Source organism: Bombina bombina, chromosome 9 (assembly GCF_027579735.1).
Source record: "Bombina bombina isolate aBomBom1 chromosome 9, aBomBom1.pri, whole genome shotgun sequence".
Taxonomy (NCBI): Eukaryota; Metazoa; Chordata; class Amphibia; order Anura; family Bombinatoridae; genus Bombina; species Bombina bombina.
This window is the reverse complement of record NC_069507.1, coordinates 13,831,919-13,901,757: the sequence shown is the minus strand read 5'-3', so window position 1 is coordinate 13,901,757 and position 69,839 is coordinate 13,831,919. Positions and strand designations below refer to the sequence as shown.

The 69,839-nt window shown below is 41.3% G+C and overlaps 1 protein-coding gene across 1 annotated transcript; it reads left to right on the top strand.

The window, feature by feature from the left end:
• Positions 1–10,486: 10,486 nt before the first annotated feature.
• Positions 10,487–50,410, top strand: LOC128639757 (AN1-type zinc finger protein 4-like). Its single transcript, XM_053691883.1, is given in 11 exon segments — positions 10,487–10,769; positions 11,919–11,994; positions 12,077–12,144; positions 15,942–16,122; positions 22,373–22,520; positions 23,133–23,837; positions 23,840–24,259; positions 25,938–25,977; positions 26,130–26,221; positions 26,223–26,248; positions 49,757–50,410. Coding segments are annotated over 11 exon segments (2,076 nt in total). The 5' UTR covers positions 10,487–10,585; the 3' UTR covers positions 49,893–50,410.
• Positions 50,411–69,839: the final 19,429 nt, after the last annotated feature.

Here is a 69,839-nt window from a genome sequence, read left to right as displayed (position 1 = left end):
GGGGTATTTATAATATAGTGCAGAGTAGTCTGTGGTACTCACTGGGGTATATATATGTGCAGAGTAGTCTGTGGTACTCACTGGGGTATTATATATAGTTGCAGAGTAGTCTGTGGTACTCACTGGGGTATTTATATATAGTGCAGAGTAGTCTGGGTACTCACTGGGGTAATTTATAGTGCAGAGTATCTGTGGTACTCACTGGGGTATTTATATATAGTGCAGAGTAGTCTGTGGTACTCACTGGGGTATATATATAAATATATAGTCTGTGGTACTCACTTATTTATATATAGTGCAAGTAGTCTGTGGTACTCACTGGGATATATATATATATATTATATATATATATATATAGTGCAGAGTAGTCTGTGGTACTCACTGGGATATATATATATATATATATTATATGCAGAGTAGTCTGTGTACTCACTGGGATATATATATATATATATATAGTGCAGAGTAGTCTGTGGTACTCACTGGATATATATATATATATATAGTGCAGAGTAGTCTGTGTACTCACTGGGATATATATATATATAGTGCAGAGTAGTCTGTGGTACTCACTGGGATATATATATATATAGTGCAGAGTAGTCTGTGGTACTCACTGGGATATATATATATATATATATATATAGTGCAGAGTAGTCTGTGGTACTCACTGGGATATATATATATATATATAGTGCAGAGTAGTCTGTGGTACTCACTGGGGTATTTATATATAGTGCAGAGTAGTCTGTGGTTCTCACTGGGGTATATATAGTGCAGAGTAGTCTGTGGTACTCACTGGGGGTATATATAGTGCAGAGTAGTCTGTGGTACTCACTGGGGTATTTATATATAGTGCAGAGTAGTCTGTGGTACTCACTGGGGTATTTATATATAGTGCAGAGTAGTCTGTGGTACTCACTGGGTATTTATATATAGTGCAGAGTAGTCTGTGGTACTCACTGGGGTATTTATATATAGTGCAGAGTAGTCTGTGGTACTCACTGGGGTATTTATATATAGTGCAGAGTAGTCTGTGGTACTCACTGGGGTATTTATATATAGTGCAGAGTAGTCTGTGGGTACTCACTGGGTTATTTATATATAGTGCAGAGTAGTCTGTGGTACTCACTGGGGTATTTATATATAGTGCAGAGTAGTCTGTGGTACTCACTGGGGTAATTATATATAGTGCAGAGTAGTCTGTGGTACTCACTGGGGTATTTATATATAGTGCAGAGTAGTCTGTGGTACTCACTGGGGTATTTATATATAGTGCAGAGTAGTCTGGGGTACTCACTGGGGTATTTATATATAGTGCAGAGTAGTCTGTGGTACTCACTGGGGTATTTATATATAGTGCAGAGTAGTCTGGGGTACTCACTGGGGTATTTATATATAGTGCAGAGTAGTCTGTGGTACTCACTGGGGTATTTATATATAGTGCAGAGTAGTCTGTGGTACTCACTGGTGTATTTATATATAGTGCAGAGTAGTCTGTGGTACTCACTGGGGTATTTATATATAGTGCAGAGTAGTCTGTGGTACTCACTGGGGTATTTATATATAGTGCAGAGTAGTCTGTGGTACTCACTGGGGTATTTATATATAGTGCAGAGTAGTCTGGGGTACTCACTGGGGTAATTATATATAGTGCAGAGTAGTCTGGGGTATTATATATATTGCAGAGTAGTCTGTGGTACTCACTGGGGTATTTATATATAGTGCAGAGTAGCCTGGGGTATTTATATATAGTGCAGCGTAGTCTGTGGTACTCACTGGGGGTATTTATATATAGTGCAGCGTAGTCTGTGGTACTCACTGGGGTATTTATATATAGTGCAGCGTAGTCTGTGGTACTCACTGGGGTATTTATATATAGTGCAGAGTAGTCTGTGGTACTCACTGGGGTATTTATATATAGTGCAGAGTAGTCTGTGGTACTCACTGGGGTATTTATATATAGTGCAGAGTAGTCTGTGGTACTCACTGGGGTATTTATATATAGTGCAGCGTAGTCTGTGGTACTCACTGGGGTATTTATATATAGTGCAGAGTAGTCTGTGGTACTCACTGGGGGTATTTATATATAGTGCAGAGTAGTCTGTGGTACTCACTGGGGTATTTATATATAGTGCAGAGTAGTCTGGGGTACTCACTGGGGTATTTATATATAGTGCAGAGTAGTCTGGGGGTACTCACTGGGGTATTTATATATAGTGCAGAGTAGTCTGGGGTACTCACTGGGGTATTTATATATAGTGCAGAGTAGCCTGGGGTACTCACTGGGGTATTTATATATAGTGCAGAGTAGCCTGGGGTACTCACTGGGGTATTTATATATAGTGCAGAGTAGTCTGGGGTATTTATATATAGTGCAGAGTAGTCTGGGGTATTTATAGATAGTGCAGAGTAGTCTGGGGTATTTTTATAGATAGTGCAGAGTAGTCTGGGTATTTTTATAGATAGTGCAGAGTAGTCTGGGGGTATTTTTATAGATAGTGCAGAGTAGTCTGGGGTATTTTTATAGATAGTGCAGAGTAGTCTGGGGTATTTTTATAGATAGTGCAGAGTAGTCTGGGGTATTTTTATAGATAGTGCAGAGTAGTCTGGGGTATTTTTATAGATAGTGCAGAGTAGTCTGGGGTATTTTTATAGATAGTGCAGAGTAGTCTGGGGTATTTTTATAGATAGTGCAGAGTAGTCTGGGGTATTTTTATAGATAGTGCAGAGTAGTCTGGGGTAATTTTATAGATAGTGCAGAGTAGTCTGGGGTACTTTTATAGATAGTGCAGAGTAGTCTGGGGTACTCACTGGGGTATTTATAGATAGTGCAGAGTAGCCTGGGGGTATTTATATATAGTGCAGAGTAGTCTGGGGTACTCACTGGGGTATTTTTATAGATAGAGTAGTCTGGGGTACTCACTGGGGTATTTATAGATGGTGCAGGAGTAGCCTGGGGTATTTTTATAGATGGTGCAGAGTAGCCTGGGGTATTTTTATAGATGGTGCAGTCTGTGTGGTACTCACTGGGGTATTTATATATAGTGCAGAGTAGTCTGGGGTATTTATATATAGTGCAGAGTAGTCTGTGAGGTATTTATATAGTGCAGAGTAGTCTGTGAGGTACTCACTGGGGTATTTTTATAAATGGTGCAGAGTAACAATTCTTGGTTTTATAGACAGAACCATCTGTCAGATGTTTAGAGCTGGGTATCCTATACACATGGCCCCAAATACTTGTGTATGAATGAAGCTTAAGCAGTGTATTAAATGTCTGTCTGTGATAAGTGCTAGGTACTCACTTGGTGTTGCTGTCGTGCATGTTACCTTATAGCAAATTGTTACAGCGCCAGCTTGTCAAATTCACATCTTTTGTCTCCCAGTAAGGTGTAAGGGGCCAGGTCTGTAATCCTTTATATCCCAGTCTACCTCCCCATCTTTATTTCTGGTATCCCAGTACAGCACCACAAGACCTGTCGGTGCTTTATACAGCTGATGGATCTGTACATACACAGGCTGTTATGGGCTGTCGTTCTTATTAATAATATTTAAATATAAAGGAGGAGTTCAGAATTATGATTTATCCCATATTTTCTATGACATTGAGCTTTTCAATAAATATTTTTATTTTGTATTTAATCTACTTTGTTATGCATTAGCTTTGCTCATAGGTACATGGATCTATCCTGTATATAGCCTTCAGCCTAACCCTGGGGGAAATGTGACCTACAGGTAGGAGCAGCTAGTGGCCTCAGACCTCTATAGTCTGCAGTGCCAACAACTGCACAGATTAACACAAACACAAAGGCCAATATGGGGTTTGGGAGTAGCTCCAATCAGGGTCGGTCATCTGGCCACAGGTATATAGGGCAGCAGTTGATTGGAGTGTCTGATGTCTGACAGTATCCAATAGGTGAATAGAATAAGATGCAGAGGTGTTATTTAGTTCAGCTGACGCTTTTTAACCATTTATTGATTTATAAAAATGCATCGTTCCTCCGCCCGCATCTCATACTTATTTTTCTTCGATGACTAATTCGGTTTCATATGTAAGGAGTAAACTAGAGGATATAAGACACTACTAATCACATGTGACGTTGAATCTTTGTATACCTCTATTAGACATGACAAAGGGTGTGAATCTGTACAATTCTTTCTTAATATGGAAGCACAAGAGAAACGGGACAGAAACAACTTCATTGTTAAACTTCTTGAGTTCGTCTTGAAACAATCTCTCTGTTTTCAATGACAGATTCTTTTTACAAACTCGAGGAACAGCCATGGGCTCCTTTTGCGCCCCCACCTACGCTAACATCTATCTAGGGTGGTGGGAACAGGAAATGGTATTTAATGACCAACTTAAAAATATACTGATAATATTATGGCTATGTTACATAGATGACCTGCAGATTCTATGGAAAGGCAGCAAAAATTTGTTTAAAGAGTTTTTAGACATTCTGAACTCTAATGACTTAAATTTAAAATTGACTTACTCTATTAGTCCAAATGAAGTTGAATTCCTGGATGTTAAATTAACAAAAGATAGCACTGGAGAAATTAAATCCAGATCTCTATAGGATACCCACGGCTACCAACTCTCTACTGGAGTTTAGCAGTTGCCATTCGTGGCACACTAAAAGGCGATACCTGTCGGGGGAATTCCTGAGACTGAGGAGGAGATGCTAGTTCATATGCTAATTTCTTAGACCTTGAAGGCCACCTCTAATCTAAATGCATTTTGATAGTTTTTTTTTTTACCACTAGAGGGCATTAGTTCACGTGTTTCATATAGGTAACATTGAGCTCATGCATGTGAATTGTACCATGGAGACAGCAAGTCTGTGAAAAGAAATTAAATAAGAGGGTAGTCTGCTGATGTTTAGATACAAGGTAATTAGAGAGGTAAAACGTGTATAATTATAACGGTGTTGGTTATGCCAAACTGGGGAATTGGTAATTAAAGGGAACCATAACACCTACTAAAATTCCTTAAAACTAACTTCTACTAAATAATAAAAAACAACTAATCACAGATGTCTATGCTGGCTGTCCAGTTTACTGCAAACAATTCAAGTAGAGTGATTTCAATTATAGTGTTGATCCAGAGATTCATGCTGCTATGTATGCCGCCATATTGTACACACAGCAGTCATGTGATGCACACATCATATTATTCTGTTATTTATGTTTGCTTAGATTAAATATTCACTTTCATACAGATGCAGAGCATGTGCTGCAGTGTCTGTTGAAATGCATTAGTTTTCAACATGTTATTCTAAATAAAAGGGACAGTGTAGATACATTATATAAGCTCATACAACTTATAATAGGAAATAAGCAATCATCAGTTCTGCCTAAGTGCCTATCTGTGCCACAATTAGCTTTGTAAAACATGGAATTAACAAAAAAAATAAAGCATTGTACATAAACAAAAAAAAAATTTAGTTTAAATGTGCAACTTACTATGTTTTTTGTATGTCCATGCTGAGTCCATGCAATTTCCAACTGCTCCCTCAATGCAAAAAAAAAATCTCATCTCAAGTAAAATACTTTTTAAATGAAGTGTTTTAAATTATTTAGAATTGTAAATATTATATTGGTTAATATTCAAGGGGTGACCAGATTCTGCTATTAATGTAATTACACTGTGAAATAGCAGCCCTACTCCGTTTTTTTTACCTGTTTGCTGTCACTGCAGTGATTTATTTTCAGCTGTCACAGACAGAAAGCAGAGGTAGAGCCTAAGCAGCTCTAAAACAAATAGCTGTGCACGGGCTTAGATCTGTCCGGAGCAATTCACACCTCAGCTGTGATATCCTTGCCCCATCCCCCGTAGCACACAGTGAGTGCAGAGATCAACAGGAGATACTGAGAGCGAGCAGGGAGCAGTGCAATAAATTTATAACTTTTCACAAACTGGGGCTTGGCTGTATTAAAACGGACACTAAATGATCATTTTAAAAAATGCAAATATGCTGAAATAGAAAAAAATATCCAGATGGAAAATATTAATTAATATTGTGGAATGAGTAAAAAAAAAATCCTTTTAGTGTACACCACAGGTTTTAAACTTCCTGTCCTGAGCGTGTATGAATGCTCTGAGGAGAGACCGGAAGAGAGGGAGCCAGATAATGTTTATAATTGTAAACACAGAAATGATTACATTTTAAGATATATATTGATCAGATTTGTTTAGGAAGTTCGTTTTGCACAATAAAACATAAGTAACTGTGTTTGTGTACAACTTTCTCATCTGACACTGCAGGGCACGCTCTGCATCACAGAGAGAGCACTGCAGAATCAGATGTGTTTCCTCTAAGCATATGTAAGAGTAATATGCTGTGCACCTCACGTGACTCAGTCTGCTGTGTGGCAACGCGCGTTACAATATGGTGGCATACATGGCAGTATCAAGCTCTGGATCACCATTGTAATTCAAATACTTTATTTGAACAGGTTGGGGTAAGCTGATAAAAACACATAGACATCCATGTTTTCTTGGGGGTTTTTTTGCTCATAAGTTAGTTTTAAGAAGTTTTAGCAGACAGGTGTTATGGGTCCCTTTAAGGGATTATCTATCTTTTAAAACAACAAATTCTGGTGTTGACTGTCCCTTTAAATGTGGCAGTTAGTTGGAAAAGAGCTCCAACTATTAGCAACAAATTAGTGAGAAGCCACTTCACACGTAAGAACCAGAAAAGAAAGCTTTCTCAGGAACCCACGGCTGTGGGTCCTGTTTATTATGTAAATACATGCATAACCGCAAAGAAATAGACGTTCCCAAAAGGTATAAAAAAATTGACAGATTTTGCTAACTGCAGAGCCAAAAATATTATACTATTTACAGTGTGACTGTAATAAATACTATGTGGGGATCACAACAAGAGAGGTACGCACCCGGCTAAATAGCAATAAATGGAAAAACTTAACAGTAGCCAGACATTTTCTTAAGCATCATAACGCCAAACCGTCAGTAAAACTGTAAGTTATCAAAACAGGGATACAGGGTGGGAATATCAGCAGATGCTATTACAGGCTGAAAGCCAATGGATTTTTTGGCTCAATTCTATGACACCCAATGGCATGAATGAAAATAATAGTTTTGGAGCTTTCCTATGAAAAGCTACCTATGTTACTAGCTCACTGCTGGGCGTATATATAAATTACAGACAATATATACTGGTGCTTACGTTTATATGTCTGGTTAAATAACATTATGTTCCCATGTACAGATAAATACTTGCGCACATTAAATGTATGTGGATTAGTCATAATTCCTGCTAGCATTTGCAGCAATCTATGCTGTACGGTTTCATATATATTATATGAGTAACTTTCACACCAGTGTTATTTGTTAAACTGTTTAAGGTGTATACTATAGCCACACACATGACTGCTACTAAAATCAATGACATGTAATGGGATTATGTCATCTGTTATGTTATAACCAAATATGGGATTTATTTCACAATAAGCTCTGACAATGTTTACTGTGTAATCCAACACACCCATGTCCTGTGATTCGTGCATTATAAACGCCCCCCCCCCCCCACTGATGTCATCCTCTAATCACGTGACATGTTAACATGACTGGATGGACCAATTGGTTCATCACTTTATCGGTTAGGCTAAGATAGGGGTGTGTGTACACAATACCCCATTCTGATTGGCCACTATATGCTATATAAGGGTAGGTAACCCTACATCCTGTTCGCCTTTGAAAAAGCTACGGCGAAATGTACATCAGGCAACCGCTGCCTTCAATACACAATCCCTATGTGTGAAATATGTTCCACATAGATCTGTTAACTTAGCCTAACTATAATACTAATTACTTGGTACTACTTGTTTTGGGCTTGTCCCTGAAATATTATTTAGTGTTATATTCGTATTGTCAGTGTGTGTGAAATTTGTGCCACACTCGGATTAGGCTAACTATACTGGGTTTGTATCTGTATATCTCTCTGGCCTGTTTGCTTTATGTGTTTTTTAGGACTGTGTCCCCTCTATTTTAGTGGTTGAATTGTTCATACAGTTTTACATATCAGTTTGTGTGAAAATTGTTCCACATTCAGGATTAGGCCAGTAACTTAGGGTCTATATATATATATATATAGGCATCCCCTATTGGGGTCTTCTTAATAGACCAATATATGCGCATATATAATATATTAATATATTCATTCCAGTATTTAACTACCAGTGGTGATATCACTTTTTGGGTTGTTGTTGTTTGTAGGCATCCATCTGTGTCATTTTTAACACTATATGTTTGTGTTATGCGTCTCCTGCGGATTTTTATATATTTTTTTTTATCGTTATTAAAATTTATATTTTACCTCCCCATACTCTCTCTATAAGCGAGTGCTGCTATAGGTGGTGCTTTTCCATTTATATTCACTCATCAAATCGTTGCGTGCCCCCTTTGGTGTCCAGCTTGTTGGGCACGCAATGATTGTATAAAGCCGGATCCGTCATCAAAGACAAAAATAAAGTATGAGATGCGGTTGGACGAATTGCGCAATGTTTACGATCAATAAATGGTTATTATTTTACGAATAAAGTGTCTTTTAAATATTTTAATGAATGAAAGTGCCCCTGTTTTTTATGAATAATTCCATATACTGTGGATTAAATTGCCAAAGATTACTATCACTTTAATTTAACAAAAACAATTAAACATTGCAGCCATGAATATATAGACTCATGCAACAGGATTACCCCTTCCTGTCTGGACTTATTTGTCTACATCGGAACAAATATATAGATTCGGTCTGTGCCTGTATAGAGAGATGGATCGGGTCTGTGCCTGTATAGAGAGATGGATCGGGTCTGTGCCTGTATAGAGAGATGGATCGGGTCTGTGCCTGTATAGAGAGATGGATCATCATCGGGGGGGGGGGGGTGCTCTTCCTCAGGACGGTAGGCGTGAGATATGGTTGCAGGAGGGACGGTCACCTTTTGTGGGTATTTTTAGCTATACTTGTGTTGGATTTTTTTTCTTTTACCTGATGCTTTTATAGATATAGATTAAAGGGAAATTGAACCCTTCTTTTTCTTTTTTCATGATTCAAATATAGCATGTGATTTTAAACCATTTTCCAATTTACTTCCGTTATCTGATTTGCTTCATTCTCTTGATATCCTTGGTTGAAAAGCATATATAAATAGGCTCAGTAGCTGCTAATTGGTGGCTGCACATAGATGCCTCATGTGCATTGCTATTTCTTTAACAAAGGATACCTAAAGAATTATGCAAATAAAATAGAAGTAAATTGGAATGTTTAAAATTGTATTCTCTAACTGAATCATGAGAAATGCGTTTGGGTTTCATGTCCCTTTTACAAAGAACATGCATTTGGTGCGTTATATCTTTTACAAATTACTCCACCTTTTTATTTTCTCATTCGAAATAGCTGATTTTGCCTATTGGATCGCACCTATACTGAACATTTCTGCTCTTAAAGGGACACTAAAGTCTAAATTCCGTGATTCAGATAGAGCAGCATTTTTAATATTTTCCAGTTTGCTTCTATTATCAGATTGTGCTCTATTTTTCTATGCATACTGATGCTCCAGCTTCTACTGAGCATGTGCAAGAGTTTAGTGTATGTGTACTAGTCTGTGATTGGCTGATGGCTGTCACATGATACAGGGGGCTATTTTTCTATGCATACTGATGCTCCAGCTTCTACTGAGCATGTGCAAGAGTTTAGTGTATGTGTACTAGTCTGTGATTGGCTGATGGCTGTCACATGATACAGGGGGCTATTTTTCTGTCAAGATTTGCAACCTCCATGTGGCACAATTATGTAACTGCACTCCACATATGTTTGAAAAGAATACGTAATTAGAAGCATGCACACATTGAGGTAGCAGATCTCGACGAGGGGAGGACTAAATTGACAGCATTTTTTATTAAAGCGGCAATGTAGATGCGCAGTTGGTGTTATTAAATTTCTATGTGGTCATTTTTAGTTCAATTAGACGACGTTTTTTCACTGCTCAGCTGCGCACGTCTAATACAAATGAAACAAAGCGTATCTCCACCACTACAGCCGTTTTTTAATATGCACATACTTTATCTCAATTTCCTTGAAAAGGGTTAAAATAGAAGTACTCGTAATGCTGCAGATGAGGACGCAGTAAGAGAGACAATCAGAAACGCATACTTGTGTATGTTGCAGGGTGCATCCTGTTCTTGTTACACTGGGGCCTTCCACATCTGGTTCGCTGTTTTGTATGGGTGAAGCACTAGGTATATTGTAGCCCTTTAGTTATGTCTGTAAACTAAAAATCCTGTAAACATTAAATGGTGAATCCTGAAGGGGAAAAGTCTTAAATATGTTTGCTTTTAATGGAACGATGCAGTAATGTATGTGTTGTGCTTATCGCACTGGTAACAATGCACATTTTAATTTGAACTAGTGTTGTGTTTTTATACATTTTGTGCACTCACTTTCTCGTTTCTGTCCTTAGGTTTAACTATATAAATATGAAGTACAATATTTTACATTGTTCTCCAGCCGTGAAGTAGCAGAAATAATATTTCTATGGTGAAGATTTTATTGTAACTTCTTCAATGCCAAACAAAGAGGAACCTCCGTTCTTTAACGAAGATAATTTTGGGTCTTTTCACCATAAGCTGCCTGTCTATGAGACAATGGAGCTCTTCATTGAAACGCTTACAGGAACATGCTTTGAATTACGAGTGTCACCGTTTGAAACTGTGGTTTGCTTGAAAGCCAAAATCCAAAGGCTGGAAGGTATGAATGGCAAGGTGTTGTGTAATACATCTTCCATAAACCTGCAATTATTATTTTTATTTATTTAAAATGCAACTTGGTTAAAAGAAAAATAACAATCTTTTTAAAATAAATTTGTTTCATTATGGAACAGCCAATGAATGCCGAGTATAAAAGTTCATTATCTGCAGAAATGAATGGTCGCTGTGTGTTGCAACCTAGGTATTCCTTATCTTATCTCCTCTGCTGAGGTTAGAGACAAATGAAATTGCTAGAGTAACCATCTCACAATAGACATTCAGTCTCGCTGGTTCTTCTAAGCAAGGAACAAACTGGTTCTCACTTTATTTGATGCTGATTTTATAAAAGTCTGTCTGGAGATGCTTTTATTTTTGCTACAAATAGGACCTGCTGGCTGAAAAATGTATTTTTGACACAAATAATACCGCTTTAAGAATCAGCCACGCTCTTTAACAAATACAGCCATGCTCTGTCTTTACTTACTGCGAGAGCTCTCTTTACGTCACGCTGGGACCGTCAAGCAACCTTATCTGTGTACCGCGCCTGCGTATGATAAGTAGTCTCACAATCAAGGCGGCTCGAGACTCATTCTACAAAGTAATTTTCTTGACTGGACGCCATGTGAGGTCAATTAGGGGGGCAGGTCCTGTAACCAAAGCTGGGGCAGCGCGTTCAGCTACAGCCAAGCCACGCATGCTGAAGTACAGTGCCCATACCGCCGTCATAGACTCAGTCATAGCCGATTTCAAAGGTCTGCATAAGAGAGAGATTTCTCACACATCAACGGTGGCGAGGCTCTTCACTCAGAATCTATATTCTATCCAGAATTCTAGATTCTGAGTGAAGATCCTTGCCACCGTAGATGTGTGAGAAATATTTCTCTTATAATTCAGACTTTTGAAATCTTACAGGTTGTCACCTCAAAATTCACTCACGGTCCACTGGTAGACAGCGATCTACCTCTTGCCCACCCCTGCTATAGTGTGTCTGGTTATTTGCAAGTCATGACTGATACAGATATATTTAGCGCATTTCTGACAACCATTTAAACACTACAGGACAGTAGATCTGTAATGATTATGTAACTGGATAAATAAGGGTAAATTAATTGTTCTTGTTCTCACCCTTACTGTAACCTTTGTATTTTAGGAATCCCAATTTCTCAACAGCATTTAATCTGGAACAATGTAGAACTGCAGGATGAATTCTCCTTAAGAGATTACAAGTGAGTGTTTCCGTGGGCTGATGTTAGTCGTTGGCTATTAGTTTCTTTTATAAAACCAATAAGCTCTCTCCTTGTATTATAGCATTTCTGAGGGCTGCACACTGAAGCTGGTACTGTCTATGAGAGGAGGTCCAGTAAACACGCGCAGAGGTAAGTAGTGCTGGCATTGATGACGGCTGCGCAGTTCCTCAGATAGTATAGCTGATCTGTCGTATAGATGGTCCCTGTTTATAACCGTCTTGCGCTGCTCACGTCCGCTGACTTTATTGATGACACACTATCACCAGGGTGCCGTCTTACTGCTTCGTTATGGCGATTTAAAGGGAAAGTAAACACCTTCAGATGTTAATATAAAATGGTTGGTTATGTGCAGTAAAATAATTTTACAGTATATTGTCATTATTTATATTCTCATAATTAAGCTCTGAAAATTCAGGCTTTTATAATTCTTACTAAACTGAAAAAGTACACTGCAGACTTCTCAAGGCTAACGCTGCTACACATCTTCCCTAATTGGCAGCTACAAAACAATATACTTTATACCACTGGTTTTCAAACCTGTCCTCAGGCCTCACTAACAGGCCACATTTTGTGTATCTCTGAACTGGAGCACTGGTGAAATAATCAGCTGATTAGTAAACATGGTTAATTTACCTGTTCTCACCCAAGGTAATCCTGAAAACCTGACCTGTTTCGGAGGGCTGAGGACCGGTTTGAAAGCTAGTGTTTTATACTAGCGTTATGACAGTGACTAGCCTTGTTGTCTGCAGACTGGGGCCCTTTTTGGTTCCTGCAAATAAGGTAACTGGTGGGTGCAGTTTGGCTATTGCAGTAAACTAGAATTACACTGTTACTGTCCCTATAATCCCTCACCACTGCTTCATGTGAGGAGCGCTGATGAATGAGCGCAAGGACTGGAAGCAGCTAGATGGGTGTCTGCTCGACTTATGGGGCTGTTGGCCACCGTATTACTGGACACAATTCACTAAAAACTCTCTCCACCATCACCTGTTCCTTTGTTATTCTGGGTCACTGCCCATCTCTCATTTCTTTATGGAATTCACTGCAGAGTATAAAAGGGGCAGGTGGGTTACCTGGTGAGAGACGGTGAATTCTCGCTGAACAATTCCTTATTTACAGTCAACTGAAGAAGAGGGCAATGGGCTGAACAAAATGTTTTATTGTCATTAACCTCATGGCACGTGCAGTACCCTCTGGGTAAATCTCAGGAAATTAGCACTGGGATAAATATACAGTGAGTAGTTTTTATACACAGAAGGCGTGTTTAGGAAGCTGCTGAAGTTGTGAACTGAGCTGTAAAGCTGTTGGTTTTCCGTGAATAACATGACTGTAGACTGCTGCTCTCATGGTTTTACTTGAGAGATATATACTTATGTACCGCTGGCCTCTGTGTTCCTGTAGCCGTTACAGGTATAGGATAAGATTTTGTCTCGCTGTGCTGGGAACAGATCCCAAGACCAGAACCATTTTACAGTGAGACGTCTTATGGTTCCTGTGCTTGTTTTATTACAAAACGTAATTCTAATAGTAATGGTTTTCAACTAAAACCTGAGCTAATAAATGAACAATCCAAATGACTCTATATTAAAGGGACAGTCTACAATATAATTTTTGTTTTTAAAGATAGATGATCCATTTATATCCTATTCCCCAGTGTTGCATAACTAACACTGTTAATACACTTTTTACCTCTGTGATTGGTTGTGCAAAGCTGGGGAATTGGGGTAGTAAAGACATTATCTATCTCTTTAAAAAATAACAATTTTTGTGTAGACTGTCCCTTTTTAAATTAAGCAAACGCGGCAAACATAGAAGAAGCGCAGTTAGCAGACAGATCTTATCATTTAGTAGCCACTTTAGAATTATTCTCAGATAACTAACTAATATATTTATGCTTTATTTCTGAGCATGGGGCTAGGTGGTTTTATAGTAAATTCCCCAGATCAGAGATTAAAGGGACACTCAATCAAAATTAAACTTTCATTATACAGATAGAGCATGCCATTTTAAACAACTTTCCAATTTACTTCCATTAACTAAATGTGCAGTCTTTTTTTTATATTTAATCTTTTTGAGTCACCAGCTCCTACTGAGCATGTGCAAGAAAATGTGTGTATGCATTTGTGAATGGCTGATGGCTGTCACATGGTACGTGTATGCATTTGTGATTGGCTGATGGCTGTCACATGGTACAGGGGGAGTGGAAAAAGACATAACTTTTAAAATTGTCAGAAAAAAAAAATCTACTACTCATTTGAAATTCAGACTAAGTGCTATTGCATTGTCTTGTTATCTTGCATTTGTTGATTATGCAAATCTACTGTGTTGACTGGTCCTTTAAACAATTTTTTGTATATCTAAATGCATCAAAAGTTAATCACAGTATTACAAATAAATGTGTTAAAAGAATTTACACTGTCATTTTGTTAGCAAACATCCATTGTTTGCTGTCTAGGGACACACCTCTTGAGTGTTTATTTTTCTTCTTCTCTGCTGTAGCCAATTAGGGGCAGATATAAACCAGCTTTTGCACTGATCAAAAAATCACTTTGTATTTAATATAATGCACTACAGCCTTTGTATTTAATATAATGCACTACAGCCTATCTACGGGGAGTAGAAAAAGGACACATTTCAGAGTTATTTCCAGGAAAATTAGAATAGTGCTACGCATAGAAGCGGGCCTTTACGGGGCTCATGTCTCCGCTCTTTTTTTTAGCTACATATATGTATAATTTAAAACAAGAAGAGATATGATGTCAAATCGCCAAGGAGCGCCTTGTATAAAAAAAATATACAAAAAAGTAATCTGCTACAATATTGCTCTAACACTAAAATATGCTATATATTGTTTCACAGATTATAAAGTTTAATATATATTAAATAATAAAAGGATATTTCCTTCTAATGGCAGCGAGGGTCCACGAAAACATTCATAAGCTATGGGAAATACTTATCCTGGCCACCAGGAAGAGGCAAAGACACCCCAAACAGAACATTGAAATATCCCTCCCACATCCCCAGTAATTCTTTGCCTTTATATTTGTTCAGCTTGCACGAGTGTCTGTTGTATTGCTGTTCACAATAACCATTGGTCAGGAACAAATAGTGCTGGTAAAAATACAAAAGCGCAAGTGTATTAAAATAAATATATCTAAAATTCACACTGGCCTCATACAGTTATGAGGTATGTAAATGCACAATGGAAATCATGAGGCAGTTTTCCAGCTTGTCACTATTATTGGCATCCATCTGACCTGTATACCCAGAGGGCGTACGGATAAGACCCAACTGAAGCAAAGGTCAGGATCCGGTGTAGTCCTGTTGTGTTCTCTTAGATGTAGTACACGAGTGCTCCACGGAGCTGGTGAAACAAGTCCCCCACACTGATCATCTAAATATCTCACTAGTTACATTTCTCGTGTTGTGAAAACATACTTGCCTTTTAAATCAGCTCCAGCTTTCTCAGGTCATGGCAAGCCATTTCTGATGTCAGAAATTATAGATAGGTCATCCTCCAATCACGGCTTCCCCCCGGTGTTTGATTCAATGTAAGTTGCTTTTTTTTTTTTTTTTTTTGTTTTTTTTGTTTTTTGTTTTTTTTCTTCTCTCCACAACAGGAGTGAAATGTAAATTTTGATGAATTTGCATTCACTTTAAACAGGACTACACCGGATCCTGAACTTTGCTTCAGTCAGGTCTTATCCGTACGCCCGCTGTGTATACAGGTCAGACAGATGCTAATAATAGTGACAAAACTGCCCCGTGACTTCTATTGTGCCTTTACATACCTTTTTATAACTGTTTCAGGTGTGTGTGAATTTCAAAGGCATTAAATATTTTTATGTTTGAATACATCCGTTTTTTGTGCTTCTGTTTGTTCTGTTTTGCACATATATATTAATACATTTTCTTGCTGTGTGTAGTGGCACTAGAGGACCCAATCAGGGAAATAGCTGAGTACATGGACTCCTATCGAGATGACCTGCGGGAAAAAGCTTCGGATAAACAGGTGACATTTCTTGTGTATCGGGAAGGAGACCAGCTGAATTTCTTTCGGATTGTAGACAAAGATGGCTCGCTCACACCGCTGTCTGAATCCCTCAGGTAAGGAGAAACCAGCTGGCAGATTTATACTTGGCACCTGCTCATTATGGGGCATTTTGTTTTTCTCAAACCTTCATAAGCACTGAGCTTGGTCTTTGTGTGTGTGTGTGTGAGGATGATCTGTTTGCTCCGGTCAGCAAGTGCTATTATCTCCTTTATATTGTACCTGTTGCAGGATTGTAAAGAGATATGGATAAGGGAAAGTGGTGATAATGGTTGGGGGGTGCAAAAAAAGCTCTGCAATATCAGGGCGAGTATGTGGGGCACTAAGTAATGAATAGGTTTCAGTGTTTTCACAGATAATGTTGCCAGCCGGGTGTCGCTATGAAGTAGCTGTGTGTGGGCAGTGTAATTTTTTTTTTAAAATACATAATTTTCAGCTACCCAAAGCACAATTAATCACATATCTTAAAATGTATTTAATGATAATTTGTGCAATAAAAAAATGAACATTTTAAATATTAACTAATTCTTTAGCTTCCTATTGGCTAAAATTGTAGCCGGGTGGTCAGTAAAATAAGCCAGGTGGTGCACCCACTAAAAAGGTCCTAGGGAGAAGGTTTTAACCTGCCATCAACCTGTGTTAAACATATAATTGGCAAAAGAGACTAATTCTTTAGTGTGGCTCCCAAATGATTTGTCTGCAGAACAGTGACCCTCAGTAGATGGTATTAGGTTTCTCTCTTAGAAAACGTTCTGTGGTTCCTTAAACTAATAAACAAGGTAAAGTATGTGTAGTTGCGTGCCACCAGATTAACCGTCCATAGGTGAGTGTTAAGGCCCTTAAGATGGGTGGCAGTTCAGCTTGTAAGCAGGCAACATCCAATTGTTTCCTGGCCCATAGACTATATACTTGTATGAAGGCGACCTTAATCATTGTTGTTTGTTGTATCTAAGTATTTTAAATCTCCATTTCTTTTTAATGACACAAGTCCACGGATCATCTTAATTACTATTGGGAATACCACTCCTGCCCTGCAGGAGGCGGCAAAGAGCACCACAGCAAAGCTGTTAAATAGCTCCTCCCCTCCCTCCCACCCTAGTCATTCTCTTTGCCTACGTTAGTGCTAGGAAGTGGTAAAGTTAGGTGTTAAGATTCTTCAATCAAGAGTTTATTATTTTTAAAGTAGTACAAGATTGTGCTGCTTTGTTCTAGGGTGTAGCCGTAGTCCATATCAGTCTCTTCAGTAGAGCAGTGGTGGCTTTAGAGCAATGGGAACTGGTGGATATAATTCTCACTGCCCCTCCCATATATTTATGCTGCTCTAAGCCTGATAGCCTAAGTAAGATTACTCAGGCTTTATCCTTTTTTCCACAGGGCTATGTGAGGGAGAGGACCTCTCAAACCTGCTGAGCAGATTTTAAAGGTAAGTGCTGACTTTTTATTCTGGGTCTGGGAATAAGGATCTCAGGAAGTGGAGCACTTTATTTTACTGGCACAGAACTCCTATATGCAAAAGGAGGGGATTTCTGTGACAGCACGTTGTAAGCAGGCACTGGGGCTGAAATAGATTAGGTGGTGTTATTTCTGGGAGCTTATTCACTAGAGCTGAGGGAAATTGACTTGGTAGGAGGTGAATGTCTTGTGTGTTTGTCACACATATGGGCTAAGCAAGCAGTAGCCCAATTTTGCCCACAGACTTATCAGTAGGTTCAGTTAGCTCCCGGTGGCCTATTTGTAAAGACATTTTAAATAATGGCGACCGGGAGATTGTTGTAACGCCCACAATGGATGGAGCTATGTGTGGCGCCAATTTGGGCTGCGCACTCTCTACATCAATTCCGTTTTCGGAAACGGATGGAGATTCTTTGCAGAAGGGAGATACTATTCCCATAGAGGATAGTTGTTCCTTTTGGACCTTATGCAGGAGAAGGACCCTATGGATAGAGGATTTACATTGACAACCTGCGGTTAGTATGGCTACTGTCTCTAGTGCGGCGGCGTACTGGTTTGATGCGTTGTCTGTTTCTATTAGACAGACACCCCTCTTGAAGGGATAGAATAAAGGTCCTTAAATTAGTAATGTCCCTTTATACAGATTATGCTGGGCACTATGATTCAGGCTTTGCCATACTGGGGCCGCAGAGCATTATGGTTAAAGTATTGGTCTGCGGATGTTTCATCTACAGGATAAGAGAAATAAGCGAAAGGACGTCAGATAATTTCGGTTCTTTCGAAATTTCTATAGAAATCTTTTTCCCTCCTTCCAAGCAGGAACAGTCTAAGCCTTCTGAAACACCCAGTCAGTCTTAGAATAGGAGAAAACAGCCCAAGAAGCCTGCTGTTGAATCAAAGACAGCATGAGGGGCATGCACCCGATCTGTAAGGGGGCAGGTTTTCCTTCTTCAATCAGACTTGGGTTTGTGATTTCATGATGACTTGGGGACATTGTGTCCCTGAGATACAAATTAGAGTTCAAGACATTCCTCCCTGGGGCAGGTTTCTGCTTTTAAGATTATCGGCAGACCAGGACAATAGGAGAGGCGTTCTTATACTGTGTAGGAGACCTCTCCGACCTGGGAGTGATAGTTCCTCTTCCGATTTAGGAACAGGGTCTGGGATTTTATTCCAATCTGTTTGTGGTTCCCTAAAAAGAGGGAACCTTCAGGTCTATTTTAGATCTCAAGACTCTAAACAAACTCTTCAGAGGACTGTCCTTCAAGATGGAAACTATTCGTTCCATTCTCTATGGTCCAAGAGGGTCAATTTATGAAAACGGTGGATTTTGAGGACCCGTACTGGCATGTTCCCATTTACAGGGATCATCACAAGTTTCTAAGGTTTGCCTTTCTAGACAAACACTTCCAATTCGTGGCTCTTCCCTACGGTCTTGCTATAGCTTCCAGAATTTTCTCAAAGGTTCTGGGATCGCTGCTGGCAGTGCTTCGGTTATGGGGCATTGCAGTGGCGCCCTATTGGGACGATATCTGTTATCCTTTCTGCGATCTCATGGATGGAAGGTAAATCTGGAAAAGAGTTCCTTAGTCCCAGATACAAGGGTAACTTCTTGGGAACCATCATAGATTCCCTATTGATGAAGAATTTTCTGACAGATGTCAGGAAATCAAGGATTTTCGATACTTGTCAAGCTTTTTAGTCCACTCCTCGGCCATCAGTGGCTTAGTGTATGGAGATAATCGGGCTGTTGGGTAGCGAAAATGGACATCATCCCATTGGCTCGGTTCCGTCTCAGAGATCTGCAGTAAATCATTCTCAGGCAATGGAACGGAGATTATGAGGATTTGTCTCCCCGGATACTTCTGGAGCAGGAGACAAGGGATTCCCTTTAATGGTTGTCGTCTCAGAATCATCTCTCCCAGGGGTACCTGTTTTCACAGACAATCTTGGGTGATTGTGACAACTGACACCAGCCGCCTAGGGTGGGGAGCAGTCGGGAGCTCCCTAAAGGCTCAGGGAATTTGGACTCAGTCAGGTCTGTTCTACCTTTAAATATTCTGGAACTGAGAGCGATCTTTAATACGCTGGCCCCAGTTAGCGTTGGTCCAGTTTATCAGGTTCCAGTCGGACAACATAACCTCAAGGGCTTACATGAATCATCAGGGAGGAACGAGGAGTTTCTTAGCGATGACACAAGTAACCAAAATAATCCAGTGGGCGGAAACCCACTCTTGCTGTCTGTCAGCGATCCACATCCCAGGGGTGGACAACTGAGAGGCGGACTTCCTGTGCAGGCAGACCTTTCATCCGGGAGAGTGGGAACTCCATCCGGAAGTGTTTTCCAGACTGATTTTTCAAATGTGGTCAGCTGGAATTGGATCTCATGGCATCTCGGCCGAATGCCGAGGTACGGGTCGAGGTCCAGGGGATCCTCAGGCGGTACTGATGGACGTCCTGGCGGTACCTTGGACTTTCAGTCTAGCATACCTATTTCCTCTGTTTGCTCTGCTTCCTCGGGTTATTGCTTGAATCAAGCAGGAGAGGGCCTTGGTGATCCTCAATGCACCGGCTTGGCCTCGCAGGATTTGGTATGCAGATCTGGTGGACATGTCATCTCTGCCACCTTGGAGACTTCTGTTGAGGATGGACCTTCTAATTTAGGGGCCCTTCCTTCACCCAAACCTAGTTTCTCTGAAGCTGACTGCCTGGAGATTGACCGTTTAATTTTATCCAAGCGGGGCGTTTTCAGAATCGGTCAGAGACCATGATTCAGGCTCGTAAACCTGTAACTAGAAGGATTTACTATAATATATGGCGTAAATATCTCTATTGGCGTGAATCCAAGGGCTATTCCTGGAGTAGTTAGGATTTCTAGAATTTTGTCTTTTCTCCAAGAGGGTTTGGAGACAGGATTATCGACAAGTTCCCTAAAGGCTCAGATTTCTGCCTTCTCTATTTTGTTACATAAACGTCTGGGAGATGTTCCAGATGTACAATCTTTTTATCAGGCCTACGTTCAAACCAGTTACTCCTCCATGGAGTCTTAATTTAGTTCTCAATGTTCTTCAAGGGGCTCCATTTGAGCCTATGCTTTCCTTTAAATATTAAGTTGTTATCTTGGAAAGTTATATTTTTTGTTGTTGCTATTTCTTCTGCTCGCAGTGTCAGAGCTCTCGGCTTTGCAGTATGAGTCTCCTTACCTTATTTTTCATTCAGATAAGGTAGTTTTTTTTAAAGTTGTTTCTGATCAGAACATTAATTGGGAGATTGTTATTCATCTCCTTGTGTCCTAATCCTTCTCCGAAGCTTCTACATAATTTGGATATGGTTCGTGCTTTAAGGTTTTACCTTCAGGTCAGTCCTTCTGCTTGCTTTGTGGTTTTCTCAGGAAAACGTAAGGGACAGAAGGCTACGGCTACTTCTCTTTCTTTTTGGCTGAAGAGTATCTTAAGTTTTGCATATGAGACTGCTGGACAGCAGTCTCCAGAGAGAGTTACGGCTCATTCCACGAGTGCTGTTTCTTCCTCATGGGCATTAAAAGATGAAGCTTCTGTGGAACAGATTTGCAAGGCTGCAACTTGGTCTTCATTTCTCACTTTTTCAAAATTTTATAAATTTGACTCTTGCCTCGGCTGAGGCCGCTTTTGGGAGAAAGGTTCTTCAAGCAGGGGTGCCTTCTGTTTGGGTTCCCTGTCTTGTCTCTCCCGTATCATCTGTGTACTCTAGCTTGGGTATTGATTCCCAATAGTAATTAAGATGATCCGTGGACTCATCGTGTCATTAAAAAGAAAAGAAAATTTATGCTTACCTGATATTTTTTTTTTTTTTTTTTTTTTTTTTTAACACGATGAGTCCACAGCCCGCCCTGTTATTTAGACAGGTTATTTGTATGTTATAAACTTCAGACACCTCTGCCCCTTGTTTCTTCCTTTCTCTCCAACTTCGGTCGAATGACTGGAGTGGGCGGGAGGGGAGGAGCTATTTAACAGCTTTGCTGTGGTGCTCTTTGCCGCCTCCTGCAGGGCAGGGGTGGTATTCCCAATAGTAATTAAGATGATCCGTGGACTCATTGTGTCAAAAAAAGAAATAAATTTATCAGGTAAGCATAATTTTTTTTTTTGATGTTTAACTTATATATTTCTGCCATTGTCTGTATGTTGATCTCAGTGTATCATATTCAACTGCTGCCAATTCATGCACTTGACCAATTCCAATACAGCAAATCAAATCTTCAGCTTTATTGAAATTAATTTGGCTCCCCCTGCTGGTCTGTTTTTTACACAAGTATTAGTGTTTGGTTGTTTGCTAAATCTTTCCATTACCCAAACGTCATGGCTTTCCCATGTAACTGGAAGAGAAGGGCTGGTTGCCAGTGCCTTGGTCTTCCCTTTTTGTACAACTCTGTCAGGAAGGGAACAGCCAGCAGGTCAGGCTTGAGTTCAGTGTTGTGGGACCAGTTTGTTTGCTTAGTCTCCTAGGTGACTGCCGACTCACTATGTACACAAAGCCAAACACTCTCAGGCTTTAGGGCTAAAAAGGCAAAGATCTGCAGCTATGATGTCCATATTGCTGCTTGCAGCACAGTGTGTACAGCAGAAGTGCAGTGTTCTACGTCCTACAACTACCTGCACATAGGCCCCTTTGTGCCATAGGTCTGCACAATATACAGTTATATCTGCTTGTTGTAGAGTTTAGTTCACCCGCAGACATTGGATTCTTTCTGTTTGTGGGGATCTACAACTACTATATAAAAATCTCATGTGAAATAACCGTACAACTTATGCAGTGTTTAGATGTAATAAATGTCTTGTGTGTAACCAGTAAGGTGAATGTTTTTTGTCTCCCCTGTAGCAGAGGTTCCATTAATAACTTGTACACAGAAGAAGATGATGACGTTGAGGCTTCTCCATCAGGTCAACATATTTTAGAAAATGCAATCACAATGAACAAAGTCAAGCTGTTGAAATCAAAGATGGAGAAAATGAACCTCAATAAAAAGGTTTTTAAAACATATATTCTAAAAGTCTCCCCATACTTATGTTATACAAAGGCCACAAAAAGATCTGTCCTGAAAGTGGATGTTTACCCCATAGCAGCGCATTATGCACTGTTTAACACCTTTTTGTTGCCACATCCGGTTGTAGTACAGAGTGTAGCAATGTGTTGGAGACTCTTTTTGGCACTAATGGGTTACAGTTCTCACAGAACGTCTTATAAAGTCTAACCACACAGATGGTCAGTGCCACCTATTGCTTACGTTTACCTTTCCATGAAATATTATCTCAGAGTAAAATCTGACGCGTTGTGCTTGCTACTGGGATAAATGCACATTTTATGTCATTACATGGCACCACATTAGCTCATTTATTGCATTTAAACCCAGCAACACATTCTTGTGAACAGAGAATTATGGTTATATGGCTTATTCTCTCAATTCTTTTTCACTACTTTTCTGAAGTTGAGTATTTTCTGTAACTTTGCAGTTAGCTTCAGGCACCTTGATTATAGTAACAATACACATAGGTAGCTCCCAGCTAATGTTTAGCCATCATTCCCTTGTTCTTGTGAAACCCACAGACAACCACTAATCATTTCTTAATTGTTTTCACAGCCTAAGAAGAAGCTGAAGCCCAGATCCCCTGTGACTCATCATTCCTCAAATAATTCAGTAGCGTCTGCTCGTCAGAAGCTTCTTAGGGTTCTCCCAGCCATTGGACAGTCCTGCCTACCTCCTGTGAGTCCACATCCTTCTAAGTCTTCCCACAATGCACCTCATACTGAATTGGACGCTGCTAGGACAAGGACAATGTCACCCGTTGGTTCAAAATCTCTAAACCAAGACAGCATTTCTGATAATGTGGCATCTCCTACAATCTGTAGTATTGGGTTACCACCCAAAATATCCCGTGTAGACTTAGAAGGTACACAACACAGTAGAAGTAAAGCTCTGCAACCTCTTGCATCATTAGCCATGGAAGATTCTTTGACAGTTGAGAATAGTTCCATTCTACATAACAATCTAAACCTATTTTCTTCTAATGATTCTGCAAGGCCGATCACAGATTCCTTCACTCTGTTCAGTCAGGTAAAACCTGATGATCCATTTGGGGAGTTGTGCAGTTTGGAAAAAGTGAGCACAGAGTTTGGATTCGCTGATGGAAACCACGACTCTCCCACCATTGACGCACACCATAAAACCATTTCTAAAGCTCTGAACACTGAAAGGATGCAGACAGGAATAGTAAACACTAGTGAGCTAAGCTCTCCAAGAAGCAGTCTCCTGCCACCCCTGCATTACCCATCACAGGTGGCACATAACTCCTTCCACAAACCACGCCACCCCAATGCATTGAGTTGGAAAGCTTGAGGCCTGCTAGCCCACAAAGACTGTTTAGTTCTCTCGAGGTACATAACCGGGCGGATGCTTCATTTTCCAGGACTAAATTTCATGGGGTAAAGGTTGAGTCACCAGGAAAAAGACCGGATATAATTTCTAAATTAGAGGCTAGGGAAATGACTGACGTGGCTAATAAAGCTACCAAAGAGCCTGTAGGGACTTATAGCAATATGGGATTTTTTGCCTCGCTGGCTCGAGGCACAAGTATGGACAATCCGCACAATTCCGGTAACCCTGGCAGGTTTCATACGTCTGCTGCTGCCCTACCGGTTGGTCTCCAGCATCTTCAGGAAGAGACCCTCCAGAAAACATTCTCAAGAGAGACCGCACAGCTGCTATTAGTGAGTATGCAGAGAAGTTCTCATGTTGGGTCTAGTTGTGTAAAGCTCTGTGGTCTGGTTTACTGACTGGCCGAACTGTGCCTGGGAGCTACAATACTTGTGGTTTCTAAGTGGGTCTATTTCTAGGGATTAAACCCAAGGTAACCTACAGCTAGTAAAGCAAAAAACATGTTTTTGTTTTTTCTTTCTTTTATATATTTTACCTTCTATCTAGAGGTGTATAGGGACATGAAACCTAAAATTGTATTTTGATGTAGATAGAGCGTACAATGCTAAACAACTTTACAATAAACTACTGTTAACAAATGTGCTTCATTCTCTTATGATCCTTTGTTAAAGTAGCAGCACTACTGTGAGCTAGCTGAACACATCAGGTGAGCCAGTGGCAGAGGTTCATATGTGCAGCCACCTATCAGAAGTTACCTCTCAGGACTGCATTGCTGCTTCTGAGCCTACCTAGGTATACTTTTCAACAATGGATACCTAGAGAACAAAGCAAAATAGAAGTAAAGTGGAAACTTAATTGCTGCTCTCTGTATTGTGTATTTAAAGATTTTTGGTTTTATGTCCCTTTACGTCTGCTTCAGCTTCTGGTAAATTGTACCATAACTTATACTGCAGGAGAGGCGGGATCTGCTTTATCACACAGTGGCGTATCCTCACATTGCAGCATGGGAAGAATTAGCTCTTTATTACTGGGCTGTTTCTATATAGGTGGGGGGCAATTGTCATTTTGTTATACAATTACATTTTATACATCCTTTATACATAAAAGTCTATTTAGCCTGACTCCTATATGAGGTCATTGTATAGGAAACTACACTGTGCTTTTACCTCTCAAAGGGACCCGCAGAGCACTGTTGGTCCTGTGTGGAAAGTTCCGCAGGTTACACGATTCAGATATTTAACTAGTGCTGCAGATTGGTTGGGGCATGAAATAATAATTACTAATTTCTAATGGAGTATTTAGGTATAAATCTCTTGGCCTTATGAGGGAAAATACAGTGTACATTACTTACATCCTGACCGCTAACTATATAGCACTTCCTATGTGTATATAGAACATCTATTACTGTATTGGGACTTGGTTCCCATTTTATTTTTCTGCTATTTTTCTCGCCAGTGCACTGTCCTATACAACTTCAGTGGAACTGTGAATGAATTTCCTATAAAACCGTATGTAATCAGCAGTTTGAGTACACTAATGAACATGTGTAATTATTGAGTTTCACTAGTAATAACTTCTCAGCAGTGAGATTTGTGATCATTAGACGCTGCTGGTAAATACACTTCATTGCTGGCTGTAACTTCCATTGTTAAGATTATGTTGTTAGACCTGTCTGTTACCTTGGTGCTTGGGAACACGGCCATTTAACCACAAGTGATGCACTTTGTGCTACATTAACCTGTCGGTTACCAGGCTCAGTTTGACCCCAGCTGACTATTACATGTGCAATGACTGTGCTCATTGTGATTACTGAAAGTTTCTGCTTTGTGTGATAAGCACGACATCTGGGCTCCCAACAAACGTATTGGTTCTAAAATCACCTTGTTCGGCACCTGATAACTGATTGTTACAAATGAATAACTTGGTGTGTTTTATCTCATGCAAACGAATATAGTTTGTGTGACGCTCTACCTGCTGTCTGATTGATAATGTGTCTGACTTGTATTGCAGAGAGAGAACAGGAGAAGTCAGCCTAGCGGGAAAGCTCTAGGTAAGATAAACACTGCACATGGTACCCTCACATTATGTCTGTAAGCAGTACCATCATTATTGCCAATACCCATCATGTGCTAGACTCGAGATAAAGAAAAAGTGCACATTATTTTTGTCTGAATTGTTAAATCATGGGATTATCTTTTGCAGCTGAAGCAACACCCCTGTTTCCTCCAATCGTATCAAGTTTTCAGAGTAAAAAGAAAGGCGTAAACCGCTGTCATGTTTGCGGGAGGAAAACGGGGACTAGCGACCAGCTACGAATGCAGGTGACTTGCTTGAACTATGGTCAATAATATCCCAGCCATATCATGGAAGCTGCTTTTGTTTTTTTGTTTGTTTTTTTTAAAGCTATAAATACCTGGGGTAACAATGTGTATGACCAGATGTGACGCCTTCTATCTGCTGTGCATGGAACAAACCCCGCATTTTCTCTTATGTTTGTGACAGCACGTGAAGCAGGAATGGATTGTTAAACAGTTTAAAGGGACATAAAACAATTTTCTTTTTCTCTTTTTCATTCAGATAGACACAGAATTTTAAACAACTTTCCAATTTACTTCTATTATCAATTTTGTTTTTCTGTTTTCTTGTTATCTGTCTGCAGTACTATATGGCAACAGTTTTGCAACAATGTTATTCATTAGCAAGAGCCCTAGATGGCAGCACTATTTCCTGTCATGCAGTGCTACAGACATCTACCTATCTAGATATCCAACAAAAACTAAGCACATTTTATAATAGAAGTAGATTGGAAACTTTCTTAACGTATTTTTTTTATGTGAATCGTGAGAGAAAAAATTGTATTTCGTGGATACTTTAAAAGCCATGGACTTGTGGATAGGCATGAAGGAAATCCCTTCTGTTATCTTCTCCCAGTGGGGTGGGCAGTCTTTGTTCCAGGGCAAGTGTCATGATGCTTCTGGTGTCTCCAGAGACACTGACCTGGCTGACATGCTCAGCCTTGAATGCCATCTGAAGGGAGTGACACAGGACTGTCACCAGGTTCCTAATCCGTAAATCTACCCTCCGGAGCTTTATTACAAGTGGAAGAAGATCATGGTCAGCCAGAACTTAGAATAAAGCAGTTTTTAACTCTGATCTTATCCAGGAGAAGTTATCAAACCCAGCTTCATGGTGTGATGTCACCCGCTTTCATATGCCTAGCAACGCAAGCAGGAACTGTGATCATGCGGTAACTTTCTATCTAAAGGGGAGGAGAGTCCACGGCTTCATTCATTACTATTGGGAATTAAGAACCTGGCAAACAGGAGGAGGCAAAGACATCCCAGCCAAAGGGTTAAATACCTCTCTCCTCATCCCCCAGTCATTCTTTGCCTTTTGTTACAGGAGGTGGCAGAGAGATGCTGAAGATTCAGAGGTCTCTTATGGAGGGTATTACTCTTCGCAATGGACAGGAGTTTTAAGTAGCTCTATAAGGCTTCTCGGTGAGGGCTTGGGTGAAAGAGTCCGGAGATGCAGGGAGAGTCTCTATTGCGAAACCATCCCGACTCATTAACAAGCTCCTACAGCAATCGGCGTTGACGAGTTTTGCAGACTTTCTTCTCTCAAGTCCATGTCAGTAGTGCTGCTATGACCTGTCACACTTGAAGGGCCGTGTTCCTGTTCCACGGCGTGGGATTCTGGTAAGATTGTTTCATTTTATACACAATGTTACGTAGAAGACAGGGCCACAGTGTGGGCGCCTTTTATCTTTACTGAATCACGGGTTAATATTCCTGGTAGGGGGATTATTGAATGGGGGGTTTATACATGATATTGTGTGTCATTGCTGTGCTGTGTGGGATGAGGCTCTGGCAATGTGTGGAACTATCAGGTTCTTTTCCGGGAGTTTTTGCGCAGCCTTTTTTTTTTTTTTTTTTGGCGTGTTTTCTCCTTTTAGGCAGGGGCGATCCTGTGAGGCAAGCGTGTGACCGGGTGGGGCTCTTCACTTCCGGTCTGATCTGCGACTGAGGAGACAAAGCGGTTTCTGTAGTCCGGTTCATAGGAGGTGGTGAGTGCCCTGGCCATTGGCGGTTATAAAGGTACCTGTTAGTTTCTCTTTTATTCTAATTAAAGCTCAAGCTATGGAGGATTCTGACACGTTAGAGGGTACTCCCTCTATGACAGTCTTATACCTGTGTTTATTGTGAGGTTTTGGTAGACCAGACTGCCCAATTATGTTCCACATGACTTGAGAGAATCGAGACATCTAAGACTAAAAGAAGGTCTAGTACCACTGAGCCGTCCACCTCTAAGGGTTCTCAGTCCTGTGAGGTGCGTTTCTGAGTTGAGTCCCCTATTGCACATGCAGCGCCCCGGGGTCCGACTGTTGCTCCTTCGGGAGAAATATGTTGGCCATCAGATTTTGCGGAACTGCAGAAGGCGGTTTTATAAAGTGATCCACGACTTACCACGTTCTGCTAAGCACAAGCGTAGGGCCTTTCAGAGTGGCCTGACTCAGGACTTGTCTTCGTCGGATGCTCCTGCAGAGTGGTTCGATGACGGGGGCCCACTCCGACGCTTTGGAGGGGGACTCCTGGGTCGGAATCGGTGTCATCTAAAGCTCGGGCCGAGGAGCATGGCTATAGGTTTAAGATGAATAATTTGCGCTTTTTGCTAAAGCAAGTGCTTGCTACTCTAGAGCTTCCGGAGGAATCTTCTATCCCTAAGCTAGATAAGGTTTATGAGGACAGGGTGGTACCCCAGACCTTCCCGGTTCCTATAAAGATGGCTAACATTATCAAGAACGAAATGGGCTCGATTAGGTTCTTCCTTTTCCCCTTCCTCGTCCCTTAAACTTTTTTTCCCCGTTCCGGAGGCTCAGTTGGAGCTGTGGGGGGACCATTCCTAAGGTGGATGGGGCAATCTCCACACTCGCTAAGCGAATGACTATTCCCCTAGAGGATAGTTCGTTGTTCAAAGAGCCCATGAATAAAAAGTTGGAGAACATGCTGAGAAAGATGTTTCGGCACATGGGGTTTGTTTTTCAGCCGGCAGCTGCCGTAGCCCCGGTTGCTGGAGCTGCGTCATATTGGTGTGATTCCCTGTGGGAAATGATTGAGGGTGAACCCTCTTTCGAAGAGGTGCAGGAAAAGATTAAGGCTTTGAAGGTAGCCAATTCTTTCATTTGCAACGCCAATATTCAAATTATTTGCTTAAATGCTAAGGTGCAGGGTTTTCGGTTTTAGCGTGCAGGGCCTTGTGGCTAAAATCTTGGTCGGCGGGCATGATCTCTAAATTGTGGTTGCGGTCCCTGCCTTTTCAAGGAAAGATTCTGTTTAGTCCAGACCTGGACTCGTTCATTTCCACGGTTACGGGAGGCAAGGGTGCCTTCCTACCCCAAGATAAGAAAGCTAAACAGAAAGGAGATACTTTTTGTTCCTTTCGTGCAGATAATGCCCAGTGCCAGCAGCCTGCCAAAAAAGCAGACCAGTCCAAAGGAACGTGGAAGCCTGCTCAGTCTTTGAACAAGTCCAAACAGAACAAGAAGCCCGCAGAGCCCACGACATGTCTACGGACCGAGTAGTGGGCAGGTTATCTCTATTCTCCGAAGCCTGGTTGTTCAGGAACCCTGGGTTCTGGAGGTTGTCTCCCAGGGTTACAGGATAGGATTCAAGTTCTTCCCTCCCAGGGGCAGATTCCTTTTGTCAAACCTGCCATTGAGGGCCAGAAAAGAGTGAGGCCTTTCTAGGATGTCTGAGGGATCTTTCCTATCTAAGTGTTATCGTACCAGTACCCCTTGCAGAAAGGGGTCTAGGGTATTATTCAAATCTGTTCGTAGTTCCAAAAAAGGAGGGCATGTTTCCCGCCCCGATTTTGGATCTGAAGTGTTTAAACAAATTTTTGTTTGTTCCATCGTTCCAGAATGGAAACGATTAGGTCCATTTTGCCCCTAGTTCAAGAGGGAAGTTTCATGACCACAATAGACTTGAAGGATGCCTACCTTCATGTTCCAATTCACAGGGACCACGTCAAGTTCCTAAGATTTGCATTTCTGGACCAGCATTTCCAGTTTGTGGCCATTCCTTTCGATCTGGTCGAAGGTCCTGAGAGTTCTCACAAATGTTCTCGGGGGGCCCTGCTTGCTGTAGCCAGATCCAGGGGCATTGCGGTGGCACCCTATCTAGACAACATCCTGGTTCAGGCGCCATCCAGTCGGGCAGTGCACCATTCAAGGTCTCTGCTCCTGTTACTTCAATCTCATGGTTGGAAGATAAACTCCGGAAAGAGCTACCTGGTACCCAGCACCAGGGGGGAGTTTCTAGGCACGATCATAGACTCGTGTCCATGAAGATTTTTCTTACTGATCAGAGACGCAGGAAGCATGCGTCCTCTTGTCTGGGCCCTTCGATCCTCAGAGAGGCCCTCTGTGGCCCAATGTATGGAGGTGATCGGGCTCATGGTCTCCAGCATAGACGTCATTCCATTTGCCAGGTTTCACCTCAGGCCTCTTCAGTTATGCATGTTGAGGCAGTGAAATGGCAATCATTCAGATCTCTCACAGCTGATATCCATGGATGTACGGGCTCGGACTTCCCTCTCTTGGTGGATCCGCCCGGAACAATTGTCGATGGGGACATCCTTCTTGAGAACGTCCTGGGAGATTGTGACCACGGTGCAAGTCTGGCATTTGTGGTGCCAGAATGGCAGAGGGAAAATGGTCTCGGCTGAAGTCCCTTTTTACTGATAAATATCCTGGAACTTTGAGCGATCTACAATGCTCTGAAGGCGTGGCCCGCTCTGGGGGTGTTCAACTTCATAAGGTTTCAGACGGACAACATTACCTTGGTGGCTTAAATCAACCATCAGGGGGGTACGAGGAGCTCCCTCGCAATGAGGGAGGTGTCTCGGATACTGAAATGGGCGGAAGCCCACAACTGATCGCTTTTCGGCGATTCACATCCCGGGTGTGGACAACTGGGAAGCAGACTTTCTCAGCAGGCAAACATTCCATCCGGGGGAATGGTCTCTTCACCCCGAGGTGTTTGCGGCAATTTGTCTCAGATGGGGGACGCCGGAGATAGCTTTCATGGCGCCCAGACTCCATTGCAAACTTCCACGGTATGGGTCTAGGGACACCCAGGCAGAGTTGATTGATGCAATAGCGGTGCCTTGGGGGTTCGATCTAGTGTACATTTTTCCTCACCACTTCTACCTCGTATTGTGGCACGCATAAAGCAGACGAGTTGACTATTCTGATTGTTCCTTCGTGGCCGCGGAGGACGTGGTTTGCAGATCTGGTGGGGATGTCATCCTCTATGCCGTGGAGGTTACCCTGTCGCAGGGATCTGCTGGAACGGGGTCTTTTCCAACATCAGATTCTCGATTCCCTGAGGCTGGACTGTGTAGAGATTGAACGCTTAGTCCTAGCCAAGAGAGGTTTTTCTGAAAGTGTGATTGACACTCTAGTTCAGGCAAGGAAACCAGTCACTCGGCGCATCTACCATAAGGTGTGGAGGACTTACTTGTCCTGGTTTTAGAAACATCGATACCCTTGGCACAAGGTGAGGGTTTCCAGAATGCTATCCTTCAAGAAGGTTTAGAGAAGGGACTTGCCACTAGTTCCTTAAAGGGACAGATTTCGGCATTATCGGTTTTGTTTACACAGGAGACTCGCTGTGCTCCCTGACATTCAATCCTTTGTTCAGACTTTGTCTCGAATCAGGCCTGTCTTTAAGCAGTCTGCTCCCCCATGGAGCTTAAACTTGTCCCTTAGGGCTTTGTAAAGGGTTCCGTTTGAGCCTATGCATTCCCTTGACATTTAAGGTTCTGTCCTGGAAGGTTCTTTTCCTGTTGGCCATTAAATCAGCTCGCATAGTATCTGAATTGGCGGCCTTGCAACTTGGGGCCACCTTATCTGGTTTTTCATTCGGATAAGGCTGTTTGTACCGGCTTGGGATTTCTTCCCAAGGTGGTGTCCAATCATAACATCAATCAGGAATTTGTTGTTCCTTCTCTGTGCCCTAACCCTTCTTTGAAGGAGCGGTTACTTCATAATCTAGATGTGGTCCGTGCCCTGAAGTTCTATCTTCAGGCTACAAAGGACTTCAGACAACCTACATTTTTTGTCGTGTATTCAGGGAAGTGCAGGGGTCAGAGGGCTTCTGCTACTACTTTCTTTTTGGCTGAGGAGTTTGATTCGCTTGGCTTATGAGACAGCGGGACATAAGCCTCCTCAGAGGATCACGGCTCATTCAACTAGAGCTGTGGCTTTGTCCTGGGCCTTCAAGAATGAGGCCTCTATGGAGCAAATTTGTAAGGCGGCTATCTGGTTCTCACACACTTTTACAAAGTTTTACAAATTTTACGTTTTTGCTTCTGTGGAAGCGGCTTTTGGGAGAGAGGTTCTACAGGTTGTGGTGCCCTCAGATTAGGGTCCGCCTATTACCCTCCCGGTTTCATTCAGTGTCCTCTAGAGCTTGGGTATATTTTCCAAATGGTAATGAATGAAGCCGTGGACTCTCCTCCCCTTTAGATGGAAAACCTAAATTATGCTTACCTGATAATTTCATTTCCATTGTGGGGAGGAGAGTCCACTGCACCCGCCCGTTTCTTCGGTGGGCGGACACAATTTTAATTTCTCTTCTGGCACCATTTATACCCTGATGTTTCTCCTACTGTTCCTTGTTCCCTCTGCAGAATGACTGGGGGATGTGGTGAGTGGGGGAGGTATTTAAGCCTTTGGCTGGGGTGTCTTTGCCGCCTCCTGGTGGCCAGGTTCTTAATTCCCAATAGTAATGAATGAAGCCGTGGACTCTCTTCCCCACAATGAAATGAAATTATCAAGTAAGCATAATTTGTTATTCACAGGATTATGAGGGAATAGTAATCTGTCAAGTAGATCACTTTTTTTTTTTTTTTTTTTTTTTTTATAATCCCAAGTTGGATGGGTCATGTGTTTGTCCTGAAGGGGGTTAAAGGGACAAAAAACGCCTTCTTACAGGGCGTTTGTGTGTAGTCACTTAAAGGGATATTAAACAGTATTAGATTGTAATATAACCTATTTAACTGCGTAATTTTAAAAAAAAACTTTGTAACATCATTATTTTGTCCCCCTTTCCTGTAATTTAACTCTGAAAATAGTTGGATTTTTTTAAGTACCACTGAGTTTCTATAAAGTAATGGATGCCGCCATGTCTGAACTTAAAGGACTAGTCAACACATTGGATTTGCACAATCAACAAATGCATGATAAAAAGACATTGTAATAGCACTTAGTTTGAACTTCAAATAAGTAGTAGATTTATTTATGACAAATTTCTATTATTTCTATTTCCACTCCTGTATCATGTGACAGCCATCAGCCAATCACAAATGCATATACGTATAGTCTGTGAATTCTTGCACATGCTCAGTAGGATCTGGTGACTCAAAAATTGTAAATATAAAAGACTGTGCACATTTTTTTTTAATGGAAGTAAATTGGAAAGTTGTTTAAAATGACATGCTGTATCTGAATCATGAAAATTTAATTTAACCTGAGTGTCCCTTTTAAAGTAAAGGTCAATTTTTACAAATTGGTGCCGGTTTTTAATAATCCTATTAAAAACAAGAGGAGGAATTCCACGCTGTACTACGCACACTTCTTTGTAACCTGGAGTGGCAAATGTCTCATAGCTATGACGAACTTCAGTCCCTAATACAGCATGGCGATGGGGTGGGCCCCTCGCTTAGACACAGGACCAGAACCCCTTGCACTGACAAGCAGCTAGATGGGACAGTGGAGGTGCAAAGCGTCCTATCTGCAGAGGTACTTCTATCGAGAAATGGAGGTTTAACTACAGAATGTGGGGCTGATCTTCATGTTAAGGAAGCAGCTACCTTGTCCCTAAGCTGTCCTCCCACTTGGAGAACTGTTGTGCCTACTGACACTGATACGGCAGACTGGAGCTCGTCCATGGCAGGCTGTGTAAAGGGGTCCTTACCTCCAGAGTCTCTCTGGGAGAAGGCGGCTGAACCCTCTGAGGGCTACTCGAATTCACTCGACATCAGTGTGTTGTGTATAATACCATAGGAAGGGGATGCGGCCCTAATCCTTTAGAATAGGCTACTTATGTACCGGTAATGTGCTTTTATACCTGGCTCTAAATGAGCATCCCCCTTCATCAGTTTACTCAAATTGTCTCCCTTTTAATTTGTTCCCAGTGATCCACTTTACCTGCTGGAGTGTATTAAATGGTTTAAGTATTTCCATTGCCCTTATATTAGTATTTGAAATAGTTTATGTAGCCTGTGGTATCCCCACCTATCCTTAAAGTTTTTGGCCTCGAGGCCAAGCTGTGTAAACACATCCAGTAGAAGAAATTACACTCTCAGTGGGTTAAGAAGAGATAAGGTAATATGTTAATTGTTCATTGTTCTCTCCAAGTATTGGTGATTATGGACAGATACAAGATAGACACATGTATATATACACAGTGTGATAAAGTAATGAGATCTGATTATACCTGCATGTTATGGTATAACCCTGTTATCGAGGGTTAATACCAGATGAAAGATGCCCTGAATACGGGATCAGCAACACACATATCCAGTTAATTTCCCCACAAACACGAGACCAAGCTCAGTCTTGAGGGTAAAACAGAATCTACTTAATTGAGGGCTATATACCCGGTATTTATGCAGGTCTCCCACCTGGTTGACACTCTCCTTCAACTCTCAGAGCTCTGTGTTTTCTTTAAAATCAGGTCCTTTTGCTCAGATACTTGTTTATAGTCATCCTGCTTACTTCTGGTTTAAAAACAACTTGACTCTTCATCAGCGCGTTGTAACGGGACTTCCATATATCAATAGCGGATAGAGATTTACTAAGCTCAGCGTCCTGGGGCTCAGCAGCAGGTGGGTCGGTCTTGGCGGCACGGGTAGTCACAGGGTTAACATCGGCGGGACCCATAGGAGCGTAGGCAGAAACAAGGGGGGCCAAGTCATTTTCCAAGGAGAACATCAGCTGGTAAGTCCTTCATGACCCCCACATTCACATGTCTAGAGCCCACTGCCCAATCCAAATGTACCCGGGTAACAGGTAGCGGAACACAGCGCCCCCTGCTACCCTCACAGCCACAGTGTCTCCGGTGTACTGGTTCTCAGACACCAATTTCTTTTGGCGCAAGGTCATGGTAGCACCAGTATCCCGTAGACCACTGACCTCCTTCCCATTCACTTTAACCAGTTGCCGGTGCTGTTGCCGGTTATCCCGGTGGGCAGCTTGTACGGGGGTCTGCGTCATGTAGGATGCCTCAGCATTCTTCCTCCTCTAATCAGTGGGGCAGCAGGCTGAGGGTTACGTGGGTTTCCAGCCGGCGGGTCTTCTCCAGGACTGTGCTTGGTTCGCTGTGTTTAGGGGACACTCTGGTCTTTTGTGCCCTAGTTGCTTACATCCAAAGCACCAAATAGGCTGTGAGTAATCCTGTGAGTTGAACCGGGCTGTCTGAGGATAGTTCGTGGCTGAAGGCAGTGTGGTAGAACGGTGCGCCTGGGGTTGGTAACTGGTAGCTGCTGGGGTGACTGTGGGTCTTTAGTCCACTCTGGCAGGGATCTTAGTGGTGGCAGTGTCCAGTTTGCGGGCATCCGTATACTCATCTGCCAGGCGAGCAGCTTCATGCAGGGTGGAGGGTTTATGGTCCCGAACCCACTCTCTAACTCCTGCGGATAACTTGTCGAAGCAATGTTCCAACAGGAATAGCTGCAGCACCTCTTCCCCAGATACGGCTTGGCACCCCGCTATCCAGTGAGCTGCTGTGCGGTGCACCTTATATGCCCACTCAACGTAGGAATCTCCAGCTAGTTTAACATTGTCTCTGAACCGTCTCCTGTATGCCTCCGGTGTAACCGCATACCTGGAGAGCAGAGCCTCTTTTACAGCATTATAATCCCTGACTTCCTCATCTGGAATGGCTCAAAAAGCCTCGCTGGCCCGGCCGGATAATTTTCCGGATAATATCATGACCCAGTCCTCTGCGGGTACCTTGTGTAGTGCACATTGCCTCTCAAAATCCGCAAGGTGTTTCAATGAAGTTTTTAAAAGCTGCAAAATGTACTTTTCCTCTTTTCCACTGGGGTTGCTGTGACTTGGGCTGCTGCATCGCCACTTTGGCGAAGTAGGTTGGCCTCCACGGCTGCTATGACCCAGTCGATAATTTCGGCAGACGGGTTGGGGCCATAATGTGCCAGTCTGGCCAGTCTTATTTTAACCGCCCGGTCAAAGCTTGCATCTTCGGGGGTTCTGTCTGATATGCTGGGCTCATTGGTTCCTTTGGGCCCTGGTACTCCGTCCATCTCGGTCAGTATTGTAATAATCTCCCTCTTCCTGAGGTTACTGGGCTGTCGGCCCCGTTGTTCTAGCAGGTCTTTAAGGGTGGCTCTTTTCAGCCTTTCATACGGTATTCCATTAGGTCCGGATGTGTAGTTGCTCTTCTGGGCGATGAGGACCATCCCGTCGCTTGCCACCAATTGTTATGGTATAACCCTGTTATCGAGGGTTAATACAGATGAAAGATGCCCTGAATACGGGATCAGTAACACACAAATCCAGTTAATTTCCCCACAAACACGAGACCAAGCTCCGTCTTGATGGTAAAAACAGAATCTACTTTATTGAGGGCTATATGCCCGGTATTTATGCAGGTCTCCCACCTGGTTGACACTGTCCTTCAACTCTCAGAGCTCTGTGTTTTCTTTAAAATCAGGTCATTTTGCTCAGATACTTGTTTATAGTCCTCCTGCTTACTTCTGGTTTAAAAACAACTCCAACTGTCCTTAGACAAAACAGTTACTCAAAACTGAAGTTAACCCCTCCAACAACAGTTACTCAAAACTGAAGTTAACCCCTCCAGTACTGTTGGATTTGCACCCAGTACCTATAATGGGCACAGGGGTGACTTAACATAATGCCGAATCCCTAATCCGTAGGGAGGTTGACAGAGGGGGTCTGTCACACTACAGATATAAGTTACTGTATCACACTGTGTACATATACATGTGATACAGTAATGAGATCTGATTATACCTACAGATATAAGATAAAGACACATGTATATGTACACAGTGTGATACAGTAATGAGATCTGATTATACCTACAAGCTCAACCCATTTTCTTAGGTTGTGGCTTCAAAACGCAATCAGCTAATTCATATACACAAATAAGCCTTAAAAAAAAAAAAAAGCAAATCTCATACATTTTATAGTCTGCAGCTGGTAAAAAAAAGTAATTGGAAACACATTAAGGGTAGGGCTGCACCGATACCAAGTATTTGCATGAGTACGCATACTCGTGCAAATGCACCGATACTTAAACCGATACCTTCACTTCTACGCATATGCTATCTTGTGGTGGTTTTTTAAAACTGCATGTTCCCATTTCATTTTAAACTGGAGTGGAGACTAAACTAAAAATTGTTTACTACTGTTCTGCCAATACAAATTGTTGTTATTTGTATTATTGTAGGAGATCACTGTACCTCGTTCAGACAAACCCCTGAAGTACTGGGCAGTTAATAAACGAATTTCCAGCTCTGGCTAAAATGGCCCAAAAATATCTTTCTGCACCATGCAGTAGTGTGGAAAGTGAAAGACTGTTCAACTTAGAGTCAAACCTCCATACAAATGTCAGATTGATGTTTCTTATAACAGCCCTACAACCCAATTGCATCACCCCTTTAAATGTAATATTTTATTGTAATATTTTTTATTTATAAACATGTTCAGTGAACTTTGTGACAAATAAAACTTTTATTATTCCATAATGTCTTTTGAATTACAGTCCTTTATAATTATAAAGAAGGAACCTTAAATAATTAGTCTGGATTGTGCTTGGTAAACTGTCACATGACATTTAAAAAAAAAAAAGTATCGGTACTTGTACTCGTCATAAAAAAATGGTATCGGTGCAATCCTAATAAGGTAAACACAATTTTATAGTATACTGTCCCTTTAACATACTTTGGCTACCATCATGGTAGGATGGTATTAGGATAGTGGTTCCCCTCCTCCTCATATAGCCCTTTTATGCACGGTTCCAGCACATGGGTTTCACTGTTTGTATTGAGATACTTAAGTAAACTTACAGAGTGATCTACTGGGTGCCACCACATAGGATAACTAAATGAGAAATATTCCTTCCTCCCTCTTTATTTACTTTGAATACTTTTACTATATATTGGCTATACTATACTAGTTTAAGCGGTGCTTACCCACTGATATATTCATCCTATAAATTATCATTATCAATACCTTGAATGGTCTTGAAGGGGACCCCTCGTATCATTATTCTATAACTTCACAGATCTAGTGTATTACTCCTACCGGTCTGGAGACTAAGACCCCCTTTGTAATATGGAGAACGTACACTTGCAAATAGAGGATCTCATGTATTTCATAATGTAAATGGAGGTTTCAGTGAGCCAGGATATGGCAAATAATTATTCTTGTCATGTATGTACCATATACTATGCTACTATGGTGTATTTTTTTTTTTCTTCATGAAAATTTTTATTTAGATAAGTAATACAGAGAATACAACACCACAAACGTTATACAGCAGTTAAATAACCAGAATTGTTAACCGCGCAGGCAAGAATGTCCAGAAACTCAGTGCCTGCGCTTACAGATAGAATATTTCTGACTGGTCTGCGCTAGAATAAAGCAAGACAACAGGTAAACAGAAGGTTATTTGCGGTTGATAGTTATCTAAAACAAGTCACATCATATCCTCTAAGTTTTGCTTAATTTTCTAAATTTTTCCTTTTTTATTTATATTAATGAACAATTTACAATATATGTATGAGCAGGTGAGTATCCAATCCAGAAGGTTCTGGTGAAGAAGAGAAAAAAAAAAAAAGGGGGTAGGGGGAGCACAACTCATGCAATTAGGCGGGAGACACCAGTCCCCACAATTAAGCGGGAGACAATTGTTCCTACACTAAATAGTTCTGTTCCAGTATGCTAGCATTAGTTCATGTTGGTCTAGTTTATGGGTTTTTAAGTAGTGATATCTCTCAAAGCATCAGCAGATCGTTCACCTGATTCCGCCACTCTTGTTCAGTGGGAACCGTTTTGGGTTTTCCAGTACTTTGGTATGATTTTTTTGGCTGCTATCAGCATTAGAAGCAGTAGTGCCTGTTTGCCCTGGGCCTTCTAGCCGGGGCGCAGAACAAAATAGTAGGGTTTCCGGTGTTAGAGGGATTGCTGTTCCTAAAATTTCCGTCATTGCATTAAGTACTGCCGTCCAGTATTCTGTCAGACGAGGGCAGCACCACCAAATACGGAGCAGGGGAGCCCACACCCCCGCCAACAAGTGTTAGTCGTTCTAGGAAACATTTTGCATAGCCTCGCTGGCGTTAAATACCAGCGGCTAATAAGTTTTAAGTGAATTTCTTGTATTTTAGCTGAAACTGAAGAGCGCTTATTAAGTTTCAATGCTCTCATCCACGTCGTCTATATTTTGGTTTAGTTCCCGTTGCCAGGAAGTTGTATATGAGGGGAGAGAGGTAGCAGAATGTGTGACATTGATTTTGTATAGTTTGGAGATTAAGTGTCTAGGGTAGTTAGGTTGTATACAAAGTTTCTCAAAGTATGTAGGTTCTCTTCCAAAATCATGTCTGCTCTTGTGATGTGAAATATAGTGTACTAATTGGTTATAGTGGAGCCACGAGGAAAAAAATCCCCCATGGGTCTCCGTGAGGGTCTTTTGCGTTTTCAGCTTGCCCTCTTCTGAGATGAACCGGATGGAACCCGTTCTGAGGGGGTATGGAACCGGGATTTTGCTTTTCAGCCTGTGAAAGGGAAGATCTACATTCTCCAAAAATGGGGAAAGCGGCCCAAATCTAGAGGAGATGTGTATGTTGGTGGATAGAAGTTTGTCCCATTCGGACAGGGTATGTGCCGTAATGAGGTACTGCTGCGTGTGTCTGGGTCTCTGTTGATGGGATGTCCATGCCAGTGTTGCTACATTGGTTAATTTGAAGATGTATCTATCTAGGTGTATCCATATCTTATTGTCAGTGTTGTGTGCCCACTCCACTACATGCCTAAGTACAATTGCCTGTTTGTAAGCCAGGAGGTTCGGAACCCCCAGCCCCCCATTATCTCTAGGTAGGTATTGTGTTTTCCTTGGTACTCTTGGTTTTGTGCCTGCCCATATAAACTGTTCTATAATCTTTTGTAATTGGGTAATATAATTATCATGAAGTGGTATGGGTAAAGCCTGCATCAAATATAAAACCTGGGGGAGAACGTTCCTTTTTATCACCCCTATCCTGCCCAACCAGGACAGGGGCTTATTCCTCCAAGAGGACAAGTCACGTGCAATATCGTTTTTTTAGGGTGCTATAATTATGCTTGAATAGCTCTTGGGTATTTGAGGTCAGCTGGATTCCTAGGTATTTCAATTTGTTTTGGGCCAGAGGAACATTCTAGTTATCCTTGATTTCTTGTAAGACTTTAGGGGGGTATTGATATTTAAGATTTCTGATTTAGAGATGTTAAGTTTGAAGTTAGACACCGTACCATAAGCGTTCAACTCAGACAACAATTCGGGAATGGAGCTTTCTGCCTCTGTCAGGGAGAATAGGATATCATCAGCGTTGAACGCTTCTTTATGTTCCGATTGTCCTATCTTAAGGCCTTTAATGTTGTTGTTGTTTCTAATTTTTTGAGCTAAAATTTCAATAGAGATGGCAAAAAGTAGCGGGGACAGGGGACATCCCTGTCTGGTGCCATTTTTGATGGAAAAGGGCTCTGATAAGGTGTTATTCACCTTGATCCTCGCATTAGGGTTGGAGTATAAAGCGAGACATATTTGGGAAGGGGCTCTGGTATTCCCATCTCGATCATAGCCCGATGCAGAAAAGACCAACGAACCCTGTCAAAGGCCTTCTCCGCGTCGGACGAGAAGAGAACCATGGGTGTAACCCGAGGCTTTAGCGAAATTTATTAGATGAATAGTTTTGATAACATTATCCCTAGCTTCCCAGCCTGGTATAAATCCAACTTGATCGCAAGGTATTAAACTAGGGAGGTATTTATTTAGTCTGTTGGCCAAAACTTTAGCAAAGATTTTCATGTCCGTGTTGATAAGTGAGATGGGGCTAAAGTTCTCAGGGCATGTATCTGGTTTTCCTTGCTTAGGAATTAGTGATGTGTGCCTCTAGGAGGTTCCTAGATAGAGAGGGGTTGTCCCTTAGATTATTAAATAGAGGTAGGAGATGAGGGGATAGAGTGTCTGATAATTTCTTATAATACCCTATCGTGTAGCCATCTGGCCCAGGGCTCTTTCCCGATGGGGAATCCTTAATTGCCTGTCGTATATCCTCTAGTGTGATAGGTGATTCAAGGTGAGCATTCCCGTCTTTGTTTAGTGTTGGCAAGCCTAATCCCTGAAAGTATTTATCAAGCTGTTCTCTGGGTGTTGAGAGTGAATCCTCCCCCATCGACGTATCATCGAGGTTTGGGATATTGCATAGTATGTTATAATAGTGTCTGAAGGTAGATGTGATATGTTTATTGCTCTTGATTAAATGACCGTCTGGGGATTGTAGGTTGTGGATGTAGGAGGACATTTGTTGCCTCCGCAAGCACCTAGCCAGTAACTTACCCGGCTTGTCCCCACCCTCGTGGTAGTGTTGCCTTAAATAGAGTGCATTGCGCTGATGGATTGTCGTCAGGTGAGCTTTGAGGTCCGATCTAGCTTTGAAGAGGTTATTTTTGAGATTGTTATTATTTAAGTCTTGCTTGTGAGCTTTCTCGAGCGCGCCTATTTTGTCCAAGAGTTGTGTATGCGTCTCTCTAGCCTGTCTAAGGATCCTAGCCTTCCGCTTAATAAATATACCGCGCATAACAGATTTATGCGCTTCCCATGAAGTACTATGTGACATCTCTTTCTATTTCTGCAAGCGCAATAGGGTCGTCTAGAAGGGAGTCATCCAGCCTCCATATTTTGGTTGTAATGGGGAGGTCTGGCCACAGGATAGAACAGGTCACTGGAGCATGATCTGTCCAAGTTATCTGACCAATCTCACATCGACTGGTTAAAGAAAGTCCGTTAGCGTCAGTGAGGATGTGATCTATCCTAGTGTAGCAGTTATGTGGGGGCGAGTAGAAAGTGTAGTCTTTGGTCTGTGGGTGTAATGTCCTCCAAATGTCGTGGAGGTGGAGATTGGTAAATGTGTTATTTATTGTTTTTAGCTTATTTCTGGGGATAGACGAGATTCCTCTAGAAGAATCCAACCCTGGGTCGAATGCTAGGTTAAAATCCCCGGCTAAAAACAATGTCCCTTTAACCCGGTCTAGTATTAAGTTTGAAACCTTTTTAAAGAAAGCGTTGTGGGCTTGGTTTGGGGCATAGATGTTCAACAACGAAAGCTGTTGCCCATATAGATGTCCCGTCATGAGAATAGAACGGCCCTCGGGTCCCTGTCAGTCTGTGTTATCTGGAAGGGAAGAGACTTATGAATCAAAATGCCCACCCCACCTTTTTTTGGGGGGGCCCGAAGCAAAACTGGCTATAGGAAACTGCGGAGTGTTCCATCTAGGTTCTTTACCCTTCTGGAAGTGTGTCTCCTGGATCATGAGAATATGTCTCCCCAATTTGGAAAACTCTTTACATGCTATCGACCTCTTACCCGGACTGTTAAGTCCTTTAACATTTAGCGTTGACAGTTGCAGAAAATGGTCTTGAAACCTACTGAGTCTACTCGCCATCACCTATGGCAGTGGGGGAAGAGGAAAAAAAAAAGGGGGGGGGAGGAAAAGAAATAACGAGAAACAAGAAAAAGGAAGAAGCTAAAGTTGAAAGGGTTTAGAAACTTAGTAGAGGTTGTACACCTAGAGCGTGCCAGAAAAGAGGGAACAAGAGAAGTTCTCTTATTTGTAACACAAGAGTTAGTAAGAGAAGTCAAGACACTTGGGGGAAGTATCTCCCTCACCGGCTAGAATAGGTATAATCAATACTATTTTTTAGTCTAAGAGGCATGTTGGTTGGGAAAGAGAAGGGGAGAGGGAGATGGGACTGATATATAGTAAGAGTAGCCATACTAGATTGGGGATGGTATTAAGGAAGTGATGCTATCCTACTATATATGACACAAATATACATTACAACCCTTTGCAACACTCTCCACATGAAACGGTATAACCCAGATTATAATCCGGAGAACCCAGTAAACATGAAACAGGTTAAACATGCATAAACATTAACATATCGACAATTAAGAACCGTAAATGAAGACATATAACAAACATAGGATTTAGTGAATTGTCTATTGCAAACACCAATAAAAAGGATACTGCCTCTGTCGAGAAGAGGACCGTAGGGCCCTTAGTGTTGATATAAGACATCGTTCTTGGAAGAATTAAGGAGTCCACAATGTCCTGGGTAGGCAGTCACAGTGGGTCGGGCTCTACTTTATAAGAGCAGTAGAGTCTCGTTTGAGTAAGCAAAGATGGACCAAGCCATTTGGCCAAGGGAGTGAAAGGCCTCTTCAGCCTGGGATTTCCTCAGCTGGGGGAATCTGTGCAGGCATCTGGGTCTCCGGCGTTTGGAGGGCAGGGTTATTGCCCTCTGCTAAGGCAAATGTAATGGAAAGTTCCTTGCAGAAGGATTCAGGATAGTCTCCAGGTCTGAAGATGGCCGTTTTGTTATTGCTTGAAACTATTAGGGATACAGGGAACCCCCACCTATACTGGACGTTGTGTCTAAGAGCTGTGGTTAGGGGGTTCTAGTTCACAGCCGTTTCTGAAGAGTTGTCTGGGAAAGGTCTGTGAACAGAGATATTTCTTCTCCAGCATGGTAGATAGGGTGTTTGGACCTTGCGCAGCGGAGAAGTTCTTCCTTATCTTTAAACCGCAGAAATTTGACTATATCTCTGGGTGGGGGCCTTTGGAGGGGGTTTGGGCCTTATAGCCCTGTGAGCTCTTTCAATGGGTATGTTATCTGCAGACGGGTTCTCTTTTTTATAATTTTGAATAGGGCTTGTAAATATCCCTCTATAGCAGGAGGGAAGACTGACTCCGAAACTCCTCTTATACGCAGATTGTTGCGCCGACACCTGTTTTCAAGATCTTCCAGTTTGTTGGGGAGGATATTGATCTTATGTTCATGTTCCAGGATATGAGTGGTATTTGCCTGGACTTTGCTATCTGTGGAAACCTGCTTTTCCTCTAGGGAAACCACTCTGATCAAGCGCCCCAATGTCTCCAAACAAGCTTCTCATCTCCTGCATGATTTCCTTGATGTCCTCCTTTGAGGAGAGATGCAAGATGTCGTTTTTAGTTAAATACATGTTTGTGGGAGTTTCAGCAGATTGCATTTGGTTTGGCATAGGTAATGAGGGGGTTACTGCGTCTCCTGAGCAAGCAGGTGTGGGGTTCTCTGCAAGCTTGAGATAGTGATTGAGGTTTTTATTGGTAATGGGTTTGTCAGATTTGTTTTGCTTCTTTCAAGGCATCACATTAGTAACAGGATAAAATGATTATGAATGAAAGCTAAGGAAGAGTCGCATGGAGTGATGTATCAGTCTTATTGTAAGGTTTGAGGCTTATAAAGATAGTGAATATCCCTGTTTCAGTCCTGTCAGGAGGATAAGGGAGAGGGCAGTTCACACTCTCTGTAGTGTTAAATTGTCTGAGGTGGCAATCTCTGCTCTGAAGCTGTGAATAGTATTGCAGTTAAGTGATGCAAGGCTGCTATAACCCTAAAGGCCCAGCAGCGTTATCTTTAGTTCCTCCTCAGCCCTCTAATCACAAAGAAAAGTGTAGGTAAGTAATGTAGGTAAGGACTTAGAGGTTCAGCTGCGTTTCTCTAGCTGTCGCCACCTCCTCTTAGTCTGGGAAACTGCCTGATGATATGTGCTTGCGGCCGGCCACGTGGAGGAAAGATGGCGACCGGGAGGGCCCGCGATATGTGCTGCGGGACGCGGAGCTCTGATGTATACTCCGCAACTGCAAGAGGCTTTCTGCTCCTATTTTCAGCCCAGTCTGGGCGGCGGTAGGTTCCGTGGGCTAAGGCACTGCAGCTAAAGCGGTCCGGCAGATGGATCTTACCCGGGTGTGTAGAGGCTGTTTGTTAACAGCTAATCCTGGGTCCGTTACCTCTTGTCACTTATTACCCCTTTGACGATCCGGAAAGTGGCTCAGGGAGGGTAGGGATTACTTGTGATGTCCCAATCAGGTTTAGGGAAGAAAAAAAAGGTTAGTTACCCGGCTTACAGCGCTCTAAAGGCATGTAAGGAGATGGGAGCTCTAACCGAAAGCAGCCATCATCCTGCATGGCTAAGCTCCGCCTCCCGCTACTATGGTTTTTAATGTGTTATGGCATTAATTGTATGTCGTCCTTTTCCGCATAACCACAATAAAAGAATACTTAAAAGGACACTGAGACCAAATTTTTTCTTTTGTGATTCAGATAGAGCATGCAATTTTAAGCAACTTTCTAATTTACTCCTATTATCAATGTTTCTTCGTTCTCTTGCTATCTTTATTTGAAAAAGAAGGCATCTAAGCTTTTTTTTTCTTGTTTCAAAACTCTAGACAGCAGTTTTTGATTGGTGGATTAATTTATCCACCAATCAGCAAGGACAACCTAGGTTGTTCACCAAAAATGGGCCGGCATCTAAACTTACATTCTTGCATTTCAAATAAAGTTACCAAGAGAATAAAGAAAATTTGATAATAGGAGTAAATTAGAAAGTTGCTTAGAATTCCATGCTCTTCCTGAATCACAAAAGAAAAAATTTGGGTTCAGTGTCCCTTTAAAGGAAAAAAAGAGAAAAAAAAAGGGCATTTTAATTAATTAAAATTGACATTTCAAGCGTTTTTCTTCAAAAACGTACCTTTTAATCCTGAAAGCTGCTCCATCGATTCCCCCAGCTTTCGGAATACGCTGCTTACTTCAGAAATGACTAATCCGGCCTCCTCCAATCACAGCGTCCCCCCGCGAAGAGGGCTTGCGATGGGTGGGGGAAGCGCTGCAGAGGCTCTCAGGATTAAAAAGTGTTGGGTTTTTTTGGTTTGTTTTTTTAAGAAAACGCTTGTTGTCAATTTTGATGAATTTAAAGTGCCCTTGTTTTTAATAGGATTATTAGAAACCGGGCACTAATTTGTCAAAATTGGCCTTCACTTTAAGTTTTACTCTTATCTCATTGTCCTACTGCAAACAATTAGGAACAGATACAAAAAAATAATCAGGCAATAAAATAGACTAATACAACTCTACTTTTATATCTTTCCCTAATTCTCCATAGAAGACTGAGATAAAACGATTTCAAACATGGTGGCGCTGTTTACTTTACAGAATCTCTAAACTTTTAACCCTTTAAGGACACAGCTTTCAGTTTGCGCAATTGTTTTATGACGGAAAAAATCTGTCATATGTCCTTAAGAGGTTAAACAACTAATATAATGGTAAAAATACTGCCAAATACATAAAGTCTAGCATGTATTTACTGCTGAAAGGGACATGAAACCTAACATTTTTATTTCTCATGATTCATATAGAACATATGCTTTTAATGTTTTAATTTATTTTATCCAATTTGCCTCATTCTCTTGATATCCCTTTTTTAAAAAAACAGCTTTCTGAAGACATCTGGTGAACCAATGACAAGGGGTATTTTTGTCCAGCCACCAATCGGCAGCAAGCTCCCAGTAATGCATTGCTGCTCCTGAGCCTACCTAGATATGCTTTTCAACTAAGGATACCAAGATAATGAAGCAATTTAGAAAGTTGTTTAAAATCACTTGCTCTGTCTGAATCATTAACCCTTTCATGAATCTAAACAAATCAAAATAGAGGGCGCCACATAGTGCAGATCAATAAGAAAATTCAAAACCGATACGAGAGGAGCTGAAGAATCCTACTCACAAGATGTAAAGAACTGATGTGCAATACCAACAATCCGGAACCACCCGTCGTCCGGTAGACCAGTTAGTGATGTCGCAAATGGGGATCCTCGTCTCACCAGGGAGAGTCCAGAGATACCGCAAGGGGGGAGTCTGTACAGCAGTGGTCAACCTAGCAGGTCCAGAGATCCTCCAATTAGGAGGGTGATGAGGCTACAGCTCCAAATAGGTGGAAAAGTTGCAGGATTTAAGATAAGTCGGCAAAAGAGAGTTGCAAAGTATTAAAAGATTTATTAAAAAGGTAAAAACAACAGCAACGCGTTTCTCAGTGTAACACACTGTTTCATCAGGCTATACAAAACAAACTCTCAGCTGCCATATTTAAGACCATACCAGGGCCATTCAGAAAAATTGCACACCCCTAGCGGATAATACCAAAATACATGGGGGGGGGGGTTAGAGGGTAGACATAAAAAAAATATATAATTACAAAACATTGGTTATATGAACAGTTAATATACACTGATCTAATTCCAAAGACAACAAATTCCCAATTTGTGTATAACTAAATAAGAAATATAAATACAATTAGATGTTAAAGAGCAAATTAATTACACCTATAACTAACTGGTAATGGTATATTCCGTTTCTCCATGGGAATATAACAAACATTTGATATGCAGAACATATATATCATACTACATTTTATATTTGTCAATCTTATTGATCTTAGACTACTTGCACCAGATCATGGGATAACTAACCTAATAAAAACGATTCTGTTTAAGTTGGTATCGATATCCTAATGTGATGTCAGATGCGGAGGGGGCGTGATCAAACACGCCGAGTATAATGTATACAAAGTGTCTACTCTACATGATCAAGCTGCAGGGAAGTGTCGCAAGAGCAGATGATTATTCTTAGACCAATTATTTGAACAGAGGGAATGAAACCACTGTAGAAAATAACACAATTATGTGTCGTAGACCATAGTTGCTGTGACAACGGGGATGTGAGAATCCAAGTTGACACAGAGTGACGTCAATGCTAGGGGGCGTGGCCAGACACGCGAACTGTACAACTGCACAAAAAGTGAATTGTCGGATAACAAAACACAAGAAAAATCACGGGGAGGAAAGGGATAGCAACTAGCTAAATGGTGTGCCCCTTTATCTTCTATAATGTGCGATAGAACTGATAAGCACGCACCCAAGGAAAACAGTCAATAGGACCGGGGTTAAAGATCACCAGTGTTGTCAGACCATAAAGAGAGGGGAACTTGGATCACTACACTAGATATCATAACTAGGTGACATAATAAATAATAAAATAGATTTTAGGGTTATCGCGGTTTGGATATACAGTGGAGTAAATGGGGGGAAAATAATTGGATGCGCATAATTCTTAAAAATTCATAGTTCGTAATACTAAATTTAGTGATGCCCATGGGGACGGGTGTGGGTGTGTGTCCACCAATGAACAATCAATGCATGCTTGGTGATAGGAACAGCAACCAATAGCAGCAGTTCCTAAACGTGCTGAATGATGTGAAGAGATACAAAGGAATAACATGTATGATAACCTGTGTGAAAGAATAATTGTGAATATTTATATATCAGGACGAAGAATACCAAAGAAATGTGAAAATAAATGAATAGGGAAGAACAAACTTTGATATCGAAATATTAATATATTGGAGGATGTAAATGAATGTATATAGGGTTTTTATATATATATATATCCCCTTAGATACAGATCAACTTATTTTAATGTTAGGTAAAATACACAGATCATAAAATAGCTAAAGGGTCAGACCCTTTCGTGTCAGGGCTATAGTGCCTACATCGAAACAACTGTTCCGATGTAGACAAATTGAAACCACGAGATTGTACACACGATCGCGAGATTTCAATTATTGGATCGCGTCTGGGGGGCGTCCCTACAACCCTAGGAACGCCCCCAAGACCGCGATCAAGTCCTGACAGCACAGAAGGCTTCAGGACAGCCGTTAGCTATGACGTTCTATTCAGTCATAACGGCTTTAAAGCCCAGGCTAATTATGACGGAATAGAACGGCATAACGGCTTTAAAAGGTTAAAGAAAAATTTGGGGTTTATGTTCCTTTAATATCCTTTAAAAGGAATATGCACTCTGTTTCTTTAGTAGAAACATGTTTAAATCAAAGTATAAAAATAAATGTGTTTTAGAAAAAAATCAGCTTATTTTCTTGCTAAATTATCACTCTGTAGCAACTGCCTATAGCTAAATAATCAGACATCATAGAACTTAGGTTCTATTGTCACATTATTTCTGCAGCAAAAGTCCTCTACTCAACATGGGCAATAAACAGGTAAAGCTAGATTAGATGTCTCCTAGCAACACTTCAAAAGAAAACTGCTACCCTGCTTTCATATAGAGACTACAGCCCCTTTATAGGGCTGTGACAGGAGGTAATGGACACTGCAAAATGAAAATAAATGGTAAAATACTTTTAAAATTATGAAAACAAATTGCAATTGTTTCTATTAAGTATATATTTACAAAAATGAATATTCCTTTTAATAAAAAAATATAGCAGTCAAGTGTGGTACTAACCTGTTTTGTGCTGCAGTTATTTCCCAATGACCAAACTCCCCACCACTTGCCTCATTTGTAGGAGCCAATCAGGGCTTGTCACTGGCGGCTAGCCCCTGTCATCTTATTGGAGCATGCGTTATTTTGTGGTCTTATATCTGCTGAGACCGATTTAGGACAGATATGTAGCATGGTTAAGATTGTGAAATTTGTAGTGTTCTCTGAAATGGCTAAATCTACATTTATATTACAACTTCTCACATGGTGTAGAATATATATATATATATATTTCCAGCTGTAATTATTTGTATTAGAATTTACTATTTATCTCTCCTTTCAATCTGCTTAATGATTCTCCTGTTTGTAGATGTGGAAACAACTTCTGTGCATCCCACCGCTATGCAGAGACTCACAGGTGCACGTATGATTATAAGGCTTCAGGAAGGAGACGCCTGCAAGACTCCAATCCTATAGTGAGTGCACCGAAACTTCCTAAAATCTAGCCCCGCGCGCGGCACTACGGACACGTCTTGCCTCCTTTTTAGAACACTTGCCCAGCAGCAGCTGTTTCCGTTTTACTGAAGAAGAATGTGAATGTTACTTAACACTCGCTCCTTTTTAATGGAAAAAATCTAAAGTTTCTGGTTTTAATTTTTTTTTTTTCTTTCACTTTAATTTCTGTTTTAAAGAATGATTTGTTTGGTGTTTTTTTATATAGCAGGCAAATTCTATTTCACTAGACAAATCTTTGAAAAGATGCACTTTACTGACTGATATTTACTGTGTAACCAGAGGAATCTCTTCTATGTGTGCGTTTGTCCTTATTTTTTATGTTTAAATTATTTCTACCTTTCCCTTATGTTGTGGCTTTTTTGTCAGACTTGCAGTATGTGATACCGACAAGGCGGCAGCGGTTGCTAATTTCATTGGGGGAATAACTAGTTGTTTTGCTATTTTTTTTTATCTGATTCTTAATGTCTTCTGATTTATATATAAATAAATATTGCCTTTTAGTGTATAATACTGCGCATGTTGTACATACAGTAAAACTGATGTGCAGCTGAGCGTGTTGTGGATTTCTTGGTTCGTGTGCTGTATAGGAATACATATAAGAAATAAGACACTGCGTGTGACATTAATGCTCCGTGGTGGGGCAAGTAGTGCTGGTACCTGGTCTACGCTCTTTTTTCACGATTCACATCAAACAATTTTAAACATCTTTACGATTTACTTACTGTTACCTATTTTGCTTCATTATCTTGCCATCCTTTGTTGAAGAATCAACAATGCACTACTGGGGATTAGCTGAAAGCCAATGACGAAGCATATATGTGCAGTCACCAATCAGCAGCTTCTAAGCTTACCTAGGTATGCTTTTCAACAAAGGTACAAAGAGTATGAAACACATTGGATAATAGAAAACAATTGGAGAGTTTATTTTAAATCCCATACTTAATCGAATCATGAAAGAAAAAACTTGGGCTTCATGTCCCTTTAAGGTAAAGAAAAAAAAAAAAAAACCTGTTTCCAGACACCAAAATTCTATAATTGAAATTACTTCCAAAGAAAATAACAAAATCCTTTTATTCAGCAAGGAAAAAAAAAACCTTCTCTCTAGTATTGCAGAATTGTGCAGGAAACTATTGTAGCTAGTTCATGCCTGTGCTCTAGCTGTGGCCCTGTGTCTGCAACGTGAGTTACAAAGTGCATGCACAAGGGTCATGCTATGAAATGCGTCAGACAACAACAAACCTCTGAAATTCCCAGACACATTTAATCTCCATAATATGTAATATATCCATAATCACTGGAAGTGAACAAGTGCTGCTGAGATCATTTATAATTCAGTATTGTTCTTCCCCCCGCAGCTTCTCTGTTACATAGCAGCAAAGAACTGCAGAAACGTAACTCGATAAGAATAAAGTTCTGAGAGAAACCATTCCTTAGCCAACAGCAGCGGGAAACTGCCAATCGTAATATAAAAACCAAACAGATCCAAGGGACAATTAAACCACAGAAAACACCACCCAGAGCAACACAAGAATACTAAATTATGCTGGCACAATACATGACATGGACACATTATATTGCATCAGTATGCTACGTTACATGGGCACACTATCGTGTCAGTATGCTACGTTACATGGGCACACTATCGTGTCAGTATGCTACGTTACATGGGCACACTATTGCGTCAGTATGCTACGTTACATGGGCACACTATCGTGTCAGTATGCTACGTTACATGGGCACACTATCGTGTCAGTATGCTACGTTACATGGGCACACTATTGTGTCAGTATGCTACGTTACATGGGCACACTATCGTGTCAGTATGCTACGTTACATGGACACATTATATTGCGTCAGTATGCTACGTTACATGGGCACACTATTGTGTCAGTATGCTACGTTACATGGACACATATTGCATCAGTATGCTACGTTACATGGGCACACTATTGTGTCAGTATGCTACGTTACATGGGCACACTATTGTGTCAGTATGTTATGTTACATGGGCACACTATTGCGTCAGTATGCTACGTTACATGGGCACACTATTGCGTCAGTATGCTACGTTACATGGGCACACTATCGTGTCAGTATGCTACGTTACATGGGCACACTATCGTGTCAGTATGTTATGTTACATGGGCACACTATTGCGTCAGTATGCTACGTTACATGGGCACACTATTGCGTCAGTATGCTACGTTACATGGGCACACTATCGTGTCAGTATGCTACGTTACATGGGCACACTATCGTGTCAGTATGCTACGTTACATGGGCACACTATTGTGTCAGTATGCTACGTTACATGGGCACACTATTGTGTCAGTATGCTACGTTACATGGGCACACTATCGTGTCAGTATGCTACGTTACATGGGCACACTATTGTGTCAGTATGCTACGTTACATGGGCACACTATTGTGTCAGTATGCTACGTTACATGGGCACACTATCGTGTCAGTATGCTACGTTACATGGGCACACTATTGCGTCAGTATGCTACGTTACATGGGCACACTATTGTGTCAGTATGCTACGTTACATGGGCACACTATTGTGTCAGTATGCTACGTTACATGGGCACACTATCGTGTCAGTATGCTACGTTACATGGGCACACTATCGTGTCAGTATGCTACGTTACATGGGCACACTATCGTGTCAGTATGCTACGTTACATGGGCACACTATCGTGTCAGTATGCTACGTTACATGGGCACACTATCGTGTCAGTATGCTACGTTACATGGGCACACTATTGCGTCAGTATGTTATGTTACATGGGCACACTATTGCGTCAGTATGCTACGTTACATGGGCACACTATTGTGTCATTATGCTACGTTACATGGGCACACTATCGTGTCAGTATGCTACGTTACATGGGCACACTATTGTGTCAGTATGCTACGTTACATGGGCACACTATTGCTTCAGTATGCTATGTTACATGGGCACACTATCGTGTCAGTATGCTACGTTACATGGGCACACTATTGCTTCAGTATGCTACATTACATGGGCACACTATTGCGTCAGTATGTTATGTTACATGGGCACACTATTGCGTCAGTATGCTACGTTACATGGGCACACTGTCGTGTCAGTATGCTACGTTACATGGGCACACTATTGTGTCAGTATGCTACGTTACATGGGCACACTATTGCTTCAGTATGCTACGTTACATGGGCACACTATCGTGTCAGTATGCTACGTTACATGGGCACACTATCGTGTCAGTAAGCTGTCACATGGGCACACTATCGTGTCAGTATGTTACGTTACATGGGCACACTATCGTGTCAGTATGTTACGTTACATGGGCACACTTTTGCTTCAGTATGCTACGTTACATGGGCACACTATTGCTTCAGTATGCTATGTTACATGGGCACACTATCGTGTCAGTATGTTACGTTACATGGGCACACTATCGTGTCAGTATGTTACGTTACATGGGCACACTTTTGCTTCAGTATGCTATGTTACATGGGCACACTATCGTGTCAGTAGGCTGTCACATGGGCTCACTATCGTGTCAGTATGTTACGTTACATGGGCACACTATCGTGTCAGTATGTTACGTTACATGGGCACACTTTTGCTTCAGTATGCTACGTTACATGGGCACACTATTGCTTCAGTATGCTATGTTACATGGGCACACTATCGTGTCAGTATGTTACGTTACATGGGCACACTATCGTGTCAGTATGTTACGTTACATGGGCACACTTTTGCTTCAGTATGCTATGTTACATGGGCACACTATCGTGTCAGTATGTTACGTTACATGGGCACACTATCGTGTCAGTATGTTACGTTACATGGGCACACTATTGTGTCAGTATGTTACGTTACATGGGCACACTATCGTGTCAGTATGTTACGTTACATGGGCACACTTTTGCTTCAGTATGCTATGTTACATGGGCACACTATCGTGTCAGTATGCTATGTTACATGGGCACACTATCGTGTCAGTATGCTATGTTACATGGGCACACTATTGTGTCAGTATGCTATGTTACATGGGCACACTATCGTGTCAGTATGCTATGTTACATGGGCACACTATCGTGTCAGTATGCTATGTTACATGGGCACACTATCGTGTCAGTATGCTATGTTACATGGGCACACTATCGTGTCAGTATGCTACGTTACATGGGCACACTTTTGCTTCAGTATGCTACGTTACATGGGCACACTATCGTGTCAGTAGGCTGTCACATGGGCACAGTTTAGTGGGGGAGGGTTAAAATGCTACACAAGGGGTAAAACCAGCAACCAAACACCTAACCATTCTAACGTCAGTCATGATATTCTACAGCAGGATGTCTAGAGCAGAGAGATCATTATAGTCCATATCAGTTTGTCATGTTTGACATTCAGATGTCAATTATGTGCATCTCACAAGTCTATCAGTGACAGGTCAGTCATATGCATGTCACAAGACTATCAGTCAGCTGTCAATCAGGTAAATCTCTGTCACTTAACATACCAGTTAGTCACAGATATACCCACATACTTGTTCATGCTACGTGTTTCCCTGGTGCTGGGCATGGCCTAAATGGGAGGTATGACTTGGTTACCTCTAGTGAATCGATGTGCTAGTGGAAACTCAGAATATATATATATATATATGACTGTCTAGCGGTGCTGTATATAGTAACAGATACAGTGCAGCGGCTATAATGTCTGTGTGTATGGGTGCTGTATATAGTAACAGATACTGTGCAGCGGCTAGAATGTCTACTGTATATAGTAACAGATACTGTGCAGCGGCTATAATGTCTGTATGGGTGCTGTATATAGTAACAGATACAGTGGCTATAATGTCTGTGTGTATGGGTGCTGTATATAGTAACAGATACTGTGCAGCAGGTATAATGTCTGTATGGGTGCTGTATATAGTAACAGATACTGTGCAGCAGCTATAATGTCTGTATGGGTGCTGTATATAGTAACAGATACTGTGCAGCGGCTAGAATGTCTACTGTATATAGTAACAGATACAGTGCAGCGGCTATAATGTCTGTATGGGTGCTGTATATAATAACAGATACTGTGCAGTGGCTATAATGTCTGTATGGGTGCTGTATATAGTAACAGATACTGTGCAGCGGCTATAATGTCTGTATGGGTGCTGTATATAGTAACAGATACAGTGGCTATAATGTCTGTGTGTATGGGTGCTGTATATAGTAACAGATACTGTGCAGCAGGTATAATGTCTGTGTATGGGTGCTGTATATAGTAACAGATACTGTGCAGCAGCTATAATGTCTGTGTATGGGTGCTGTATATAGTAACAGATACTGTGCAGCAGCTATAATGTCTGTATGGGTGCTGTATACAGTAACAGATACTGTGCAGCAGGTATAATGTCTGTATGGGTGCTGTATATAGTAACAGATACTGTGCAGCAGCTATAATGTCTGTATGGGTGCTGTATATAGTAACAGATACTGTGCAGCAGCTATAATGTCTGTATGGGTGCTGTATATAGTAACAGATACTGTGCAGCAGCTATAATGTGTGTATGGGTGCTGTATATAGTAACATATACTGTGCAGCGGCTATAATGTGTGCATGGGTGCTGTATATAGTAACAGATACTGTGCAGCAGCTATAATGTGTGTATGGGTGCTGTATATAGTAACATATACTGTGCAGCGGCTATAATGTGTGTATGGGTGCTGTATATAGTAACAGATACTGTGCAGCGGCTATAATGTGTGTATGGGTGTTGTATATAGTAACAGATACTGTGCAGCGGCTATAATGTGTGTATGGGTGCTGTATATAGTAACAGATACTGTGCAGTGGCTATAATGTCTGTGTATGGGTGCTGTATATAGTAACAGATACAGTGCAGCGGCTATAATGTCTGTATGGGTGCTGTATATAGTAACAGATACAGTGGCTATAATGTCTGTATGGGTGCTGTATATAGTAACAGATACAGTGCAGCAGCTATAATGTGTATGGGTGCTGTATATAGTAACAGATACAGTGGCTATAATGTCTGTGTGTATGGGTGCTGTATATAGTAACAGATACTGTGCAGCAGGTATAATGTCTGTGTATGGGTGCTGTATATAGTAACAGATACTGTGCAGCAGCTATAATGTCTGTGTATGGGTGCTGCATATAGTAACAGATACTGTGCAGCAGCTATAATGTATGTATGGGTGCTGTATATAGTAACAGATACTGTGCAGCAGCTATAATGTCTGTATGGGCGCTGTATATAGTAACAGATACTGTGCAGCAGCTATAATGTCTGTGTATGGGTGCTGTATATAGTAACAGATACTGTGCAGCAGCTATAATGTCTGTATGGGTGCTGTATATTGTAACAGATACTGCGCAGCAGCTATAATGTCTGTATGGGTGCTGTATATAGTAACAGATACTGCGCAGCAGCTATAATGTCTGTGTATGGGTGCTGTATATAGTAACAGATACAGTGCAGCAGCTATAATGTCTGTATATGGGTGCTGTATATAGTAACAGATACAGTGCAGCAGCTATAATGTCTGTATATGGGTGCTGTATATAGTAACAGATACTGTGCAGCAGGTATAATGTCTGTATGGGTGCTGTATATAGTAACAGATACAGTGCAGCAGCTATAATGTGTGTATATGGGTGCTGTATATAGTAACAGATACTGTGCAGCAGGTATAATGTCTGTATGGGTGCTGTATATAGTAACAGATACAGTGCAGCAGCTATAATGTCTGTATATGGGTGCTGTATATAGTAACAGATACTGTGCAGCAGCTATAATGTCTGTATGGTTGCTGTATATAGTAACAGATACTGTGCAGCAGCTATAATGTCTGTGTATGGGTGCTGTATATAATAACAGATACAGTGCAGCAGCTATAATGTCTGTATATGGGTGCTGTATATAGTAACAGATACTGTGCAGCAGCTTTAATGTCTGTATGGGTGCTGTATATAGTAACAGATACTGTGCAGCAGCTATAATGTCTGTATATGGGTGCTGTATATAGTAACAGATACTGTGCAGCAGCTATAATGTCTGTGTATGGGTGCTGTATATAGTAACAGATACTGTGCAGCAGCTATAATGTCTGTGTATGGGTGCTGTATATAGTAACAGATACTGTGCAGCAGCTATAATGTATGTATGGGTGCTGTATATAGTAACAGATACTGTGCAGCAGCTATAATGTCCGTATGGGTGCTGTATATAGTAACAGATACTGTGCAGCAGCTATAATGTCTGTGTATGGGTGCTGTATATAGTAACAGATACTGTGCAGCAGCTATAATGTCCGTATGGGTGCTGTATATAGTAACAGATACTGTGCAGCAGCTATAATGTATGTATGGGTGCTGTATATAGTAACAGATACGGTGCAGCAGCTATAATGTCCGTATGGGTGCTGTATATAGTAACAGATACTGTGCAGCAGCTATTATGTCCGTATGGGTGCTGTATATAGTAACAGATACTGTGCAGCAGCTATAATGTCCGTATGGGTGCTGTATATAGTAACAGATACTGTGCAGCAGCTATAATGTCTGTGTATGGGTGCTGTATATAGTAACAGATACTGTGCAGCAGCTATAATGTCTGCATGGGTGCTGTATATAGTAACAGATACTGTGCAGCAGCTATAATGTCTGTATGGGTGCTGTATATAGTAACAGATACTGTGCAGCAGCTATAATGTCTGTATATGGGTGCTGTATATAGTAACAGATACTGTGCAGCAGCTATAATGTCCGTATGGGTGCTGTATATTGTACAGATACTGTGCAGCAGCTATAATGTCTGTGTATGGGTGCTGTATATAATAACAGATACTGTGCAGCGGCTATAATGTATGTATATGGGTGCTGTATATAGTAACAGATACTGTGCCGCAGGTATAATGTCTGTGTATGGGTGCTGTATATAGTAACAGATACTGTGCAGCAGGTATAATGTCTGTGTATGGGTGCTGTATATAGTAACAGATACTGTGCAGCAGCTATAATGTCTGTATGGGTGCTGTATATAGTAACAGATACTGTGCAGCAGCTATAATGTCTGTATGGGTGCTGTATATAGTAACAGATACAGTGGCTATAATGTCTGTATGGGTGCTGTATATAGTAACAGATACAGTGCAGCAGCTATAATGTCTGTATGGGTGCTGTATATAGTAACAGATACTGTGCAGCGGCTATAATGTCTGTATGGGTGCTGTATATAGTAACAGATACAGTGCAGCAGCTATAATGTCTGTATGGGTGCAGTATATAGTAACAGATACAGTGCAGCAGCTATAATGTCTGTATGGGTGCTGTATATAGTAACAGATACTGTGCAGCGGCTATAATGTCTGTGTATGGGTGCTGTATATAGTAACAGATACAGTGCAGCAGCTATAATGTCTGTATGGGTGCTGTATATAGTAACAGATACAGTGGCTATAATGTCTGTATGGGTGCTGTATATAGTAACAGATACAGTGCAGCAGCTATGATGTCTGTATGGGTGCTGTATATAGTAACAGATACAGTGCAGCAGCTATAATGTCTGTATATGGGTGCTGTATATAGTAACAGATACAGTGCAGCAGCTATAATGTCTGTGTATGGGTGATGTATATAGTAACGGATACAGTGCAGCAGGTATAATGTCTGTGTATGGGTGATGTATATAGTAACGGATACAGTGCAGCAGCTATAATGTGTGTATGGGTGCTGTATATAGTAACAGATACTGTGCAGCAGCTATAATGTCTGTATGGGTGCTGTATATAGTAACAGATACTGTGCAGCAGCTATAATGTCTGTATGGGTGCTGTATATAGTAACAGATACTGTGCAGCAGCTATAATGTCTGTATGGGTGCTGTATATAGTAACAGATACTGTTCAGCAGCTATAATGTCTGTATGGGTGCTGTATATAGTAACAGATACTGTGCAGCAGCTATAATGTCTGTATGGGTGCTGTATATAGTAACAGATACAGTGCAGCAGCTATAATGTCTGTATGGGTGCTGTATATAGTAACAGATACAGTGCAGCAGCTATAATGTCTGCTGTATATAGTAACAGATACAGTGCAGCGGCTATAATGTCTGTGGATGGGTGCTGTATATAGTAACAGATACAGTGCAGCAGCTATAATGTCTGTATATGGGTGCTGTATATAGTAACAGATACTGTGCAGCAGCTATAATGTATGTATGGATGCTGTATATAGTAACAGATACTGTGCAGCAGCTATAATGTCTGTGTATGGGTGCTGTATATAGTAACAGATACAGTGCAGCAGCTATAATGTCTGTATGGGTGCTGTATATAGTAACAGATACTGTGCAGCGGCTATAATGTCTGTATGGGTGCTGTATATAGTAACAGATACAGTGCAGCAGCTATAATGTCTGCTGTATATAGTAACAGATACAGTGCAGCAGCTATAATGTCTTTATATGGGTGCTGTATATAGTAACAGATACTGTGCAGCAGCTATAATGTCTGTATGGGTGCTGTATATAGTAACAGATACTGTGCAGCAGCTATAATGTCTGTATGGGTGCTGTATATAGTAACAGATACAGTGCAGCAGCTATAATGTCTGTATGGGTGCTGTATATAGTAACAGATACAGTGCAGCAGCTATAATGTCTGCTGTATATAGTAACAGATACAGTGCAGCGGCTATAATGTCTGTGGATGGGTGCTGTATATAGTAACAGATACAGTGCAGCAGCTATAATGTCTGTATATGGGTGCTGTATATAGTAACAGATACTGTGCAGCAGCTATAATGTATGTATGGATGCTGTATATAGTAACAGATACTGTGCAGCAGCTATAATGTCTGTGTATGGGTGCTGTATATAGTAACAGATACAGTGCAGCAGCTATAATGTCTGTATGGGTGCTGTATATAGTAACAGATACTGTGCAGCGGCTATAATGTCTGTATGGGTGCTGTATATAGTAACAGATACAGTGCAGCAGCTATAATGTCTGTATGGGTGCTGTATATAGTAACAGATACTGTGCAGCGGCTATAATGTCTGTGTATGGGTGCTGTATATAGTAACAGATACTGTGCAGCGGCTATAATGTCTGTGTATGGGTGCTGTATATAGTAACAGATACAGTGCAGCAGCTATAATGTCTGTATGGGTGCTGTATATAGTAACAGATACTGTGCAGCAGCTATAATGTCTGTATGGGTGCTGTATATAGTAACAGATACTGTGCAGCAGCTATAATGTCTGTATGGGTGCTGTATATAGTAACAGATACTGTGCAGCAGCTATAATGTCTGTATGGGTGCTGTATATAGTAACAGATACAGTGCAGCAGCTATAATGTCTGTATGGGTGCTGTATATAGTAACAGATACAGTGCAGCAGCTATAATGTCTGCTGTATATAGTAACAGATACAGTGCAGCGGCTATAATGTCTGTGGATGGGTGCTGTATATAGTAACAGATACAGTGCAGCAGCTATAATGTCTGTATATGGGTGCTGTATATAGTAACAGATACTGTGCAGCAGCTATAATGTATGTATGGATGCTGTATATAGTAACAGATACTGTGCAGCAGCTATAATGTCTGTGTATGGGTGCTGTATATAGTAACAGATACAGTGCAGCAGCTATAATGTCTGTATGGGTGCTGTATATAGTAACAGATACTGTGCAGCGGCTATAATGTCTATGGGTGCTGTATATAGTAACAGATACAGTGCAGCAGCTATAATGTCTGTATGGGTGCTGTATATAGTAACAGATACAGTGCAGCAGCTATAATGTCTGCTGTATATAGTAACAGATACAGTGCAGCAGCTATAATGTCTTTATATGGGTGCTGTATATAGTAACAGATACTGTGCAGCAGCTATAATGTCTGTATGGGTGCTGTATATAGTAACAGATACTGTGCAGCAGCTATAATGTCTGTATGGGTGCTGTATATAGTAACAGATACAGTGCAGCAGCTATAATGTCTGTATGGGTGCTGTATATAGTAACAGATACAGTGCAGCAGCTATAATGTCTGCTGTATATAGTAACAGATACAGTGCAGCGGCTATAATGTCTGTGGATGGGTGCTGTATATAGTAACAGATACAGTGCAGCAGCTATAATGTCTGTATATGGGTGCTGTATATAGTAACAGATACTGTGCAGCAGCTATAATGTATGTATGGATGCTGTATATAGTAACAGATACTGTGCAGCAGCTATAATGTCTGTGTATGGGTGCTGTATATAGTAACAGATACAGTGCAGCAGCTATAATGTCTGTATGGGTGCTGTATATAGTAACAGATACTGTGCAGCGGCTATAATGTCTGTATGGGTGCTGTATATAGTAACAGATACAGTGCAGCAGCTATAATGTCTGTATGGGTGCTGTATATAGTAACAGATACTGTGCAGCGGCTATAATGTCTGTGTATGGGTGCTGTATATAGTAACAGATACTGTGCAGCGGCTATAATGTCTGTGTATGGGTGCTGTATATAGTAACAGATACAGTGCAGCAGCTATAATGTCTGTATGGGTGCTGTATATAATAACAGATACAGCAGCTATAATGTCTGTGTATGGGTGCTGTATATAGTAACAGATACAGTGGCTATAATGTCTGTATGGGTGCTGTATATAGTAACAGATACAATGCAGCAGCTATAATGTCTGTATGGGTGCTGTATATAGTAACAGATACAGTGCAGCAGCTATAATGTATGTATATGGGTGCTGTATATAGTAACATATACTGTGCAGCGGCTATAATGTGTGCATGGGTGCTGTATATAGTAACAGATACAGTGCAGCAGCTATAATGTCTGTATGGGTGCTGTATATAGTAACAGATACTGTGCAGCAGCTATAATGTCTGTATGGGTGCTGTATATAGTAACAGATACTGTGCAGCAGCTATAATGTCTGTATGGGTGCTGTATATAGTAACAGATACAGTGCAGCAGCTATAATGTATGTATATGGGTGCTGTATATAGTAACAGATACTGTGCAGCGGCTATAATGTCTGTGTATGGGTGCTGTATATAGTAACAGATACAGTGCAGCAGCTATAATGTCTGTATGGGTGCTGTATATAGTAACAGATACTGTGCAGCAGCTATAATGTCTGTATGGGTGCTGTATATAGTAACAGATACTGTGCAGCAGCTATAATGTCCGTATGGGTGCTGTATATAGTAACAGATACTGTGCAGCAGCTATAATGTCTGTGTATGGGTGCTGTATATAGTAACAGATACTGTGCAGCAGCTATAATGTCCGTATGGGTGCTGTATATAGTAACAGATACTGTGCAGCAGCTATAATGTCCGTATGGGTGCTGTATATAGTAACAGATACTGTGCAGCAGCTATAATGTCTGCATGGGTGCTGTATATAGTAACAGATACTGTGCAGCAGCTATAATGTCTGTGTATGGGTGCTGTATATAGTAACAGATACAGTGCAGCAGCTATAATGTCTGTATATGGGTGCTGTATATAGTAACAGATACTGTGCAGCAGCTATAATGTCTGTGTATGGGTGCTGTATATAGTAACAGATACTGTGCAGCAGCTATAATGTCTGTATATGGGTGCTGTATATAGTAACAGATACTGTGCAGCAGGTATAATGTGTGTGTATGGGTGCTGTATATAGTAACAGATACTGTGCAGCAGGTATGTGTATGGGTGCTGTATATAGTAACATACTGTGCAGCAGCTATAATGTCTGTATATGGGTGCTGTATATTATAACAGATACAGTGCAGCAGCTATAATGTCTGTATATGGGTGCTGTATATAATAACAGATACAGTGCAGCAGCTATAATGTCTGTATATGGGTGCTGTATATAATAACAGATACTGTGCAGTGGCTATAATGTCTGTATATGGGTGCTGTATATAATAACAGATACTGTGCAGCAGCTATAATGTCTGTATGGGTGCTGTATATAATAACAGATACTGTGCAGCAGCTATAATGTCTGTATGGGTGCTGTATATAATAACAGATACTGTGCAGCAGGTATAATGTGTGTGTATGGGTGCTGTATATAGTAACAAATACAGTGCAGCAGCTATAATGTCTGTATGGGTGCTGTATATAGTAACAGATACTGTGCAGCAGCTAGAATGTCTGTGTATGGGTGCTGTATATAATAACAGATACTGTGCAGCAGCTATAATGTTTGTATATGGGTGCTGTATACAGGTGAAACTTGGAAAAATTAGAATATCTTGCAAAAGTTCATTTATTTCACTAATGCAACTTAAAAGGTGAAACTAATATATGAGAGAGACTCATTACATGCAAAGCAAGATAGTTCAAGCCGTGATTTGTCATAATTGTGATGATTATGGTTTACAGCTCATGAAAACCCCAAATCCACAATCTCAGAAAATTAGAATATTGTGAAAAGGTGCAATATTCTAGGCTCAAAGTGTCACACTCTAATCAGCTAATTAAGCCATAACACCTGCAAATGGTTCCTGAGCCTTTAAATGGTCTCTCAGTCTGGTTCAGTAGGAATCACAATCATGGGAAAGACTGCTGACCTGACAGTTGTGCAGAAAACCATCATTGACACCCTCCATAAGGTAATTGCAAAAGAAGTTGGATGTTCCCAAAGTGCTGTATCAAAGCACATTAATAGAAAGTTATGGAAGGAAAAAGTGTGGGAGAAAAAGGTGCACAAGCAGCAGGGATGACCGCAGCCTGGAGAGGATTGTCAAGAAAAGGCCATTCAAAAGTGTTGGGGACTTTCACAAGGAGTGGACTGAGGCTGGAGCCAGTGTATCAAGAGCCACCACACACAGACGGATCTTGGACATGGGCTTCAAATGTCGTATTGCTCTTGTCAAGCCACTCCTGAACAACAAACAACGTCAGAAGCGTCTTACCTGGGCTAAAGAAAAACAGACCTGGTCTGTTGCTCAGTGGTCCAAAGTCCTCTTTTCTGATGAGAGCAAATTTTGCATCTCATTTGGAAACTAAGGACCCAGAGTATGGAGGAAGAATGGAGAGGCACACACTGCAAGATGCTTGAGGTCCAGTGTGAAGTTTCCTCAGTCTGTGTTGATTTGGGGAGCCATGTCATCTGCTGGTGTTGGTCCACTGTGCTTCATTAAGTCCAGGGTCAACGCAGCCGTCTACCAGGAGATTTGGAGCTGAATGCCGCTATTGAAGCATCCTGGTCTTCCATAACACCTCAGCAGTGCCACAGGCCGATAGCTTCCATTCAAACCAAATACTGAGTACATACATTGCTTATACTTTTCAGAGGTCCAATATTGTTCTATGTACAATCCTTGTTTTATTGATTGCATGTAATATTCTAATTTTCTGAGATTGTGGATTTGGGGTTTTCATGAGCTGTAAGCCATAATCATCACAATTATGACAAATCACGGCTTGAACTATCTTGCTTTGCATATAATGAGTCTATCTCATATATTAGTTTCACCTTTTAGATTGCATTAGTGAAATAAATTAACTTTTGTACGATATTCAAATTTTTCGAGTTTCACCTGTATAGTAATAGATACTGTGCAGTGGCTATAATGTATGGGTGCTGTATATAGTAACAGATACTGTGCACCAGCTTTAATGTCTGTGTATGGGTGCTGTATATAGTAACAGATACTATATGGTAGTACAACAATCTGCAATATGCTCTCATTATACATTTGCATGCTTTTCCTGTAGTTAAACTCTGAATTTCATGTTGTTACACTGCTTGTTAGAGAGGCTGGTGTATCTGCATACTTCAGTATTTAGCAGTTTGTCTGACCCTGCTAACAAGTGATTACTTAGAGCAGTCTACAAGCTCATTTCATCAGGCCACAACATGAGCCCAGCTAAACATCATTTAGGGGTTTCAGGGGTTGAATCCCTGGGCTGGGGAGTCTGTGCTCTAAACCAATCAAACCACACGTCCTATTGAGGTTTAATGCTACATAGATAAAAACAAGGGATGAAATCTGATTGTGGTTTGTGCCAGTCCCAGGTTTTTGTATTCTGCATTTTATTAAATGTATCAGCCGGTACCCAACAAACACCTTATATAGAGGAGCTGTGCACGTGCTGAGCATCACCCTTGTGTCTAGTGTCTGGGGGCATGTCAGTGAGAAGATTCCTCTTTATACAAACATCTGCAGCCGCTGAGTGTTGCTCTATAATATATCACAATTTATGTTACACGGACGGGTAGTCAAGTACTCACTGGTAGCTGAGATTCCACAACATTCCAGCTGCCAATCAGCCACGTAGGGGTAGATATGATATAGGTGAGAGTTTAGGGCAGTTGTAGGGGGTAAATATAAGTTAGATGAGATTTGGGGGAGCTTGTGGGGGGCAAATATGAGGGATGCGAAAGCTGGGGGCAGTTGTGGGGCAAACATAAGGAAAGTGAGAGCTCAGGCAAGTTGTAGTAGGCAAATATAAAGGAGGTGAGGGTTGAGGGCAGTTCTAAAAGCAAATATGATGCAAGGGAACATAGAGAGCTATGGTCAGGGGTTTAGACATATAACCATGGCCTACAAGCAGGAGATGGCACTGAACTGGGTGGAAGCAGATGACATAACACTGGGTGTCTAAAGTGGATTTATTTCATATAGGTGGCAAGAGTCCATGAGCTAGTGACGTATGGGCTATGCATTCCTTCCAGGAGGGGGCAAAGTTTCCCAAACCTCAAATGCCTATAAATACACCTCCCACCTCACTCATACCTCAGTTTTACAAACTTTGCCTCCTTAGAAGGTGGTGAAGCATGATGTGCTTAATTTCTTCTGTGATAGGCCTCCTGATGATAAAGCTAGTAATTGTCTAAATTCTGTATTTTTGACTACTGTTATTACTCCTGAAGTATTTCCTATTCCTGACGCTACCTCTAATGTGATTACTGAAGAATGGTCTTAGCCTGGTACCTCTTTTAACCCTTCTTCTAGGTTTAAGAGATTGTATCCTTTACCTATAGCTAAGGATCCTTTAGATAGAAAGCTTGAATCTTATCCAAGAAAGGCATATTTACTTTCTGGCTATATTCTTAAACCTGTTATATTTATGGCTGATGTTGCTGCTGCTTCTACTTTTTGGTTGGACAGTTTAGCACAGCGGTTGTCTTCAGATTCTGAATTATCTAACATTATTGTTTTACTTCAACATGCAAATCATTTTATTTGTGATGCTATATTTGATGTTAGGAAGATCAATGTCAAATCCATGTCTTTAGCCATTCTAACTAGAAGAGCTTTATGGCTTAAATCTTGGAATGCTGACATGGTGTATAAAACTATATTATTATTGTCACAGATACCGGGGCTGCAAGGGTTAAAACCTCACCCCCTCTCGTTCTTGGCGGTTTTGGGCTTCTCAGAGCAACCGCAATCTCCCAGACCTTTCCTTTTTTAAGAATTTGTGTGTGAACTTGATCTTAAAACAGCTGGTCTCTGACCGACCTATACCTCTCCGGCCGCCACACCCAGCATCCTCCGGAGATCTTGACCTCCGGTCGCTTCAGAGGCCCCTTGCCCCAGGACTCCGCTCTCTTGGGGACTGGTACCCCATGGGCAGGGTAAGATGTGGGCCAATTGCCAGAGGTGATCTCCATAGATAACCAGGGTTTCCGAGCCCTATTTAACAGACCACCCTTCGGCTGGCCGGCCCCATGGAACTGCCAGCCACAGCAGCTCGGATTCCCTGTCCCCTTTAACTCAGGTCACGTCTTCAGCCCCTCGTCCTAGAGCTCCGCTCTTTTGGGGATTGATACCTCTCAGGGAGGACTAGAGGTGGGGTGATTTCCAGGGGTGAGCCCTCTTAGGAACCGGGGGTTTTTGGACCTCCCCTCAATACCCATTTCTCAGAGGTCTTCCCGGTGTACGCTGGGTAGCCCGTAACTCTGACCCCCAGTCATGGACTGAAGCAACTGGGGGCCAAGGGCTTTCCAACAACTCCCTGGAAGTGCCGCCACTCCCCTGGGATCACCCAGAATGCACTCTACCTGTACCGCTGGACACTGGGGGCCATTGGACATTATGGGGGCACCAGCCTGTCTGGAGGGGCGGGAATGGTGGGACTGATAAGGCTCTTATCAAGATCAGTTTGTGTATAAATGTCATGTGTTTTCCCAATAAAGTATACTTCTTGTTTCATCTGAATGCTAGTCTGTCTAGTTATTCGGGTGGGAACTGCTATAATAACTCTTCTCCGCTACATAGCGGCAGGTTTTGCAACAGCACCAAGAATATTCCTAATAGTTTTAGGTGCCCTATCTGTAATCAGAGAGCAGGGTATTGCAGTGTTTCCTTATTTGGACGATATATTGGAACTAACTCAATTTCTGTTGTTTCTTCAAATACATGTTTGGATTTCTCAGACAAAGGTAACCTTTTTAGGTTTCCAGATTCAGTGTCCATGACTCTATTTTTTACAGAACAGAGCCGTTTGAGATTGGTTTCAGCTTGTTTAAAGGGACACTGAACCCACATTTTTTCTTTTGTGATTCAGATAGAGCAGCAATTTTAAGCAACTTTCTAATTTACTCCTATTAGCAAATTTTCTTCATTCTCGTGGTATTTTTATTTGAAAAACAAGAATGTAAGTTTAGATCTCGGCCCATTTTGGTAAACAACCTGGGTTGTTCTTGCTGATTGGTGGATACATTCATCCACAAATAAACAAGTGCTGTTCAAGGTTCTGGACTTTGTTTTTCAAATAAAGACAGCAAGAGAACGAAGAAAATTTGAAAGTTGCTTAAAATTGCATGCTCTATCTGAATCAAAAGAAAAAATTTGGGTTCAGTGTCCCTTTAAAACCCTCAGTCTCTATCATTCCCTTTGGTGGTTATGTGCATGGAAGTTTTATGTCTGATGATTGCAGCAACGGACGCAATCCTTTTTGCTTGTAATCATATGAGACCTCTACAGCTTTGCATGTTGCACCAATGGTGCAGGGATTATACTCCGATATCACAACTGATATACTTAAATCCCAACACATAATTTTCTCTGACTTGGTGGTTAAACCATCACTTTATTGTTCAAGGGGCCTCCTTTGTTTGTCGTACCTGGACTGTGATCACAACAGATGCAAGTCTCACAGGTTGGGGAGCTTTCTGGGGGTCTCTGACAGCACAAGGAGTTTGGAATCCTCGAGAGGCGAGGTTACCAATCAATATTAGAACTCTGTGCTATTTTGAGATCTCTTCAGGCTTGGCCTCTATTAAAGAGAGAACGGTATATTCAGTTTCAAATAGACAATGTCACAACAATGGCATATGTCAATCATCAAGGGGGGACTCACAGTCCCCTAGCAATGAAAGAAGTGTCTCTAATACTTTATTGGGCTTAATCCAACTCTTGTCTAATCACTGCGATTTATATACCAGGTGTAGACAATTTGGAAGCGGATTATCTCAGGGGTCAGATTCTACGTCCGGGGAGTGGTTTCTCCATCCAAATGTGTTCTATCAGATTGTGCAGATGTTGGGTCTACCAAACATAGATCTGATGGCTTCTCATCTAAACAAGAAACTTCAAAGAAAATATATAATGAGCGCAGGGTGTGACCACCAAACTCCTGTTACACCTGTAACAGGTACACCTATATTTTCACGCTTTTACTTTTGCATGTATACATATTAACCATTAGTGTGATCCACACCATTAATTTCAGTTTGGTTCACTCACTTGTTTTTCATTAAACAAGAAACTTCCCAGATACCTCTCCAGGTCCAGGGGTCCTCAGGCGGAATTGATGCTCTAGCAGTTCCATGGTTTTACCAACCTGCTTACATTTTTTTCACTTCTGGGAGTGATCGCAATGATCATAATGGAACAATCTTATGTGTTTCTGATAGCACCAGCATGGCCTCACAGGTTCTGGTATGCAGACCTTTTCCAAATGTCCAGTTGCCAACCTTGGTCACTTCCTCTTAGACCAGAACTTTTGTCTCAAGGCCCGTTATTCCATCCGGATCTCAAATCTAAAGACTGCTGATTCACACCCCCTACTAGCAGCCCCAAATCTGCAGGGGCAGCATTGCACCAGCAGTTCACCAGAACTTCTGGTGCAGTGATAAGTGCAGAGAGTGTATGCTGTCGGCATTTATCGATGTGCAGCGGACATGATCCGAAATATCGGATCATTTCCGCTCGCACTATGATAATTAGGCCCCTTTGACTCGTATCAAACCTGTTATTGAATCTCTCCTCCTTGGAGTCTAAATTTGGTATTAAAGACTTTGCAGGCTCCTCCTTTTGAGCCTATGCATTCTTTGGACATTAAACTACTTTCTTGGAAAGTGTTATTTCTCTTGGCTATCTCTTCTGCTAGAAGAGTTTCTGAATTATTTGCTTTCTCTTTCGAGTCTCCTTATCTGATTTTCAATCAAGATAAAGCTGTTTTGAGGACTTTGTTTAAATTTTTGCCTAAACTTGTGAATTCTAACAACATCAATAGGAAAATTATTGTTATTTCCTTGTGTCCTAATTCTAAGAATACTCTTGAAAGGTCTTTACATTCTTTGGATGAGGTAAGAGCTTTGAAATATTATGTTGAGGTTACTAAAGATTTCAGAAAGACTTCTAGTCTATTTGTTATTTTTTTCAGGTTCCCGAAAAGGTCAGAAAGCCTCTGCAATTTATTTGGCATCTTGGTTGAAACTTCTGATTCACAAAGCTTATTTGGAGGTGGGGCAGTCTCCGCCTCAGAGAATTACAGCACATTCTACAAGATCAGTTGTCAACTATACCTTGCTTTTTTTAATTATTCAGTAATTCAAACGCTCATTTATACTTGCAAAAAAAAAAAAAGCAACAATTTATTATTTGTTTTCAGTGGTCTATCGTTGTATGCTTTAAACAGGTGAATCAAAAACGAAAGATACTATACTCC